This window comes from Zea mays, chromosome 4 (assembly GCF_902167145.1).
Source record: "Zea mays cultivar B73 chromosome 4, Zm-B73-REFERENCE-NAM-5.0, whole genome shotgun sequence".
Classification (NCBI taxonomy): domain Eukaryota; kingdom Viridiplantae; phylum Streptophyta; class Magnoliopsida; order Poales; family Poaceae; genus Zea; species Zea mays.
Window position 1 is genome coordinate 35804987 of NC_050099.1, and position 72089 is coordinate 35877075.

At 49.0% G+C, this 72089-nt stretch overlaps 1 protein-coding gene across 17 annotated transcripts; it reads left to right on the forward strand.

Moving 5' to 3' along the window:
- The first annotated feature begins 28158 nt into the window (after positions 1-28158).
- On the forward strand, positions 28159-47869 carry LOC100303785 (uncharacterized). 17 transcript variants are annotated; one of them, XM_020551611.2, is made up of 14 exons: positions 28159-28412; positions 28501-28923; positions 43906-44526; positions 44666-44821; positions 45139-45198; positions 45281-45620; positions 45687-45734; positions 45809-45942; positions 46125-46199; positions 46322-46431; positions 46523-46703; positions 46783-46908; positions 47070-47447; positions 47536-47869. In XM_020551611.2, the coding sequence occupies exons 2-14, from the start codon at positions 28636-28638 to the stop codon at positions 47647-47649; spliced, it is 2631 nt and encodes an 876-aa protein (XP_020407200.1). In that variant the 5' UTR covers positions 28159-28412; positions 28501-28635; the 3' UTR covers positions 47650-47869. The 17 variants fall into 17 exon arrangements, with proteins under 17 accessions (XP_020407200.1, XP_020407199.1, XP_020407203.1 ...); XM_035966983.1 differs by lacking the exon at positions 45687-45734 and adding an exon at positions 35607-39117 and having other exon boundaries at positions 28258-28412; XM_035966982.1 differs by lacking the exon at positions 45687-45734 and adding an exon at positions 35607-38145 and having other exon boundaries at positions 28258-28412; positions 47536-47850.
- The last annotated feature ends 24220 nt before the right edge of the window (positions 47870-72089 follow it).

A 72089-nucleotide genomic window follows, 5' to 3' on the forward strand; every position in this document is an offset into this window, starting at 1 on the left:
TTGTACTCGTCCCTGCACAAAGAGGCTAGCAACACAGTAGTAGCTTGTGCATTTTTATGAATTTGTTCATTAATAAACATAGGGCTATCCGAGCTATCAAATTTCATTCCATTCTCTACGATCTCCCATATGCTTGGATGGAGAGAGAATAAATGACTACGCATTTTGTGACTCCAAAATCCGTAGTCCTCCCCATCAAAGTGTGGAGGTTTGCCGAGAGGAATGGAAAGCAAATGCGAATTCGAACTATGTGGAATACGAGAATAATCAAATGAAAAGTTTGAATTGACCGTCTTCCTGTAGTCGTTGTCATCGTCCTTTTGGGAAGAGGAAGATTCGTCGCTGTCGTAGTAGACAATCTCCTTGATGCGCCTTGTCTTCTTCTTCTTCCCATCTTTCCGTCTATGACCCGAGCCCGAGTCGTTTGACTTGTCATCCTTTGGCTCGTTGACGAAGGACTCCTTCTCCTTGTCGTTGATCACGATTCCCTTCCCCTTAGGATCCATCTCTTCGGGCGGTTAGTCCCTTTCTTGAAGAGAACGACTCCGATACCAATTGAGAGCACCTAGAGGGGGGGTGAATAGGTGATCCTGTATACTTCAAAACTTAAGCCACAAAACTTTGATTAAGCGTTAGCACAGTTAATGCCAAGTGGCTAAAGAGAAGATCTTGCACAATATGATAACCACAAGAAGTTCAACACAGAGAAGACACGGTGATTTATCCCGTGGTTCGGCCAAGTACAAAACTTGCCTACTCCACGTTGTGGCGTCCCAACGGACGAGAGTTGCACTCAACTCCTCTCAAGTGATCCAATGATCAACTTGAATACCACAGTGTTATGCTTTTCCTTTCAATTTCCCGTTTGCAAGGAATCTCCACAACTTGGAGTCTCTCGCCCTTACACTTGAGATTCACAAAGAAATACGGAGTAAGGGAGGGAAGCAACACACACAAATCCACAGCAAAATGCGCACACACACGGCCAAGAATCGAGCTCAAAGACTATCTCACAGTTCTCACAAGAACGGAGCTCGAATCACTTAGAATAACAAACGGATGCGCAAAGACTGAGTGTGGATGATCAAGAATGCTCAAAGGTTGCTTGGATGTCTCCTCCATGCGCCTAGGGGTCCCTTTTATAGCCCCAAGGCAGCTAGGAGCCGTTGAGAGCAAATCTGGAAGGCTGATCTTGCCTTCTGTCGTCGGGCGCACCGGACAGTCCGGTGCACACCGGACACTGTCCGGTGCCCGATTTCCTTCCTTAAACAGCGCAGTCGACCGTTGCTGATCTGGGAGCCGTTGGCGCACCGGACATGTCCGATGCACACCGGACAGTCCGGTGCCCCCTTCCGACCGTTGGCTTGGCCACGTGTCGCGCGCAGAATCCGCGGCCGACCGTTGGCCCTAGTCGACCGTTGGCTCACCGGACAGTCCGGTGCACACCGGACAGTCCGGTGAATTTTAGTCGTACGCCGTCGGCGAATTCCCGAGAGCGGCCTGTTCGGCCGAGGCAGCCTGGCGCACCGGACACTGTCCGGTGCACCACCGGACAGTCCGGTGCCCCAGACCGAAACAGCCCCTTGGCTGTACACAGCCACCTTTTTCCTTTTCTTTTTCTTCCTGTTTCCAATACTTAGACAAGTATATTAGTACACAAAACCAATGTACTAAGGCTTAGAAACATACCTTTGCTCTTGATTTGCACTTTGTTCATCCATTGCATAAATTCACATTTTAAGCACTTGAGTTGGCACTCAATCACCAAAATACTTAGAAATGGCCCAAGGGCACATTTCCCTTTCAGCTTAGCTCACTAGACAATTTATCACATTTTTCAACTTGTAGAGCATAAGCATTTTTTACTTTAACATGTTTTTTGTTTTCCTTAATAAGGAAGTCCTCTTGAGAGTCCAAGAGATCATCCTTCTCATGAATAGCACTAATCAATTCATTTAATTTTTCCTTTTGTTGCATGTTTAGGTCGGCAAAAAGGGTACGCAAATTATTTTCCTCATCACTAGCATTATCATCACTAGAGGATTCATATTTAGTGGAGGATTTAGATTTAACCTTCTTCCTTTTGCCGTCCTTTGCCATGAGGCACTTGTGGCCGACGTTGGGGAAGAGGAGTCCCTTGGTGACGGCGATGTTGGCGGCGTCCTCGTCGGAGGAGGACTCGATGGAGCTCTCGTCGGAGTCCCACTCCCGGCAAACATGGGCATCGCCGCCCTTCTTCTTGTAGTACTTCTTCTTTTCCCTCCTCTTTCCCTTCTTGTCGTCGCCCCTGTCACTGTCACTAGACATAGGACATTTTGCAATAAAATGACCGGGCTTACCACATTTGTAGCACACTTTCTTGGAGCGGGGTTTGTAGTCCTTCCCCCTCCGTTGCTTGAGGATTTGGCGAAAGCTTTTGATGATTAAAGCCATCTCCTCATTGTCGAGCTTGGAGGCGTCAATTGGTTGTCTACTCGATGTAGACTCCTCCTTCTTCTCCTCCGTCGCCTTGAATGCCACCGGTTGTGCTTCGGATGTGGAGGGTTCATCAAGCTCGTTGATCTTCTTTGAGCCCTTGATCATACATTCAAAGCTCACAAAATTCCCGATTACTTCCTCGGGAGTCATTAGTGTGTATCTTGGGTTACCACAAATTAATTGAACTTGAGTAGGGTTAAGGAAGATGAGTGATCTCAAAATAACCTTAACCACCTCGTGGTCATCCCATTTCTTGCTCCCGAGGTTGCGCACTTGGTTCACCAAGGTTTTGAGCCGGTTGTACATATCTTGTGGCTCCTCTCCTTGGCGAAGACGGAAGCGACCGAGCTCCCCCTCAATCGTTTCCCGCTTGGTGATTTTGGTGAGTTCATCACCCTCGTGCGCGGTCTTGAGAAGGTCCCAAATTTCTTTGCATTCTTCAACCCTTGCACCTTGTTGTATTCCTCCTTGCTTAGAGAGGCGAGGAGTATGGTTGTAGCTTGAGAGTTGAAGTGCTCGATTTGGGCCACTTCGTCCGTATCATAATCCTCATCCCCTATGGATGGTACCTGTGCTCCAAACTCAACAACATTCCATATACTTTTGTGGAGTGAGGTTAGATGAAATTTCATTAAATCACTCCACTTAGCATAATCTTCACCATCAAAAGTTGGCGGTTTGCCTAATGGAACGGAAAGTAATGGAGTATGTCTAGATGTACGAGGATAGTGTAAGGGGATCTTACTAAACTTCTTGCGCTCTTGGCGCTTAGAAGTTACGGACGGCGCATCGGAGTTGGAGGTTGATGTTGATGAAGTGTCGGTCTCGTAGTAGACCACCTTCCTCATCCTCTTATGCTTGTCGCCTTTCCGATGCGACTTGTGGGAAGAAGATTTTTCCTTCTTCTCTTTGTGGTGTGAGGAAGAAGATCTTTTCTCCTTCCATTTGGAGGAGTCCTTCTTCTTCTCCTTCCTCTTGGTGCGGGACTCTTCCGATGAAGTGCTCCCTTGGCTCGTAGTGGGCTTGTCGCCGGTCTCCATCTCCCTCTTGGTGTTATCTCCAGACATCACTTCGAGCGGTTAGGCTCTAATGAAGCACCGGGCTCTGATACCAATTGAAAGTCGCCTAGAGGGGGGGTGAATAGGGCGAAACTGAAATTTACAAATATAAACACAACTACAAGCCGAGTTAGCGTTAGAAATAAAAACGAGTCCGAGAGAGGGCGTGAAAACAAATCCCAAGCGAATAATGAAGTGAGACACGTGGATTTGTTTTACCGAGGTTCGGTTCTCTCAAACCTACTCCCCGTTGAGGAGGCCACAAAGGCCGGGTCTCTTTCAACCCTTCCCTCTCTCAAACGGTCCCTTGGACCGAGTGAGCTTCTCTTCTCAAATCAAAGCCGGGAACAAAACTTCCCCGCAAGGGCCACCACACTATTGGTGCCTCTTGCCTTGATTACAATGGAGTTTTGATCACAAGAACAAGTGAGAAAGAAAAGAAGCAATCCAAGCGCAAGAGCTCAAAAGAACACGGCAAATCTCTCTCGCTAATCACTAAAGCCTTGTGTGGAATTGGAGAGGATTTGATCTCTTTGTTGTGTCTAGAATTGAATGCCTAGCTCTTGTAAGTGGTTGAGAAGTGGAAAACTTGGATGCAATGAATGGTGGGGTGGTTGGGGTATTTATAGCCCCAACCACCAAACTTGACCGTTGGTGGAGGCTGTCTGTCGTATGGTGCACCGGACAGTCCGGTGCCCCAGTCACATCATCAATGTCGTTGGATTCCGACCGTTGGAGTTCTGACTTCTGGGCCCGCCTGGATGTCCGGTGGCGCACCGGACATGTACTGTTGAGTGTCTGGTGCGCCAGTATGGGCACGCCTGACTTCTGCGCGCGCAGCGCGCGCATTTAATGCGTCGCAGGTAGCCGTTGGCGCCGAAATAGCCGTTGCTCCGGAGTTGCACCGGACAGTCCGGTGTACACCGGACATGTCCGGTGAATTATAGTGAAGCAGCCGCTGCATTTTCCCGAGGCTGGCGAGTTCCGGAGGCCGCTGTTCCTTGGAGCACCGGACACTGTCCGGTGTACACCGGACAGTCCGGTGAATTATAGCCGAGTGCCTCTGGAAATTCCCGAAGGTGGCAAGTTGGAGTTGGAGTTGGAGTCCTCTGGTGCACCGGACACTGTCCGGTGGTGCACCGGACACTGTCCGGTGTGCACCGGACAGTCCGGTGCCCCCAGACCAGAGGTGCCTTCGGTTGTCCCTTTGCTCCTTTGTTGAATCCAATATTTGATCTTTTTATTGGCTAAGTATGAACCTTTTACAGCTATATAACTTGTACACTAGAGCAAACTAGTTAGTCCAATTATTTGTGTTGGGCAATTCAACCACCAAAATTAATTAGGGACTAGGTGTAAGCCTAATTCCCTTTCACGTACAGAGAGTCATGGGATGTCTTGCGGCTCTGAGCCGCTTCATCTCATGCCTCGGCGAAAGAGGCCTGCCTCTGTACCGCCTCTTAAGGAAGGCCGAGTGCTTCACTTGGACCCCTGAGGCCGAGGAAGCCCTCGGGAACCTGAAGGCGCTCCTCACGAATGCGCCCATCTTGGTGCCCCCCGCTGCCGGAGAAGCCCTCTTGATCTACGTCGCCGCGACCACTCAGGTGGTTAGCGCCGCGATTGTGGTTGAGAGACGAGAAGAGGGGCATACATTGCCCGTCCAGAGGCCGGTCTACTTTATCAGCGAGGTACTGTCCGAGACCAAAATCCGCTACCCACAAGTTCAGAAGCTGCTGTACGCGGTGATCCTGACACGGCGGAAGTTGCGACACTACTTCGAGTCTCACCCGGTAACTGTGGTGTCATCCTTCCCCCTGGGGGAGATCGTCCAGTGTCGAGAGGCCTTGGGTAGAATCACGAAGTGGGCAGTGGAAATCATGGGTGAAACAATCTCGTTCGCCCCTCGGAAGGCCATCAAGTCCCAGGTCTTGGCGGACTTCGTGGCTGAATGGGTCGACACCCAGCTCCCAACAGTTTCGATCCAGCCGGAACTCTGGACCATGTTCTTCGACGGGTCGCTGATGAAGACAGGAGCCGGTGCAGGCCTACTCTTCATCTCGCCCCTCAGGAAGCACCTACGCTACGTGCTACGCCTCCACTTCCCGGCGTCCAACAATGTGGCTGAGTACGAGGCTCTGGTCAACGGGTTGCGGATCGCCATCGAGCTAGGGGTCCGACGCCTCGACGCTCGCGGTGACTCGCGGCTCGTCATCGACCAAGTCATGAAGAACTCCCACTGCCGCGACCCGAAGATGGAGGCCTACTGCGATGAGGTTCGGCGGCTGGAAGACAAGTTCTACGGGCTCGAGCTCAACCACATCGCCCGGCGCTACAACGAGACTACGGACGAGCTGGCTAAAATAGCCTCGGGGCGAACAACGGTTCCACCGAACGTCTTCTCCCGAGACCTGCATCAACCCTCCGTCAAGATCAACGACACGCTCGAGCCCGAGGCACCCTCGGCCCAGCCCGAGGCACCCTCGGCTCGGCCCGAGGCACCCTCAGCTCGGCCCGAGGCACCCTCGGTTCAGCCCGAGGTACCCTCGACCCCCGAGGGTGAGGCATTGAGCGTCGAGGAGGAGCGAAGCGGGGTCACGCCTAATCGAAACTGGCAGACCCCGTACCTGCAATATCTCCACCGAGGAGAGCTACCCCTCGACCGAGCCGAAGCTCGGCGGTTGGCGCGACGCGCCAAGTTGTTCGTCTTGCTGGGGGATGGGAAGGAGCTCTACCACCGTAGCCCCTCAGGCATCCTCCAGCGATGCATCCCCATCGCCGAAGGTCAGGAGCTCCTACGAGAGATACACTCGGGGGCTTGCGGCCATCACGCAGCACCTCGAGCCCTTGTTGGAAACGCCTTCCGACAAGGTTTCTACTGGCCGACGACGGTGGCCGACGCCACTAGAATTGTCCGCACCTGCGAAGGGTGTCAGTTCTACGCGAGGCAGACCCACCTGCCTGCCCAGGCTCTGCAGACAATACCCATCACCTGGTCTTTTGCTGTGTGGGGTCTAGACCTCGTCGGCCCCTTGCAGAAGGCACCCGGGGGCTACACGCACCTGTTGGTCGCCATCGACAAATTCTCCAAGTGGATCGAGGTCCGACCCCTAAACAGCATCAGGTCCGAACAGGCGGTGGCGTTCTTCACCAACATCATCCATCGTTTTGGGGTCCCGAACTCCATCATCACCGACAACGGCACCCAGTTCACCGGCAGAAAGTTCCTGGACTTCTGCGAGGATCACCACATCCGGGTGGACTGGGCCGCCGTGGCTCACCCCATGACGAATGGGCAAGTAGAGCATGCCAACGGCATGATTCTACAAGGACTCAAGCCTCGGATCTACAACAACCTCAACAAGTTCGGCAAGCGATGGATGAAGGAACTCCCCTCGGTGGTCTGGAGCCTGAGGACAACGCCGAGCCGAGCCACGGGCTTCACGCCGTTCTTTCTGGTCTATGGGGCCGAGGCCATCTTGCCCACAGACTTAGAATACGGTTCCCCGAGGACGAGGGCCTATGCCGACCAAAGCAACCAAGCTAGTCGAGAAGACTCGTTGGACCAGCTGGAAGAGGCTCAGGATATGGCCTTACTACACTCGGCGCGGTACCAGCAGTCCCTGCGACGCTACCACGCCCGAGGGGTCCGGTCCCGAGACCTCCAGGTGGGCGACCTGGTGCTTCGGCTGTGACAGGACGCCCGAGGGCGGCACAAGCTCACGCCTCCCTGGGAAGGGCCATTCGTCATCGCCAAAGTTCTAAAGCCCGGAACGTACAAGCTGGCCAACAGTCAAGGCGAGGTCTACAGCAACGCTTGGAACATCCAACAGCTACATCGCTTCTACCCTTAAGATGCTTTCAAGTTGTTCGCATACCTCATTCCCACGCAAAGTTTAGTCATCAAGGAAGGGTCAGCCTTGCCTTGGCAAAGCCCGACCCTCCCTCGGGGGCTAAAAGGGGGGAACCCCCTCTGCGTCGAAATTTTCCTCAAAAAAAGATCCTTTCTGCCAGAATGTCTTTCGTGCTTTTCGACTACTTTGAAAGTGGATCCTGAAAACGACGGAGTACACGTAAGCAGCCAAGGCTGACCGAGCCGAGGGACTCCTACGCCTTCGGGATACGGATACCTCACTCATCACCTTCTGCGATAAGTAACTCGCGTTCGGATAGGTGATTCCGCGGACCGAACAAGTCTTCACGCTCGAAAGCTCCTCTGCCGAAGCGATTCTTCGGGCCTTCTCGACTGCGTCGGTGACAGAACCCCATGGACGGGCAAGAGCGCGCGTAAGCGGCAAGGCCGACCGAGCCGAGGGATTCCTACGCCTCCGGGATACGGATACCTCACTCATCACCTTCCGTGAAAAGCAACTCTCGCTCGCACAGACAATTCTGTTACCGACGGAAAAGTCCAGATACTCGAAATAAGAGGAAAAGAAGCGCAGCTTTACAACACGGCGAGGATGTGTTTGGGCCTCGGCGGCCGCAGAAAACGCACACTACAAGATAATCCGATCCTGCAGACTCGGATCTTGACAGTTGAAGGGAGCAGCAGCACCCTCGGCGTCGACTACACCTTCGGCGAGGTCCGACCTAGCCTCGGACGGCGACGTGGTCCGAGGATCTCCACTCTGAAGGACGACACCATCATCACGCCCGGGCCATCGCCGCCAAGGTCTTCTCCAAGAATCCGGCTCGAGCAGGCGGCTCAGCTGGTCACTCCGAGGCCTCGGCCAGCTGTCCCCCGAAGATATCAGCCCGGCCCGAGGCCTCGGCAGATCAACTCCGGCGTTGGTCCCGCTAACGGACGACCCGGCCAGGCTCCGGCCGACCAAGTCTTCTTTTCGAGCCAACTCTGCCTCTGTCCGTGCTGACACCGCTACCCCTGGCTTCGGCTCATCGAAGAGCGGCCGAGGGGTTCCTTTAACTAAGCAAGAGAAGCCTCGAATAGCAAGGCCGACCGAGCCGAGGGACTCCTACGCCTCCGGGATACGGATACCTCACTCGTCGCCTTTGCACGGGGCGACTCACGCTTGGTGAAGCGGTTCAGACAACCAACAGGCGAGTCTTAGTGCTCGAAAATGAGGAAAAAACACGGCTCCGCGCCAAAAATACATACACGTTCAGGCCCCGACAGCCACAATGAACAAAAGACCGGCATTCAAGGTGCCATTACAAGCGGAACCCCGGTTCCACCTCCGCAGGTACGAACACCCCACACGATTGGGGGGCCTGCGGAGCAACAGAAGACCAACGAACGACACGCCGTCACTCGCTCCAGCAGCGGCGACGACGACGACTTCTGCTCCGGGGGGCCGAACAGCAGCAGCGATGACCTCAGGGCGGATGCTGCTGCCATGAGGCCCTCGCCCGTGCCCAAACTCGTGAGGCAAGGACGGGCAGAAGGCCGTAGAGTTGGAGGTCGGTCCGTGGGCGGCCCCGGCTATCTCGTCGGCGGAAGAACCTCTTCCATCTGCCGTGGAGGAAGGCGACGCCGGGAGCGGCTCCGAAGCCACTCGGGTCAGAGAGCCAGGCACGCGGCAGCTGCCAGCGCCACGAACGGCGAACGCCCTTCCCCCCGATCACTGAGGGAAGGAGCGGGCCGCCGCCCGCGCAGGGGCCGACCCCAACTCGGCACACTCCCCTCCCCAGCACTGATGATGAAAATCCTTGAGGCTGAGGGAGGGGCGGAGGCCGCAGCCCGGCTTGCTTTCCCCCGCCATCGAACTGGAGGTCAACGTCTTGGGTGACCGCCGACGGAGGGGTGCAGCCGGGCTGCATGATGAAAATCCTTGAAGCCGAACGATGGCTGAAAGGTACCAACTTCCATGAAGTTGCGTTCCTCCAACGACAAGGCGGAAGGATTGCTGGTGCCCCCCATCCGAGGGCTCGGAAGGTGAAAAGACACGATGCATAAGGGAGCGCGAAGACATGGTCGCCTTTCAAGGGGCCGCCCTCCTTTTAAAGGCGACTCTCCCTACTTGCGTCCCAGCCGTCGTGGGCTGAGTCTTCTCCAACACGCTCCAAGGTCCTCCCCCTACGGCGCGGGGGCTGGGTCCCGCGCGTCATGCAAGCTGGCCCAGAGCAGAAGAAGCCAAACCACCGCGCGCGGTGCATGCAACCGCCCAGTGGTTACGGGCATTCCTCCACCTTCGCCCAGACCAGCGGGCAAAAGGGCGGGCAGCCATGCAGGCGGCATGCAACCGCGCCAAGTGGGTGCGCCCCTCCGACTTCCAACGCACCCAGCATGGGGCCCACGCCCACGCATCATGCAACCAGCGCACCGGTCGCTACGTGCAAGCAACTGCACCGCCACTCGCACCACTGCCACGCCTCCTCGACTGCGGAACCAGTACCGCGACTCGAGGCAACCCTGCGTACGACCTAGCAGTGCCAGCCAGGCGCGACGGTCAATACGGCCAAAAATGGGCCGACAGTAATGGCGGTGGCAGGCGGGCAGGAGCAGCGGTCACGCCGTCAGCCAAGCTCACGTCCCGTCCAGGGGCAGCGAGAGAACCCTCTCTCACGGCGTGAAGACGGCGCGCCCGTGTTCCGTTCCTCAAACGGCTCGCGCACGCGAAACGGCCGCCCCGCGAACCACTTGCCCCGTCGCATTAACTCCGCGGCGGGATAGGCGGCGCCTCTGGCAGGGGAAGCGAGCGACGCTTCGCCTTCGCCATAATGACCGCATCAAAAAAGGTACGCCACGTCATTCGATTTCGTGTCCTTTTCCTCTTTCTCTCTCTTACAACAGGGACCGGGAAAGGGGGATACCCCGAAAAGGATCCTTCTCCGTGAAGGAAATAGGCTCCGAGCCTCCCTACTGATCAGAGGTTCAAAGGCTGGCCCCTCGGAGGGGTTTAACAGCCGCCTCAGAGCGCGTGGGCTCCACACCCACTACTGGTCAGAGGTTCGTAGGCCGGCCCCTCGGAAGGGTTCAACGGCTGCCTCAGGCCACTCGGGCTCCGCGCCCACTACTGATCAGGGGTTCGAAGGCTGGCCCTCGAAGGGTTCACAGTCGCCTCAGACATAGAGCGAGGGATGACCCTGGGTACGTTCGATACATAACCAAGGCTCGGGCTACGCTCCCGAGGTACCCTAGGACATTTCCGAGACCAGCGGGAACGATCTTGTAACGGAATCCCATCAGAGGGAGGCATCGAGCCCTCGGACCCCGTCGACAGGGGACCGGGTCTGGCAGATCACCCGCAGGTACTTTTGGGCGCGCCTCCGGGCCTCTAGCCGCCCCCTAACAAATGGGGCACGGGCGTCCACTCGGATTACCCTCCAGCAGCTCACCGGAGACACCATGTTCGGCGCCCTCCGAGGGCAACATGGCGCTTTCCCCCCCTCCTCCTTGCGGAAAGGCGACGCAGGGGCGTATGTAAAAAAGTCGAGTCTGTCCCTGACCGTCCTCTCGCCCTGTGCAGAGGCTCGGGGGCTGCTCTCGCAAACCCGGCTCCGGCCAAACCGTTGACAGCGTCAACATACCAGCCCGAGAACTTGGGACCCGACCGTGCACCCGGGCTACGGCCAGCTCGCATGAGGGAACAACCAGACCAGCCGAAGCATTGCGCGAGGCATTAAGACCTCGGAGGAGTCAAACCACTCCTCCGAGGCCTCGGGGGCTACACCCGGCGGGTGCGCTCGCGCGCACCCACCGGAACAAAACGCAACCGAGAAAGGCTGGTCCCCTTGCAAAAAAGTGCGACAAAAGCCTCCAAGCGAGTGTTAACACTCCCTTCGAGGCTCGGGGGCTACTGTTGGGGACCATAATTAGGGGTACCCTCAAGGCTCCTAATTCTCAGCTGGTAACTGTGGGGGATAGATATCCCCCGGGTCCACTAAAGAAATAAAAGATCTCCCGAAAGGCCCAAGGGCCCAATAAATCGTAAGATCGTTCTTTCGTGGGCCTGGGGAAAGACGATCAACAAAGCGGAGAAGACGTAAGGCTGGATTGGAGCAAACCCGGACGGCCCACAACGTCGAACAAGTAAATCCCAACGGAGACCCGACTTTCCCGCGCTGAAGCCCCCATGCAATGGAGCCATGCGAGGATAAGTCGGCGAGGGTTACGTAGGGATAAACTCAAGAGATTCACTACCCTTCAGCCACTTGTTGTTATCATATCCACGTGTACTGCCCCACGGTCGAGTATATAAGGCCTAGGGGGCACCCCTTCAGAACGATCGACCCTATCCTACTTAGCCACCCACGTAAACTCTCTGTGCCTTCAACCCAGAGAGCTCTCTTGTAACCACATCCGAATTCTCACCAGGACGTAGGGTGTTACGCATCTCTAAGCGGCCCGAACCTGTAAATCTTGTCCACTGTCTCTCGTGCGATCGACACGAACCATTTTGCTACAGTCGTTGACACCGTCCTACTCCTAGAAAACACCTTGAGGGGCAACCCCGGGTGTGCGGTCGGACCCAAAACACCGACAGCTGACGCGCCAGGTAGGGGGGGTGTCGGCGATCCAAGCTAGCTCAATGGCCGTCACCTTCTACAGCAAGATCAACATGCGTCCCGGATCCGTGTTCCGCTTTGGGACGATCTCGTCTGTAGCGGATGAAGAGGGAATTTTGCACCGTATCGCGGATCCGCCGGAAAAGAAGTCTCCTCCAACAAACCCCGAAAATGCCGGAAAAGCGCAACTTCCTACTCTTCGGAGAAAGATCGTCTCCGGAAAGGCTGGAGCTGGAAGCTCGCTGACCCGGAGGACTCCGCTGTCTACTTCCCCGACGAAAGAGTGGACACGGGTCGCGAGGAGGAAGGAGACCAAGGAAAGGCAAGTCGTTCTTTCCGTTACTCCGGCCTCAAAGGAGAACGAAAAGAAAGTCGCCGCGACAGCAACACCATTCTACCCCGACGTCCTCTTCATCGGGAGGGTGGAGTCGCCCGCCATCTCTGACGACGAACCAACAGCGCCCGGAGAAGAACCACCTCAACGAGAATCCCGCCGACGGAGGAACCGACGCAGGAACATTCGACGACATCATGCGGCCGGAGAACGGGATCCGGAGCAGCCTGTCTCACGAGACGAGGTCTCGGAGATAGGAGAAACTCCAGAGGAACGCGCCTTTAGAGAGCGAAGGAATTCCCGACGACGTGATCGCCGACGGACTCAGGAGCAAGCCGAACAAGATGCAAGGCAACGCCGGGAGAATCCGCTCTTCGGGCGCAACCTGAACCCCAACTTCGCCCGAGCTATGAACACACCAAGCGAAGTCGGAGGCGTACTAGCTCGGATAGCAGATGGACTTCCCCGGACTCCCGACGCTGAGGGCTACCGACGCTTGTTCACCCAAGCAGCCAACCATCTTCTACCGCTTGCTCATCCGCCGAACGATCTGCGACACGCCATCAACAGCCGCCGGGACGCGCGAAGCTCCATCAATGCTTCGCGCGAACGGCGGCATGAGAATGAAATTCGCCGTCGGGAGGAGTATGATCGAGATCATGGCTTTCCGACTCAAAGCCAGGCCACCAGGACTGAGTCGGCAACAGCTTCAACTGGCGGTACCACCCGGGGACAGTCGAGGAACCACCATCGCCACTCCCCTCCCCGGGACAGACATCGTCCCCGACGACAGGAGGACACGTGCGGAGTATCCGCTCTTACTACGCGCCTTAGGGCCATCCAGTGGCCTCCCAACTTCAAGGTATCCAATGTCGACAAATATGAACCAAAGCAGGATCCAGGGGGTTGGCTAGCCGTCTACACCACCACTGCTCGGGCTGCCGGGGCATCTGAGGACGTCATGACCGCGTATCTGCCCATTGTCCTTGGGCAAGATGCGCTGCAGTGGCTACGACATCTACCCCGACATTGCATCGACGACTGGGGAGACTTCAGTCGACGTTTCACCGCCAACTTCCAGTCCCTCTCCGACAAGCCAGCGCAACCATGGGACCTCAAATCCATCAAGCGCCGAGGGGACGAGACTCTCCGGTCGTACCTCAAAAGGTTCCAGACCATGAGAAACTGCATCCCTGAGGTCACAGAGGCGGCCGTGATCGAGGACTTCTACAGAGGATCCAATGACTCGGTTTTCGTCCGAGCCATACTACAAAAGGCGCCGACTACCTCCGAGGAGCTGTTCCGGGAAGCCGACCTCTACATCACCGCCGACGAGCGGGCCCAGGATCTCATTGGAGGAGCAAAGCCCGCACCGGCAGCACCACGACGTGACGCGAACCAACCGCCCGACAAACGCTGGGAGAAGAGGCCTCGTGAAGAAGTACACGCCGCCGGACCACCCGCCTCTCGCGCCCGAGGAGGACCTCGTGGAGGCGAGCGCACGCTGGACGACATCCTCGACGCCCAGTGCCCGTACCACAAGGACATGCGCCACACTCTTCGTAACTGCCGGGACTTCAAGCACTCCATCGGGCACGGCCGACCCTTCCAACCTCTACCGCCTCCTCCGCCGAGGGGAGGACCAGATGAACCACGACAGCCCCATCAGCAGGAGGAGGGGGGAGGAGGAGCCTTCCCACGCGTTGACAGGGAGGTCAACGTCATCTTCGGCAGACATGGGTCGCAGGAGAACAAAAGACAACAAAAGCTCAACGACCGCCAGATACTGGTGGCGACCACCGGTCCTCCCGCCCCATACCGGTGGTCGGAGCACCCAATCACTTTCACTCGGGAGGATCAATGGCTCAACTTCGATCATCCAGGCAAATACCCGCTCCTCGTCGATCCGGTGATCCGAGAGAGCCGGTTAAAGAAGGTGCTAGTGGACGGGGGGAGCAGCATTAACGTCACTTTCCCCCGGACACTCCAAGGCTTGGGAGTTCACCTCAAAGAGCTCCACGAGTCGGACACTCCTTTCTTTGGCATCGTGCCGACGGAAGGGGAATACCCGCTGGGCCACATCTACATGCCAGTCACCTTCGGAACTCCGGAGAACTACAGAACCGAGTTCCTGAGGTTCGAGGTGGCGAACTTCGACTGCGGGTACAACGCCATCATTGGGAGGCCGGGGCTGGCTAAGTTCATGGCCATTCCACACTATACATACATGATACTGAAGATGCCAGGACCGCAAGGAATCATAACTGTGCGCGCCGACTTCCAAGGCGCCGCAGAATGTTTCCGAGTGGCCATCCAAACAGCCCTCACCACCAAGCCGTCAACGGTTCCTTCTACACCGGCGAACTCTAAGCCTGAGGAAGACCTCGTTGTACCAGCAAACGAAGCTCAGGCCGCGACCTCTATGCGGCCGACTGAAGAAACCAAGCGGATCAACCTGGGGTTCGCTGATGAGCGCAAGACGGCCATCATCAGCTCCAGTTTGAATGACAAATAGGAAAGCGCGCTCGTCCAGTTCCTGCAAGATAACCGAGACGTATTCGCATGGCAACCTGCGGATATGCCGGGAGTCCCAAGAGAACTGGCCGAGCACAAATTGAAGGTCTATCCCCAGGCGAGGCCGATCCGGCAAAAGCTACGTCGTTTCACGCCCGACAAGAGAGAGGCCATTCGTGCCGAATTAGCTCGCTTGGTCGCGGCGGGATTTATTAGAGAAGTATTACACCCCGAGTGGTTAGCCAACCCTGTTCTTGTACTCAAAAAGAATAAAGTGGATTGGCGCATGTGCGTCGACTATACTGATCTCAACAAACACTGTCCGAAGGATCCCTTCGGGCTCCCGAGGATAGATCAGGTGGTGGATTCCACCGCTGGGTGTTCTGTGCTGTCTTTCTTAGATTGCTATTCCGGGTATCATCAGATTAGTTTGGCAAAGGAAGACGAGGAGAAAACGACGTTCATCACTCCGTTTGGTGCTTTCTGTTATACCTCCATGCCGTTCGGCCTCAAAAACGCTGGAGCGACTTATCAGAGAGCCATTCAAACATGCTTAGCCGATCACTGGGGCAAGCGTGTGGAGGCTTACGTAGATGATGTGGTAATCAAAACAGAGAATTCGGAAAACTTCATCGAAGATTTACAGCTAGTTTTCAACAGCCTGAGAAGATACAGATGGAAGCTCAATCCTGAAAAATGTGTTTTCGGGGTACCAGCAGGAAAGTTGCTCGGGTTCATCGTCAGCAACCGGGGAATTGAGGCTAATCCGGATAAGATTGAAGCTATCATGAAGATGGAAGCTCCTCGTTCACAAAAGAAAGTTCAGCGACTCACTGGATGTATGGCAGCTCTGAGCAGATTTATATCCAGGCTGGGGGAAAAAGGTTTGCCATTTTACAAGCTACTCAAGAAGGTGGATAAGTTTCAATGGACTTCAGAAGCACAAGAAGCTCTAGATGCACTGAAGAAATTCTTGACAACACCACCAGTATTGAAACCACCCCGGCGAGCTACGCCGATTCAACCGGCTGAAGATTTGTTGCTATATATCTCTTGCACGACTCACGTGGTAAGCACCGCGTTGGTAGTCGAGCGAGTAGAAGAGGGACATGCCTATCCAGTACAACATCCTGTTTACTTCATCAGTGAAGTTCTAGGCCCCTCGAAGAAAAAGTATCCTCAGGTTCAGAAGCTATTATATGCAGTACTTCTAACTGCCCGCAAGCTGCGTCACTACTTTGACGACCACAAAGTCATAGTAGTCACTGGTTCTCCAATAGGGGACATTCTTCGCAACAAGGAAGTCATTGGCCGGATAGCCAAGTGGGCCTGCGAGTTGGGATCTCACGATATCGAGTTCCGACCTCGCACTGCCATCAAAACTCAAGCACTGGTTGACTTCGTATCAGAGTGGACAGAGCAGCAAGTACCAGACAATCCAGAAACTGCAGAAGTATGGCGAATGTATTTCGATGGCTCGCTGAAGCTGCAGGGAGCAGGAGCAGGGATTCTCTTCACTGCACCTGGAGGCGAGCACCTCAAGTACGCTCTCCAGTTGCTATTCCCGGCCTCTAACAATGCAGCCGAGTACGAAGCTTTGATACACGGATTGAACATCGCCATGTCACTGGGCGTCAAGAGATTGATGGTATACGGAGATTCTCTGGTAGTCATCAGCCAGATAAACAAGGAATGGGATTGTTCAAGTGATTCAATGGGAAAATATTGCACTGCCGTCCGAAAGCTGGAAGATAAATTCGAGGGTCTGGAGTTTCATCATATAGAAAGAGACCGGAACACGGCGGCCGATGTACTGTCCAAACTCGGATCCGGTCGGACTTAGGTCCCGCCCGAGGTCTTCGTGCAAGAAATTCTTCAGCCGAGTATCTCAATGAATCAAACAGAAGAGTGCAACATCATAAATCAACTCGAGTCAGATTCTGATGACTGGAGAAGACCGATTATTAAGTATATAAAGAACGAAGAAGAACCGGACGACAAGAACTCGGCAGAGCGCATTGCCAGACAATCAGCTCACTATACACTCATTGGGGAGGTATTGTACAGGAGGGGCGCGTCAGGCGTCCTCATGAAGTGCATTCTCCCGTCCACCGAAAAGCAACTTCTGGAGGAAGTCCATGCGGGGCAGTGTGGAGTACATGCAGCATCCAAAACACTAGTCGGGAAGGTCTTCAGGTCAGGATTCTATTGGCCGACGGCGAAGAACGATGCAGCCGAGTTAGTTCAGAGATGCGAAGCTTGCCAATACCTGTCAAAGCAACAGCACATGCCAGCACAGCAGCTATAGACCATACCAGTAACTTGGCCTTTCGCATGCTGGGGACTGGATATGATTGGACCTTTCAAGAAAGCTCAAGGAGGATATACCCATGTATTGGTGGCGATTGACAAATTCACTAAATGGATAGAGTTCCAGCCCATTGCTTCTTTAACCTCTGCTAAAGCCGTAGAATTCATACAAAGCATAATATTCAGATTCGGGATACCAAACAGTATCATCACTGACTTGGGATCCAACTTCACCAGTTCAGAATTCTTTGACTTCTGCGAGCAAAAGAGCATTCAGATCAGGTACGCATCTGTAGCGCATCCAAGAGCCAACGGGCAGGTTGAGCGAGCCAACGGAATGATATTGGAAGCACTCAGGAAAAGGGTCTTCGATAAGAATGAAAAATTCGCAGGAAAATGGATAAGAGAACTGCCTTATGTCGTTTGGAGCTTGAGAACCCAACCTAGCCGAGCCCTGCATGGAAACACTCCTTTCTTCATGGTCTATGGGTCGGAGGCAGTGCTACCTGCTGATCTCAAGTTTGGGGTGCCAAGATTGATCTTCGAAAGCATAGCAGAAGCCGAGGCCACCAGACTGGAGGATATTGATATACTTGAGGAAGAACGACTGAATGCAGTGATCCAATCAGCACGGTACCAGCAAACTCTAAGGCGTTATCACGACAAGGCCGTACGACAACGCTTCTTTTCGATAGGAGACCTCGTCCTCCGCCGAATTCTAACGGGGGAGGGACGGCACAAGTTATCACCCTTATGGGAAGGGCCTTTCATAGTAGCAGAGGTTACTCGGCCCGGATCGTATCGCCTCACCCAGATGGATGGCACAGAAGTTGGGAACTCCTGGAACATAGAGCACCTCAGAAAGTTTTACCCCTAGCTGTATTTCAAAACAGCTGGGGCGACCATGTATTCTGTAAAATGGAAATACATCATCAATAAAGAGAGACTTCAAAGATACTCGGCTCATTTACGACTGACTTGCATTCTTACTTAACTCGGGGTGACCACTATGCCCTACAAACGGAGCAATCGACTTAAGTCGGCGACGACTTAAGGCGGTGCAACATGCTCACGCTTACTTAACTCGGGGTGACCACTATGCCCTACAAACGGAGCAATCGACTTAAGTCGGCGACGACTTAAGGCGGTGCAACATGCTCACGCTTACTTAACTCGGGGTGACCACTATGCCCTACAAACGGAGCAATCGACTTAAGTCGGCGACGACTTAAGGCGGTGCAACATGCTCACGCTTACTTAACTCGGGGTGACCACTATGCCCTACAAACGGAGCAATCGACTTAAGTCGGCGACGACTTAAGGCGGTGCAACATGCTCACGCTTACTTAACTCGGGGTGACCACTATGCCCTACAAACGGAGCAATCGACTTAAGTCGGCGACGACTTAAGGCGGTGCAACATGCTCACGCTTACTTAACTCGGGGTGACCACTATGCCCTACAAATGGAGCAATCGACTTAAGTCGGCGACGACTTAAGGCGGTGCAACATGCTCACGCTTACTTAACTCGGGGTGACCACTATGCCCTACAAACGGAGCAATCGACTTAAGTCGGCGACGACTTAAGGCGGTGCAACATGCTCACGCTTACTTAACTCGGGGTGACCACTATGCCCTACAAACGGAGCAATCGGCTTAAGTTGGCAACAACTTAAGGCGGTGCAACATGCTCACGCTTACTTAACTCGGGGTGACCACTATACCCTACTAACGGAGCTATCGGCTAAAGTCGGTGATAGCTTAAGCCGATGCAGCATACTCGCACCTATATAATGCAAGGGATGATTTCCATACCCCACAAACAAATTTCATAATCATCATGCGGCATTACCACAAATCTACGAACTAACAAATTCTGATACAATAAGGGAGTAATCATATCATTCGAATGATAAGCTGATGTCTTCTAACGAATACTTGATCATGCTAACTGCGCGCTCAGAGCACGCAAAATGTTTCTCTATTTTCCAATGTCTTTCTCAGGAACGACCGACGAAGAAGGGCGATTCGAGGAATCAGGGGTAGCATTCACATCAGCCTTTATGTCTTCAGGAATAACCACGCCGGGTCTCCTCATTAAGATTCGTCCAGCACGAATAGCCTTGTCCATGGCTTTATCGCGCTGGGCTCTGAGAGTAGCGGCAGTTTCTTCGGCAACTTTAGCGGCCAGCCGAGCGACCTCCAACTCCTGGGCAATGGTTTTCTTGGAAGCTCGGAGTTCCTTGATGGTGGCATCCTTCGCTGATATCAATTGCTTAAGGCGGGTCACTTCGTCCACAGATTCTTGTAGCCTACAACGCTGATTGTCCAGTTCCTCCATTGTGAAGCGGTGGCTCCTCTCCAAGATGGTCAGCGAGTTGCTAGAGTCACGATACAGTCTGTCCAGATTGTCACGAGAAGCAGCAAGGATACGTTTTTCTTCCTACAAACAAAAATCAACTCCTTCAGAATCCAAGCAAGTAATAAGAGCATAACAAGGCGAGGCACGGTTTCGTAAGTTACCTTTTCAGAGTCAAGCCGAGCATGAAGAGAAGAACTCAGAGCGTTGGCGTCATCCAAAGCAGCGGAGACCTGATTTAGTTCAGTCTGGCTCTGAGAATACTTCTCCTCGAAGTCAGCACACCGTTGAGCCATTTCAGCTTGATCTCGGGAATGTTTTTCCTCAAGAACTGCAATCTGCCGAGTCATTCCTGTCAAGAGGTAATCAAACAAAATGGAGTCAGAAGGTAAAACAGTCTGCGAACAAAGGCAAAGGAGAAGAAGAAAAAGGGCACTAACCAGCGTTAGTTGCCTCCAACTCGGATACACGACGATGAAGCGACACTGGATTCCAATGCTCAAGAGACGAAGCGGCCTCTAGGATGGAAGCACCCTGCGATCTCAGCTGGTTGGCCATCCCATCCACCAAAGCCTGATAAGAAGAACAGATGAACATAATAACAAAAGTTCACGCAACATAAAGACCAAGCTAAAAGTGCAGAACAGTACCTGGAGGTTGGAAAAGAACGAAGGGATCCCCAAATTAGGAGAAATCAACTGATAACCAGGTGCAAGACCACCATCCGAAGCAGCTTGCAAAGGACCAATAGGAATCAGCTTAGTGCCTTCAGCAGAGCCAAACCCCAGATCAGCGGGGGCGCTGCCCTCTAAAGCAACCCCCTGGCTCGGAGTTTGGGCTACAACCATACAGCCAGAGTGTGGAGGCAAACCCGCATGAACGTCCATGGAAGTGCAGGAAGGAGATCTTGCTCGGGCACCCTCGGGGGCTGGGTCACAGTCGGCACTGCCCACTTGAGCCGGATCATCCCCGGCAACACCCTCGGGGGCTGGGCAGTGGCTTACACTCTTCGCCCGAGCTAAGTCATTCCCGGCGACATCCTCGGGGGCTGGGCATATATCAGCACCATTCTTGGGGCCCAGGCTTTCTGCAGTAACCACCTCTAAGGTTGACAGGCCTTCAGCCACTTCCATGGGACCAGGACAATCCAAGTCAGCATCCTGACCCTCGAGATCGCGCTCTAAGGTCGACGAGGCACGGGATGACCTCAACCCAGCATCAGGCACGGCAGCACAGATCTCTGTTGCATCAACATCCACAGGCTCTGATAACAAATCCTCTGGGACCATATCCTCTAGAGTTTGATCAAAGTTGGCCAGGGACAGTTCTTGCAGACCAATAAGGGCAGACAAAGCAGGAGAAGGAACTCCACTACTTCCACCGCTGGTGATGAACTGCCGACTGTTTTTCCGAGTTAATGGAGCTTCATTTTCTTCCTCCTCATCTTCCACAGCGACAATGCAAACAACACCCCCATTGGGGTCAGCAGCAGATGAAGCACACCCATTGGGATCAGTGTCAGCAAGGCCGGTTGCAGGCACTACTTCAGCAGCAGGAGCTAAGGTGCTGGCGTCCTCATCAAAGCTGGATACTCGCCGCAGGCGTCTTTTCTTCTTCCTTTGTTCATCAGCAGAAGGATCGGGCTGACTGGTCCGGCTAGGGCGCCTCGGGCGAGTACTGACAGGTTTTGGGACATCCAAAGTTGTATCAACCTCTGGAAGGGGCACCACTGCCAACGTACCATCAGGAGCAGCATCGGACGAATCCTCAGCTAACAGATCAAGCATATCATTTATGTCGGCATCACTAGGGTTCAGAGGCACTTCAAAGTAAACCTGCCGTTCATCATCAGGAATCTCCCCGAGCGAAGCAACCAAAGTACTGACTTCTTCAGCAGAGGGTCGCACTCTAAGGCCCAAATTGCTATCAGTCACAGGCGGATTTGACACAAAAAGGGTGAAAGCTTTGGAAGGAGGTAGGTTCCAGGCCGAGTATGCCACGGGAGCACCAACATTTGAAACTTTACCCCTGAGGATCATCTCAAGTCGGCTTACCAAGTCAACAGAAGGAATTCTCCTATTGGTAACCCGAGTTGAGTCGGCCAGCCCTCGATACAGATATGCCGGATAGGCCCTGTCTTTCAGTGGCTGAATGTTCTTGAAAACAAAATCAGTGACCACAGCTTCGGCAGTCAGACCTCCCTCTTTCAGTAATCCGACTTCAGTTAGCAACACACCTGCCTCAGCTACTTCCTGATTTGTGGGAGACTCAGTCCAACTCGGAGTGCGGACGTCTGGCTGTCTTCCCGACCGGGAGGGGAGAGAATTTCCATAATTATCAACTATAAACCACTCTAAACGCCACCCCTTAATGCTATCTTTGAGAGGAATCTCAAGGTACTCAGTCTTCCGCCCACGGCGCATCTCCAAACTGGCACCTCCAACCAACTGATGTTGTCCCCCGGCCATCCCAGGGCGACAATGATACAGATACTTCCATAAACCGAAATGCGGCAGCACGCCGAGATAGGCTTCGCACAGGTGAACGAAAATGGAGATTTGCAGAATGGAATTAGGGTTCAAATGGGTCAAGTTGATGTGATAGAAGTCAAGGAGGCCGCGGAAAAAAGGAGAGATGGGAAGACCGAGGCCGCGGAGAAGGAAAGGAGCGTAAACTACAGACTCGTGAGTATCTTCTGTTGGGACAGTAGTCCCGTGGCAAATCCGCCAAGAACAGAGTTCCCGTGGAGGAAGAACCCCGATGGAGACGAGGCGGAGAAGCTCAGCTTCGGAAATAACGGACATATGGTTACCTGCGAAAGGTAACTGACTGTTGGGGTCGATTGCGGGGATCACCGCAGCAGACGAGTTCGCAGTTTTCCTCTTGGGCGCCATCTTGCTTCTCACCGGCGAACAGAGTAGGAGGCGAGTGCGGAGAAGATTCAGATGCGGAAATGCAAGAACTAGGGCACGGAAAGCAAAGGCGGCTAAAAGCGCAACTCTTATGGGATATTCCCGAGCCAGATACCGCTTCAAAAAGTGCCCAGTCATCAACCGACAGTTATTTCTGAAACCTCAGCATGCCACGTGGACATCTGGCAGTTATTTCCGAAAAAGCCGACGTGCCACTTCATCACTCGGTTATTATCCTCAAAATAACTCGCGCGGCCAGCTATTACTCAGCGTTGCCTCTAAAACGCTGGTCTCGTGTTCTATCGCTCGGCATTACTTCTAAAATGCCGACGCCGACCTTCAATCACTCGGCGTTGCCTCTAAAACGCTGACCTCGTATTCAATCGCTCGACATTACTTCTAAAATGCCGACGCCGACCCTCAGTCACTTGGCGTTGCCTCTAAAACGCTGATCTCGTGTTCCATCGCTCGACGTTACTTCTAAAACGCCGACGCCGACCTTCACTGACTTGGCGTTGCCTCTAAAACGCTGGTCTCGTGTTCTATCGCTCGGCATTACTTCTAAAATGCCGACGCCGACCTTCACTGACTTGGTGTTGCCTCTAAAACGCTGGTCTCGTGTTCTATCGCTCGGCATTACTTCTAAAATGCCGACGCCGACCTTCAGTCACTCGGCGTTGCCTCTAAAACGCTGATCTCGTGTTCCATCGCTCGGCATTACTTCTAAAATGCCGACGCCGACCTTCAATCACTCGGTGTTGCCTCTAAAACGCTGACCTCGTATTCAATCGCTCGGCATTACTTCTAAAATGCCGACGCCGACCTTCAGTCACTTGGCGTTGCCTCTAAAACGCTGATCTCGTGTTCCATCGCTCGACGTTACTTCTAAAACGCCGACGCCGACCTTCGCTGACTTGGCGTTGCCTCTAAAACGCTGGTCTCGTGTTCTATCGCTCGGCATTACTTCTAAAATGCCGACGCCGACCTTCAGTCACTCGGCATGGCCTCTAAAACGCCGATCGCGTGTTCTATCGCTCGGCATTACTTCTAAAATGCTGATGTCGACCTTCACTGACTCGGCGTTGCCTCTAAAACGCTGACCTCGTGCTCAATCGCTCGGCATTACTTCTAAAATGCCGACGCCAACCTTCAATCACTTGGCGTTGCCTCTAAAACGCTGACCTCGCGTTCGATTGCTCGATATTATTTCTAAAATGATGACGTCGACCTTCAATCGTTCGGCGAGTCATCTACTGTCTCAAAAGAATCAGTTCTATAGTAAGGGAAAGCAAGTCATTGATAAGGGGCAAACGTCATTTTTTCATTAAAGGGAAGATAAAAGCTTACAAACCAACTCTTCACGAGTTGGTGCTTCCCTACTACTACTAAACTACGCTATACTATTCTACATTACTGCTACATTATTCTAACTACACTATACTAATATCTAAAGACCAGTGGCGTTTAGCCACTGGCCTTGCTGCTGTTGCCCTTGCCGCCGCCGCCCCTGGTGCTGCCCATGCTGCTGCCGCCTCTGGTGCTGCCCGTGCTGCTGCCGCCTCTGGTGCTGCCCTTGTCGCCGCTGCCCCCGCCGCCGTTGCTGCCGCCACCGTCGTCGTCGTCACCGTCGTCGTTGTCGTCGTCATCTTCGTCCTCGCCATCGTCCGAGTCCTCCTCGTCCGAGGAGAACTCGGACTCATCCGAGCCCTCGAGCCCGGAGCGCTCGATGGCCCGGATGTACGTCCAGACCTCCGCGGCAATCCCCTGGGAGTCGTCTGAATCATCAGACGACGCCGGGGGAGAGGCGGGAGCCGGAGATTTCTCGGACTCGGAGGAGAACTCCTCCTCCGAGTATTCCGAGTCGCCGAAATCCTCCGACGGAGGAGTCGGCTCACACTTGCGTTTGTGACCCTTGCCCATGGCGAAAGCAGATAGAAGGGAGGAGAAGGATGCAGTAAAGAACAGCGAAGAGATGTGAAAAAACCAGAGGAGCAAGGGCGTTATTTATAGAAGGGAAAGGCAACCGCTCACTTCCAACCGCGGTCACTGAACAGTCGCAAAGCATTCAATAAGCACTCCCACCCATCTGAAGACACGTCAGACGGCTGACGCCGTTTCATGCAACACTACACCCATTGGGACTCCAGTCAACAGCGCAAAGGATATGATTACACTAGCCGTCCCATCACATTACTAAAACACTCAGCGTACCAAGCCGTCCCTTGCCCACACCCATTGGGGGGGGACGCCCAGGAATTATCAGTATATTTTCCAAAACGGTCACATCCATGCAGGGCACGCAGTAAATACCTCAAGACAAAAATAAGATATCAGTAAGGATCAGAGGAAAGCCAAATATAGCCAGCAAAGTACAAGATATGGTCGACAGAAGCGATGTGAAGACTAGACAGAGAACGTCCATCAAACGTCCAATCAAGTCGCAGAAGCAAATAAATTGCATTACCTAGCAAGATATAGATGGATTGCAAACTCGGCTGCTAAAGACAAAATATATGCTGACCTCTGCAGCAAAATTTTGATGACATAATGCTGACCTTCAAAGCATAATGCGAATAGCTTCGTGCCAGTTTTTACAAGCAAAGGGAAGACCTTCGAATGGATTATCCTTAAAAAATCCATTTGAAGGTCGGGGGCTACACCCATTGGGTGCACCCCCGGTGCACCCCATGGATTATCATTCTAAACCGATATAGTGCCGACTTCTAAGGCGTGGGACAAGATTGAAAAGACCAATCCTCAACCGAGGTACAGAAGCGCACATGGAGATAATTTCTGGGGAAGACCTTCGAGTAGATTACCTTCTAAAATCTATTCAAAGGTCGGGGGCTACACCCATTGGGTGCACCTCCGGTGCACCCAATGAAGTTCAGAATCCTACGAGTCAAAATGCCGACCTCTAAGGCACAAGCACAGAACTAAACTTCGGTCGAACGAGTGATCGGAGCAAGAGAAGACAACAAGAAGTCATTTTCCTGGACCTTGGATCTTTGGGTTGATTACCTCTAAATCAACCCAAAGATCGGGGGCTTGTGGGGGATAGATATCCCCCGGGTCCACTAAAGAAATAAAAGATCTCCCGAAAGGCCCAAGGGCCCAATAAATCGTAAGATCGTTCTTTTGTGGGCCTGGGGAAAGACGATCAACAAAGCGGAGAAGACGTAAGGCTGGATTGGAGCAAACCCGGACGGCCCACAACGTCGAACAAGTAAATCCCAACGGAGACCCGACTTTCCCGCGCTGAAGCCCCCATGCAATGGAGCCATGCGAGGATAAGTCGGCGAGGGTTACGTAGGGATAAACTCAAGAGATTCACTACCCTTCAGCCACTTGTTGTTATCATATCCACGTGTACTGCCCCACGGTCGAGTATATAAGGCCTAGGGGGCACCCCTTCAGAACGATCGACCCTATCCTACTTAGCCACCCACGTAAACTCTCTGTGCCTTCAACCCAGAGAGCTCTCTTGTAACCACATCCGAATTCTCACCAGGACGTAGGGTGTTACGCATCTCTAAGCGGCCCGAACCTGTAAATCTTGTCCACTGTCTCTCGTGCAATCGGCACGAACCATTTTGCTACAGTCGTTGACACCGTCCTACTCCTAGAAAACACCTTGAGGGGCAACCCCGGGTGTGCGGTCGGACCCAAAACACCGACAGTAACCCCCATCAACACAAAGCTGCAAAGGCCTGATGGGTGCAACTAAGCCAGGGATCGGTCCATTCGAGGGACTCGATCACGCCTCGCCCGAGCCCAGCCTCGGGCAAGGGCAGCCGACCCCGGAGTATCTCCGTCTCGCCCGAGGCCCCCCTCCAGCGACGAACAAACTTTCGGATCGCCCGAGGCCCAGTCTTTGCCAAGAAGCAACCCTGGCCAAATCGCCACGCCAACCGACCAAATCTCAGGGGCATTTAATGCAAAGGCGGTCTGACACCTTTATCCTGACGCACGCCCTCCAGTCGACAGAGCCGAAGTGACCGCAGTCACTTCGCCGCTCCACTGACCGGCCTGACAGAAGGACAGCGCCGCCTGCGCCGCTCCGACTGCTGTGCCACTCGACAGGGTGAGGCTGACAGGCGGTCAGGCCCGGCTTCAGGCACCATAGGAAACTCCGCTCCGCCCGACCCAGGGCTCGAACTCGGGCTCAGCCCCGGAAGACGGTGAACTCCGCTCCGCCCGACCCAGGGCTCGGACTCGGGCTCAGCCCCGGAAGACGGCGAACTCCGCTCCGCCCGACCCAGGGCTCGGACTCGGGCTCAGCCCCAGAAGACGGCGAACTCCGCTCCGCCCGACCCAGGGCTCGGACTGGGGCTCAGCCCCGGAAGACGGCGAACTCCGATCCGCCCGACCCAGGGCTCGGACTCGGGCTCAGCCCCGGAAGACGGCGAACTCCGCTCCGCCCGACCAAGGGCTCGGACTCGGGCTCAGCCCCGGAAGACGGCGAACTCCGCTCCGCCCGACCCAGGGCTCGGACTTGGGCTCAGCCCCGGAAGACGGCGAACTCCGCTCCGCCCGACCCAGGGCTCGGACTTGGGCTCAGCCCCGGAAGACGGCGAACTCCGATCCGCCCGACCTAGGGCTCGGACTGGGGCTCAGCCCCGGAAGACGGCGAACTCCGATCCGCCCGACCCCAGGGCTCGGACTCGGGCTCAGCCCCAGAAGACGACGAACTCCGCTTCGCCCGACCCCAGGGCTCGGACTCAGCCCTGGCTTCAGCCGACGGTCTCCGCCTCGCCCGACCCAGGGGCTCGGACTCGACCTCGGCCACGGAAGACAGACTCGACCTCGACCTCGGAGGAGCCTCCACATCGCCCAACCTAGGGCGTGAACCGACCACGTCAACAGGAGGCGCCATCATTACCCTACCCCAAGCTGACTCAGGCTACGGGGAACAAGACCGGCGTCCCATCTGGCTCGCTCCGCCAGACAAGTAATGATGGCACCCCGCACGCTCTATGACGACGGCGGCTCTCAGCCCCCTTACGGAAGCAAGAGGACGTCAACAAGGACTCAACAGCCCCGACAGCTGTCCTTCCGCCAGGCTCCAGCGCTCCTCCGACGGCCACGACACCACACGAACTGGGTGCCAAAACCTCTCCGGCTGCCACCATGGCATGTACTTAGGGCGCTAGCTCTCCTCCGCTAGACACGTTAGCACTCTGCTACACCCCCATTGTACACCTGGATCCTCTCCTTGCGCCTATAAAAGGAAGGACCAGGGCCCTCTTACAGAGGGTTGGCCGCGCGGGGAAGAGGACGAGACAGGCGCTCGCGTGAGGCCGCTCGCTCCCTCTCCCGCGTGGACGCTTGTAACCCCCTACTGCAAGCGCACCCGACCTGGGCGCGGGACAAACACGAAGGCCGCGGGATTTCCACCTCCCTCTCTCTCCGGCTGCCTTTTCCCCCCTTCGCGCTCCGTCTCGCGCCGACCCATCTGGGCTGGGGCACGCGGCGACATTTCACTCGTCGGTCCAGGGACCCCCGGTCTCGAAACGCCGACAAGAATTTTATTATCCAAAATATAGATATTATTATCCACAGTCTTTTGGTATCTTTCTCGTAAAGTCAAGAGTCATTTCATTCTTCTATAACATTGTACTTATTAATTTAAAATATTAAATTATACATCTTTATTTTGAGTGTTTAGTGTCTTTTTTTAAAAAGAAATCGAATCTTAACCACATCACGGGCCACGGGCTGCATGGGCCGAAAGGAAAAGGACAGCCACCAAGCGGAGCGCTACTGGCTTCCGAGCTCCGACCAAGCGGAGCGTATAACAGCCACCAAGCCCAAGCCCAAAGGCCGAAGCAAAGCCCGCGACTTCTCCGGAGGCGGCGGCGGCTCACGTCCGTGGCGCACCGCGCAGCTCACCCGCCCGCGACGAGTCCGCCGCGTCCAACTCTCCCCGGCCTCGCCCTCGCTCGCCGCCGCGTCCGCGTCCACGCTCTCCCCTCACGAGGTGTGCCTTCTGATTACATCTGTCGCTGCCCGCTATGGTTGGGCTCGGCTCGATCTCACTCGCTGTCGTGTTTCGCCTGTCTGTTTAGGTGGGCTTGGATGTGGCGTTCCTAGCTGACACGGCCGCGGCTGCCGCCTCTTGCCCCGGCGCCGTCGACGCGCTGCGCTAGGGACGAAAACGGTTTCGGAACTTCTCGTTTTTGTTGTAGGCTGTTGCACCAACTATGAAGCAGGTTGATCGTCCCCCGAGAAATCCGAAGCGTACAATCATCGAATCAAGCCAAGAGTGCTTTAGCGTCGACACCCCCCGGTTGACAGCAACCGGAGACCCTCCCAATGCCTCTCGTGACGGCGATCGATCGCGCCCCCGAAAGAGACCTGCTGTTCTCCAGCAAAGCACGAATCAACTGCCTAGTGGGGATGATAACGATGACTTCATGCCTCCTAAAAAGAAGTCCAATGCCAAATTGTCTGTCACAAAGAAGATGAAAGTAGAGGATACCCGACGACAGGTTAGTTGTTCACGTTCTTGCCCCTTTTATTCCAAAACACACTATTAATTATGCATCAACAGATTTTTCTTCTTCTGCGAATCTATACAATATTTGTGCCTAGTATTATGATGACAACACAACTATATTAACTGTATAGATGTAATTCTACTCCCATCTTTCTCTTAAACACAAGCAATATTTGATTATAGGATTATGGCTTCAGCTTCTAGTTGCCACATCATTACATGATTTATGTTTGTTTCATGAAAGTTAGTGGATTACAATTTGTTGCCATAAGAACATATACAGTAGCAAAATAAGCAAATTTTTACATTTAGTGAGAGTAACTCATTAATACCTTTTATATTACTAGCATATAGCCCGTGCTAACGCTACGATCCCGCGGAGGGGAAGGGTCGACGACGACGTTGACAACGCGAGGGGAGATGTCGACAGTGGTGGCGGCGACGCGAGCGAGGGGAGGGGCAGTGGGGAGTAGGGGTGAAAACGGGTCGGGTATACCCGCCGGGTATCGGATATGGATAGTGCAAATACCCGTTTTTTCGGATACGGATTCAAATATTTTTATATTCAGGACGGATACAGGTAATACCCGGATAGTACAGCTTCAGATTCGGGTCGGATACGGAGCGAGTACTACCCGATAAATACCCGGATATTCGGGTCGGATACGGGTACCCGGAATTCGGGTACCCGTTTTTTCTTTTTCTGCATAATAATATAGTTATAAAATCATTACTTTTACATATGAAATCGGATGAAGATAAAATTTATATGAAAATTGTAGAGCTCGAAGAGATCTATAACTTTGTATTACATCACATTTTTGTTTAAACATATATTTAGGCCAAAATCATTGAAATAATGTCTAAATTTATATCAAAATAATAGACTTTATCATTTTCATGTGGGGACTTAAGATTATCTCCATGTGGGAACTTAGGATTATCTTTTTATAAACTATTTATTAATATTGGTAACTTATTTGTAATTTTCGGTCGACGCTACAATATTTTTATGAATTTAATTGTATTTTGATGATTTTCTACATCAAGAAATTAATAATACACCAAATAGCCTAAAAAATTCATAAATTTTTACGGGGACACAACATATATCCACATATAGTTCTCAAAAACATTTGGACTATAAAATCCACAAGATGTTGGTGTTTCTTCCATTCCTCCCACTTATTGCATGAGTTACAGGCGAAATTATTTTATGTATCAAAGTTTCAACATAATTAATATTTCACTTATCATTTTCATGTGGGGACTTGAGGTTTTATTTGAATAGAATGTTTATTTGTTTTGGTAAGCTTTTTGCAATTTTGGGTCAAAACTAGTGAATTTTATGAAATTTAATTATATTTTGATGATTTTATGTAGAAAGAAATTAATAATGTACAAATAGCCTCAGAAATCTATGAAACTATACGAAGGTACAACATATGGCCACATATAGTCATAAAAAATAATGGGACCATAAAATCCACAGGATGTCAACGTTTCTTCTATTTTATTTCCACTTATTGCGTGAGTTACACATGAAATCACTCTAAGTATCCAGGTTTCAACATAATCAATACTTCACTTTACCATTTTTACGTGGGAACTTGAGATTATCTTCTATTAAATGTTTATTAGTATTAATTTACTTGCAATTTCGTGGTCGAACAAGAATATATTAACCAATTAATGCATTATCCGACAAGTATCCGATACCCGATCAAATAATATCCGTATCCGTCACTTATCCGCCCGAATAAATATCCGGTCCCTGTATCCGTATCCGTCCCGTTTCTAACTATCCGTATCCGATCCCGAATCCGTTTTAAATACATTAGGGTAGGATACAGGATGAGCTACTATCCTTCCGTATCCGCCCGTTTTCACCCCTAGTGGGGAGGGGGAGGCTGGGGGCGGTGGGGTCGTGGGGAGGGAGAGGAGAAGAGATGAGATACAAGGAATGATCCAAATATTATTGTCCATTAGATTTGAGTAAGGGAGGAAGGGTTATCAAGCGATTTGAACCGTTGGTTTGATAGTGTGTTAAATCTGGGTGCAATTTATTTGGTGGATTTAGTGGAGGTTATGGGTATGACTCACCCGAGGCCAACCCCGGACGGAAGAAGCAATCACGACTCGCCCTAGTCTAACCCCGGGTGGGAAACACAATCACGACTCTCTCGAGGCCAACCCTGGGCGGGAGACGCGGTCACGACTCGACCTAGGCCAACCCTGGGCGGGAGATGCAGTTACGACTCGCCTAAGGCCAACCTCGGGCGGGAGACGCAGTCACGCCCGAGGCCAACCACGGGCGGGAGACGTAGTCACGGCTCGCCAGAGGCCAACCTCGGGCGGGAGACGCAGCCACGGCTCGCCCGAGGCCAACCACGGGCGGGAGACACAGTCACGCCTCGCCCGAGACCAACCTCGGGCGGGAGACACAATCACGACTTGCTCGAGGCCAACCTCGGGCGGGAGACAGTCATGACTCGCCCGAGGCCAACCCCGGGCGGGAGACGATCACGACTTGCTCGAGGCCAACCCCCGGCGGGAGACGCAGTCACGACTTGCTCGAGGCTAACCCCGGACGGGAGACTGAAAGGGAATTAGGCTTACACCTAGTTCCTAAATAATTTTGGTGGTTGAATTGCCCAACACAAATCTTTGGACTAACTAGTTTGCCCAAGTGTATAGATTATACAGGTGTAAAAGGTTCACACTCAGCCAATAAAAAGACCAAGTTTTGGATTCAACAAAGGAGCAAAGGGGCAACCGAAGGCACCCCTGGTCTGGCGCACCGGACTGTCCGGTGTGCCACCGGACAGTGCACAGTACCTGTCCGGTGCACCAGGGGACTCAGACTCAAACTCTTCACCTTCGGGAATTCCAGAGGCGACTCGGCTAAAATTCACCGGACTGTCCGGTGTACACCGGACAGTGTCCGGTGCGCCAAAGGAGGTCGGCCTCAGGAACTCGCCAGCTTCGGGAAAAGCCAACGGCTCGTCCGCTATAAATCACCGGACTGTCCGGTGTGCACCGGACTGTCCGGTGCAACTCCGGGACAACGGTCGTCTCCGCGCCAACGGCTCTCTGCCGCGCATTCAATGCGCCGTCTGCGCGCGCAGAAGTCAGAATCGCCCATGCTGGCACACCGGACATCAAACAGTACCTGTCCGGTGTGCACCGGACACCCAGGCGGGCCCACATGTCAGGAGCTCCAACGGCTAGAATCCAACGGCAGTGATGACGTGGCAGGGGGCACCGGACTGTCCGGTGTGCACCGGACTGTCCGGTGCGCCATCGCGCAGAAGCCTCCAGCCAACGGTCAAGTTTGGTGGTTGGGGCTATAAATACCCCAACCACCCCTCCATTCCTTGCATCCAAGTTTTCCACTTCTCAACCACTTACAAGAGCTAGGCATTCAATTCTAGACACATTCAAAGAGATCAAATCCTCTCCAATTCCACACAAAACCCTAGTGACTGGAGAGAGTGATTTGCCGTGTTCATTTGAGCTCTTGCGCTTGGATTGCTTCTTTTCTGTCTCATTTGTTCTTGTGATCAAAACTCCATTGTAATCAAGGCAAGAGGCACCAATTGTGTGGTGGCCCTTGCGGGGAAGTTTTGTTCCCGGCTTTGATTAGAGAAGAGAAGCTCACTCGGTCCGAGGGACCGTTTGAGAGAGGGAAGGGTTGAAAGAGACCCGGCCTTTGTGGCCTCCTCAACGGGGAGTAGGTTTGCAAGAACCGAACCTCGGTAAAACAAATCTCCGTGTCTCACTTGCTTATTCGCTTGGGATTTGTTTTGCGCCCTCTCTTGCGGACTCGTTTATTATTACTAACGCTAACCCCGGCTTGTAGTTGTGTTTATATTTGTAAATTTCAGTTTCGCCCTATTCACCCCCCCTCTAGGCGACTATCAATTGGTATCAGAGCTAGGTTCTTCATTAGAGCCTAACCGCTCGAAGTGATGTCGGGAGATCACGCCAAGAAGGAGATGGAGACCGGCGAAAAGCCCACTACAAGCTACGGGAGCACTTCATCGGAAGAGTCCCGCACCAAAAGGAGGGAGAAGAAGAAGAGCTCCTCCAACAAAGGGAAGGAGAAGAAATCTTCTTCTCACCACAAAGAGAAGAAGGAAAAATCTTCTTCCCACAAGCCACATCGGAAAGGCGACAAGCACAAGAGGATGAGGAAGGTGGTCTACTACGAGACCGACACTTCATCAACTTCTACCTCCGACTCCGATGCGCCCTCCGTCACTTCTAAGCGCCAAGAGCGCAAGAAGTATAGTAAGATCCCCCTACGCTACCCTCGCATTTCCAAACATACACCTTTACTTTCCGTCCCATTAGGCAAACCACCAACTTTTGATGGTGAAGATTACGCTAGGTGGAGCGATTTAATGCGATTTCATCTAATCTCGCTCCACAAAAGTATATGGGATGTTGTTGAGTTTGGTGCACAGGTACCGTCGGTAGGGGATGAGAACTATGATGAGGATGAGGTAGCCCAAATCGAGCACTTCAACTCACAAGCCACAACAATTCTCCTCGCCTCACTAAGCAAAGAGGAATATAACAAAGTACAAGGGTTGAAGAACGCTAAGGAGGTTTGGGATGTACTCAAAACCGCGCACGAGGGAGATGAGCTTACTAAGATCACCAAGCGGGAAACGATCGAGGGGGAGCTCGGTCGGTTCCGGCTTAACAAAGGGGAGGAGCCACAACACATGTACAACCGGCTCAAGACCTTGGTAAACCAAGTGCGCAACCTCGGGAGCAAGAAGTGGGATGACCACGAAGTGGTAAATGTTATTTTAAGATCTCTCATTTTTCTAAATCCCACTCAAGTTCAATTAATTCGTGGTAATCCTAGATATACTAAAATGACCCCCGAGGAAGTTATCGGGCATTTTGTAAGTTTTGAGTGCATGATAGAAGGCTCGAGGAAAATCAACGAGCTTGGCGAGCCATCCGAAGCTCAACCCGTTGCATTCAAGGCGACGGAAGAAAAGAAGGAGGAGTCTACACCAAGCCGACAACCAATAGACGCCTCCAAGCTTGACAATGAGGAGATGGCGCTCGTCATCAAGAGCTTCCGCCAAATCCTCAAACAAAGGAGGGGGAAAGACTACAAGTCCCGCTCCAAGAAGGTTTGCTACAAATGTGGTAAGCCCGGTCATTTCATTGCTAAATGTCCTATGTCTAGTGACAGTGACCGAGGCGACGACAAGAAGGGGAGAAGAAAGGAGAAGAAAAGGTACTACAAGAAGAAGGGCGGCGATGCCCATGTTTGTCGGGAATGGGATTCCGACGAAAGCTCTAGCGACTCCTCCGACGACGAGGACGCCGCCAACATCGCCGTCACCAAGGGACTCCTCTTCCCCAACGTCGGCCACAGGTGCCTCATGGCAAAGGACGGCAAACGGAAAAAGGTTAAATCTAACTCCTCCACTAAATATGAATCTTCTAGTGATGATAATGCTAGTGATGAGGAGGATAATTTACGTTCCCTTTTTGCCAATCTTAACATGGAGCAAAAAGAAAAACTAAATGAATTGATTAGTGCTATTCATGAAAAGGATGACCTTTTGGACTCCCAAGAGGATTGTCTAATTAAAGAAAACAAGAAACATGTTAAGGTTAAAAAGGCTTATGCTCTAGAAGTAGAAAAATGTGAAAAATTGTCTAGAGAGCTAAGCACTTGCCGTGAAATGATTGACAACCTTAGAAATGAAAATGCTATTTTAAATGCTAAGGTTGATTCACATGTTTGTAATGTTTCAATTCCCAATCTTAGAGAAGATAATATTGACTTGCTTGCTAAGATTGATGATTTGAATGTATCTCTTGCTAGTCTTAGATTAGAGAATGAAAATTTGATGGCTAAGGCTAGAGATTTTGATGTTTGCAATACTACCATTTCCGACCTTAGAACTAAGAATGAAATGTTGCATGCTAAGGTTGTAGAACTTAAATCTTGCAAACCCTCTACATCTAATGTTGAGCATGTTTCTATTTGCACTAGATGTAGAGATATTGATGTTAATGCTATTCTTGATCACATGACCTTAATTAAGCAACAAAATGATCATATAGCTAAACTTGATGCTAAAATTGCCGAGCACAACTTAGAAAATGAGAAATTTAAATTTGCTCGTAGCATGCTCTATAATGGGAGACGCCCGGGCATTAAGGATGGCATTGGCTTCCAAAGAGGAGACAATGTCAAAATTAGTGCCCCTCCTAAGAACTTGTCTAACTTTGTTAAGGGCAAGGCTCCCATGCCTCAGGATAACGAGGGTTACATTTTGTACCCTGCCGGTTATCCCGAGAGTAAAATTAGGAGAATTCACTCTAGGAAGTCTCACTCTGGCCCTAACCATGCTTTTATGTATAAGGGTGAGACATCTAGCTCTAGGCAACCAACCCGTGCCAAGTTGCCTAGAAAGAAAACTCCTAGTGCATCAAATGATCATACCATTTCATTTAAAACTTTTGATGCATCTTATGTGCTTACTAGCAAATCCGGCAAGGTAGTTGCCAAATTTGTTGGGGGCAAACACAAGGGTTCCAAGACTTGTGTTTGGGTACCCAAAGTTCTTGTATCTAATGCCAAAGGACCCAAAACAGTTTGGGTACCTAAAGTCAAGAACTAAATTTGTTTTGTAGGTTTATGCATCCGGGGGCTCAAGTTGGATACTCGACAGCGGGTGCACAAACCACATGACCGGGGAGAAAAGGATGTTCTCCTCATATGAGAAAAACAAAGATCCCCAACGAGCTATCACATTCGGGGATGGAAATCAAGGTTTGGTCAAAGGATTGGGTAAAATTGCTATATCTCCTGACCATTCTATTTCCAATGTTTTTCTTGTTGATTCATTAGATTACAATTTGCTTTCTGTTTCACAATTATGTCAAATGGGCTACAACTGTCTTTTTACTGATACAGGTGTCACTGTCTTTAGAAGAAGTGATGATTCAATAGCATTTAAGGGTGTGTTAGAGGGTCAGCTATACTTAGTGGATTTTGATAGAGCTGAACTCGACACATGCTTAATTGCTAAGACTAACATGGGTTGGCTCTGGCACCGCCGACTAGCCCATGTTGGGATGAAGAATCTTCATAAGCTTCTAAAGGGAGAGCACATTTTAGGATTAACAAATGTTCATTTTGAGAAAGACAGGATTTGTAGCGCATGCCAGGCGGGGAAGCAAGTTGGAGTCCATCATCCACACAAGAACATCATGACGACCGATAGGCCGCTTGAGCTACTCCACATGGATCTATTCGGCCCGATCGCTTACATAAGCATCGGCGGGAGTAAGTATTGTCTTGTAATAGTGGATGATTATTCTCGCTTCACTTGGGTATTCTTTTTACAGGAAAAATCTCAAACCCAAGAGACCTTAAAGGGATTCTTGAGACGGGCTCAAAATGAGTTCGGCCTAAGGATCAAGAAAATAAGAAGCGACAATGGGACGGAGTTCAAGAACTCTCAAATTGAAGGCTTCCTTGAGGAGGAGGGCATCAAGCATGAGTTCTCTTCTCCCTACACACCTCAACAAAATGGTGTAGTGGAGAGGAAGAATCGAACTCTATTGGACATGGCACGAACCATGCTTGATGAGTACAAGACACCGGACCGGTTTTGGGCCGAAGCGGTCAACACCGCCTGCTACGCCATCAACCGGTTATATCTTCACCGAATCCTCAAGAAGACATCATATGAACTCCTAACCGGTAAAAAGCCCAACATTTCATACTTTAGAGTTTTTGGTAGCAAATGCTTTATTCTTGTTAAAAGAGGTAGAAAATCTAAATTTGCTCCTAAAACTGTAGAAGGCTTTTTACTTGGTTATGACTCAAACACAAGGGCATATAGGGTCTTTAACAAGTCCACTGGACTAGTTGAAGTCTCATGTGACGTTGTGTTTGATGAATCTAACGGCTCTCAAGTAGAGCAAGTTGATCTTGATGAGATAGGTAATGAAGAGGCTCCATGCATCACGCTAAGGAACATGTCCATTGGGGATGTGTGTCCTAAGGAATCCGAAGAGCCTCCAAATGCACAAGATCAACCATCCTCCTCCATGCAAGCATCTCCACCAACTCAAAATAAGGATGAGGCTCAAAATGATGAAGAAGACGAGCCACCTCAAGATGATAGCAATAATCAAGGGGGAGATGCAAATGATCAAGAAAAGGAGGATAAGGAAGAACCAAGACCGCCACACCCAAGAGTTCACCAAGCAATCCAACGAGATCACCCCGTCGACACCATCCTCGGCGACATTCATAAGGGGGTAACCACTCGATCTCGGGTTGCTCATTTTTGTGAACATTACTCTTTTGTTTCCTCTATTGAGCCACACAGGGTAGAGGAAGCTCTCCAAGATTCGGATTGGGTGGTGGCAATGCAAGAGGAGCTCAACAACTTCACTAGAAATGAGGTATGGCATTTAGTTCCACGTCCTAACCAAAATGTTGTAGGAACCAAATGGGTCTTCCGCAACAAGCAAGATGAGCATGGTGTGGTGACAAGGAACAAAGCTCGACTCGTGGCCAAAGGATATTCACAAGTCGAAGGTTTGGATTTCGGTGAAACCTATGCACCCGTAGCTAGGCTTGAGTCAATTCGCATATTATTGGCCTATGCTACTTACCATGGCTTTAAGCTCTATCAAATGGATGTGAAAAGTGCCTTCCTCAACGGACCGATCAAGGAAGAGGTCTATGTTGAGCAACCTCCCGGCTTTGAAGACAGTGAGTACCCTAACCATGTCTATAGGCTCTCTAAGGCGCTTTATGGGCTCAAGCAAGCCCCAAGAGCATGGTATGAATGCCTAAGAGATTTCCTTATTTCTAATGGCTTCAAAGTTGGCAAAGCCGATCCTACACTCTTTACTAAAACTCTTGAAAATGACTTGTTTGTATGCCAAATTTATGTTGATGATATTATATTTGGGTCTACTAACGAGTCTACTTGTGAAGAGTTTAGTAGGATCATGACACAGAAATTCGAGATGTCGATGATGGGGGAGTTGAAGTATTTTCTAGGATTCCAAGTCAAGCAACTCCAAGAGGGCACCTTCATTAGCCAAACGAAGTACACTCAAGACATTCTTGCTAAGTTTAGGATGAAGGATGCCAAACCCATCAAGACACCCATGGGAACTAATGGGCATCTCGACCTCGACACGGGAGGTAAGTCCGTGGATCAAAAGGTATACCGGTCGATGATTGGTTCATTGCTTTATTTATGTGCATCTCGACCGGACATTATGCTTTCCGTTTGCATGTGTGCAAGATTTCAATCCGACCCTAAGGAATCACACCTTACGGCCGTAAAACGAATCTTGAGATATTTGGCTTACACACCTAAGTTTGGGCTTTGGTACCCTCGGGGATCCACATTTGATTTGATTGGTTATTCGGATGCCGATTGGGCGGGGTGCAAAATTAATAGGAAGAGCACATCGGGGACTTGCCAGTTCTTGGGAAGATCCTTGGTGTCTTGGGCTTCAAAGAAGCAAAATTCGGTCGCTCTTTCCACCGCCGAAGCCGAGTACATTGCCGCAGGACATTGTTGCGCGCAATTGCTTTGGATGAGGCAAACCCTGCGGGACTACGGTTACAAATTAACCAAAGTTCCTTTGCTATGTGATAATGAGAGTGCAATCAAAATGGCCGACAATCCCGTCGAGCACAGCCGCACTAAACACATAGCCATTCGGTATCATTTTCTTAGGGATCACCAACAAAAGGGAGATATCGAGATTTCTTACATTAACACTAAAGATCAATTAGCCGATATCTTTACCAAGCCTCTTGATGAACAATCTTTTACCAGACTTAGGCATGAGCTCAATATTCTTGATTCTAGAAATTTCTTTTGCTAGCTTGCACACATAGCTCATTAGAATACCTTTGATCATATCTCTTTTATATGCTATGACTAATGTGTTTTCAAGTCTATTTTCAAACCAAGTCATAGGTATATTGAAAGGGAATCGGAGTCTTCGGCGAAGACAAAGGCTTCCACTCCGTAACTCATGCCTCGCCATCACTCCGAGCAACTCTCTATTCCTTGGGGAGAAATGAGCATCAAAGAAAAGGACTTCATCCTTGGGGGAGAGAGTAAAAGCTCAAAAGCAAAAGGACCGAACTTCGTTTTTGGTATAATCTTAACTCATTCATTTATGACCAAAGAGGAAGAACTTACTTCGAGGGCTCTAATGATTCCGTTTTTGGCGATTCATGCCAAAAAGGGGGAGAAATGAGCCCAAAGCAAAAGGACCGCACCACCACCAATTTCAAAAACTTAGTGTTTTCAAAGAAGTATTTATCAATTGGTATCCTATTGTGTTCAAAGGGGGAGCAAGTAGTATTTCAAAATGATATATCAAAACCCTCTTGAACACTAAGAGGTGGATCTCTTTTAGGGGGAGTTTTGTTTAGTCAAAGGAAAAGCATTTGATTCAGGGGGAGAAAATTTCAAATCTTGAAAATGCTTTGCAAACTCTTATTCATTTACCTTTGACTATTTGCAAAAGATCTTTGAAATGGATTTACAAAAAGAATTTGCAAAAACAAAACTCGTGGTGCAAACGTGGTCCAAAATGTTATATAAGAAAGAAACATTCCATGGATATCTTGTAAGTAGTTATATTGGCATTAATTCCAAGCAACCTTTACACTTACATTATGCAAACTAGTTCAATTATGCACTTCTCTATTTGCTTTGGTTTGTGTTGGCATCAATCACCAAAAAGGGGGAGATTGAAAGGGAATTAGGCTTACACCTAGTTCCTAAATAATTTTGGTGGTTGAATTGCCCAACACAAATCTTTGGACTAACTAGTTTGCCCAAGTGTATAGATTATACAGGTGTAAAAGGTTCACACTCAGCCAATAAAAAGACCAAGTTTTGGATTCAACAAAGGAGCAAAGGGGCAACCGAAGGCACCCCTGGTCTGGCGCACCGGACTGTCCGGTGTGCCACCGGACAGTGCACAGTACCTGTCCGGTGCACCAGGGGACTCAGACTCAAACTCTTCACCTTCGGGAATTCCAGAGGCGACTCGGCTAAAATTCACCGGACTGTCCGGTGTACACCGGACAGTGTCCGGTGCGCCAAAGGAGGTCGGCCTCAGGAACTCGCCAGCTTCGGGAAAAGCCAACGGCTCGTCCGCTATAAATCACCGGACTGTCCGGTGTGCACCGGACTGTCCGGTGCAACTCCGGGACAACGGTCGTCTCCGCGCCAACGGCTCTCTGCCGCGCATTCAATGCGCCGTCTGCGCGCGCAGAAGTCAGAATCGCCCATGCTGGCACACCGGACATCAAACAGTACCTGTCCGGTGTGCACCGGACACCCAGGCGGGCCCACATGTCAGGAGCTCCAACGGCTAGAATCCAACGGCAGTGATGACGTGGCAGGGGGCACCGGACTGTCCGGTGTGCACCGGACTGTCCGGTGCGCCATCGCGCAGAAGCCTCCAGCCAACGGTCAAGTTTGGTGGTTGGGGCTATAAATACCCCAACCACCCCTCCATTCCTTGCATCCAAGTTTTCCACTTCTCAACCACTTACAAGAGCTAGGCATTCAATTCTAGACACATTCAAAGAGATCAAATCCTCTCCAATTCCACACAAAACCCTAGTGACTGGAGAGAGTGATTTGCCGTGTTCATTTGAGCTCTTGCGCTTGGATTGCTTCTTTTCTGTCTCATTTGTTCTTGTGATCAAAACTCCATTGTAATCAAGGCAAGAGGCACCAATTGTGTGGTGGCCCTTGCGGGGAAGTTTTGTTCCCGGCTTTGATTAGAGAAGAGAAGCTCACTCGGTCCGAGGGACCGTTTGAGAGAGGGAAGGGTTGAAAGAGACCCGGCCTTTGTGGCCTCCTCAACGGGGAGTAGGTTTGCAAGAACCGAACCTCGGTAAAACAAATCTCCGTGTCTCACTTGCTTATTCGCTTGGGATTTGTTTTGCGCCCTCTCTTGCGGACTCGTTTATTATTACTAACGCTAACCCCGGCTTGTAGTTGTGTTTATATTTGTAAATTTCAGTTTCGCCCTATTCACCCCCCCTCTAGGCGACTATCAGAGACGCAGTCATGACTCCCTCGAGGCCAACCCTAGGCGGGAGACGCAGTCACGACTTGCCCGAGGCCAACCCCAGGCGGGAGACACAGTCACGACTCGCCCGAGGCTAATCTCGGGCGGCAGTCGGTCACGACTCCCCTGAGGCCAACCTCGGGCGGGAGACGAGCACAACTCGCCCGAGGCCAACCCCGGGCGGGAGACGCAATCACGACTCACCCGAGGCCAACCTCAGGCGAGAGACGCAGTCACAACTCGCCCAAGGCCAACCCCAGGAGGGAGACGGTCACGACACGCCCAAGGCCAACATCGGGCGGGAGACACAGTCACGGCTCGCCCGAGGCCAACCCCAGGCGGGAGACGATTTCACGGCTCGCCCGAGGCCAACCTCGGGCGGGAGACGGTCACAACTCGCCCGAGGCCAACCCCGAGCGGGAGACGTAGTCACAACTCACCCGAGGCCAACCTCAGGCGGGAGACGCAGTCACGACTCGCCTAAGGCCAACCCTAGGCGGGAGACGGTCACGACACGCCCGAGGCGAACCTCGGGCGGGCGACACAGTCACAGCTTGCCCGAGGCCAACCTCGGGCGGGCGACGCAGTCACGGCTCGTCCGAGACCAACCTCGGGCGGGCGACGCAGTCACGGCTCGTCTGAGGCCAACCTCGGGCGGGAGACGCAGTCACGGCTCGCCCGTGGCCAATCCCGGACGGGAGACGCAGTCACGGCTCGCCCGAGGCCAACCCCGGGCGGGAGACGGTTTCACGGCTCGCCCGAGGCCAACCTCGGTTGGGAGACGCAGTCACCGCTCACACGAGGCCAACTCCGGGCGCGAGACGTAGTCATGGCTCGCCCGAGGCCAACCCCGAGCAGGAGACGGTTTCACGGCTCGCTCGAGGCCAACCTTGGGCGGGCGACGCAGCCACGGCTTGTTCGAGGCCAACCTCGTGTGGGAGACGGTTTCACAGCTCGCCTGAGGCCAACCTCGAGCGGTAGACGCAGTCACGGCTTGCCCGAGGCTAACTCCAGGCGGGAGACGCAGTCACGGCTTGCCCGAGGCCAACCCCGGGCGGGAGACGGTTTCACGGCTCGCCCGGGGCCAACCTCGGTCGGGAGACGCAGTCATGGGTCGCCCGAGGCCAACCCTGGGCGGGAGACGCAGTCACGCTCGCCCGAGGCCAACCTCGGGAGGGAGGCGCAGTCATGGCTCGTCTGAGGCCAACCCCGGACAGGAGACGCAGCACGACTCGTCCGAGGCCAACCTCGAGGCGGGAACGCAGTCATGACTCGCCCGGGGCCAACCTCGGGCGGGAGATCCAGTTACGACTCGCCCGAGGCCAACCCCCGGGTGGGAGACACAGTCGTCTCCACGCTCCTCGTGCTCGTGCGGGTGCGGACTCTGCTCGCTGGCTCTGCCCCGACCCGTAGGTATATCGCCTTCGGCGCCGGCTACTCCTTTCGCCTTGTGTTGCATGACCCGGCCGCCGCCTCATGGGCGTCGTTGCTCGTGCTCGGTCCTCCCAGTGCGCGAGGGCGTGGCGGCGACCTTGCTTGAGCAGGCGCAGAGTCCGCTCGTCGGCTCTGCCCCGACCCGCAGGTACGCCGCCTCTGGCGCCGGATACTCCTTTCGCCTCGTGTTGCACGACCCAGACGCCAGCTCGTGGGCGTCGTTGCTCGTGTTCGGTCCTCCCAGTGCGCGAGGGCGTGGTGGTGACCTCGCTCGCGCAGGCGTGAACTCCGCTCGTCGGCTCTGCCTTGACCCGCAGGTACGCCGTCTCCGACGCCGGCTACTCCTTTCGCCTCGTGTTGCATGACCCGGCCGTTGGCTCGTAGGCGTCGTTGCCTGTGCTTGGTGTGCTTGGTCTTCCCAGTGCGCGAGGGCGCGGGGGTGACCGCCTCTCGCTCTTCTGCCATTTCGCTGTGTCCGGCGAGAGGCCCAGCGGTGAAGCTGCTGGGCAGGTGGGACCTTGAGACGTGGGCGCCGACGGTGTCGGTGCACATGTATGACTTCTTGTCCGGCATGGCGGGCGCCTTCGGGCGTCGTGAGCGAGGCAGGGGTGCTTGCGGTTGCCGTGGAGCGCAGTGGCCGGTGCGGAGCACGGTTTCGTGGTGGGCGTCGTGAGCGAGGCGGGCGGGGGTCAGGGGGTGAGGTCGCGGATGTCTTGCGGTGGGTGGGAGATGGACGACGAATGGATGGGGATCGGAGGATGCGGTCACGGTTGGTTCCGCAGATGAGAGCAGAGGATGCAACGAGCGATTGCTGTGAAAATTCGAGCAGGTGCACGTGGGGCGAGAGCGGGCGGGATTTTTTTTCCGGGTGATTGATGAGTAGCGTTAAGGATGATCCATTAAAGAATAACCGTCGAATGCGCTTTAGCAGAGAGAGTAGACAAACGAACTGATTTGGGACGTTGTTTTCTGACAGTAGGATTTTCTGAAGATAAAACGCTGGGTGCATTTAGCAGGGACATGAGTGCGTGGGATGAATCATGTTGTGTACTTAGCGTAGTTTAAACTGGTGGGTTTAAGGGGTAGAGATATGCGAAACAAACAATAAATTCCCATTTAGGTATGTATAAAGATTTGGCTGATAATGCATCTTCCATCCTTGTGCAAATACTTTTTTGGCAAGCACTTCACAATCAAATTATGATCCAGTACTAGATTTGCATTAGTAGACACTATATAATGGCATTTAGAGTTAGAAACTAGCAATAACCATAGATTTAAAACTACGTGTCTTAGTTGCACACATGTTTTCACATGCCATTTTTTGTGTTGGATTGATATTACACTAGTACCCTGGTTTCATAAATGGTTAACTTTTTTATTATTGTACAATGTCGTTTTAAATCTGTTGCAGAGACTAAACATTAGATGCAACCCCCAAGATGTTCTTGTTTGCATTCAGATAATGAATGAAAGGCAACGCCAAGCTGTAGTGAGGAAAGGGTTCTTCAACATACTTGACATGACCATCGATGCACTTGGAAGCCGAACACACCTTTGTTGGCTGATGGAGAAGCTAGACCCGAAAGACATGACTCTTCGCATTGGTCCAGGCAAAGAGCTGAAAATCACCAAGGAGACCGTCCATCTCATCCTGGGTTTACCCAATACTGGTGGTGGGAAGCCTCTAAACATTGATGAAGTAAATGCAGCTGTTAACCTTAGGTCATCACTTGGCATCAGCAAAGATGAGTTTGGAGTTGCAAAGCTGCAAGAACGATTAAGATTAGGAGGCGATGATGACCTCTCAATTCGATGTTTTTTCTTGATCCTTTTCAACCGGCTGCTATTCCCAACTGCTAGCTGGTCTATATCCAACAATGAGGTGCTCTTGACAGAACAATTGGATCGTTTCCCTCATATTGATTGGTGTCATCTCATATTCAACGACTTATGTGAAGCTGCCCATAAATGGCATAACAGAAGCACTACAAATGTGTCGGCGACGATATATGGGTGTTCCATTGTCGTTCTTGTAAGTTTTCTCATGTCTGCCGGTTATTCATTTCATTCACTCCATTGCAAATTGCCAAAATTCGAAGTTTACACATATCTATTTTATGCTATTTTGTCGTTATGTACATATGATTCACCTAATATCAATATTTTTATAGGTGTACTACCTGGACCACCTCCACCACGCTGTAGCCCCCAACAACAAAAGCGACACACCGCGTATCAAATATTTTGACAAGAAAACCATAAAAGCATTGTCAATGGCTGATAAGAGGAAGCCACGTCAGGGCGGTGAACCATTTGGCCACTGTGATGTAAGAAATTACCCCAATACAGTCCTCTTTTAGTTCTTGTACAAACCATGTGTGTTCCATAGGACAGTTTAATTATGTACATGTTGTTTCTTTGCTTTACACATGTGTTGGTAGTGTTCCATTTCTATATAAAACCACATGTCATGGAATTTTTTTGAATCCGTTTACTGGAATATGTGCTGTTGTACAATAAATTCATTTACTAGTACTGTTAAATACATTGTTTTCTAGTAGCAATCTTGTGTATCTTTTTTCGATGTTCTAATTTATTGTCAACCCATTTACATCTTTATTAATTTACACACCGTTTTCACCAGTTTCGGAGCAGCTCAGAGACCTGTTACGCCCCTACACCTGAATTTCATGGTCAATTCGAGGTTAGTCTCTACCTCTCCAAGGTTATTCTTGCGACAACCACTTATCTGAGTTTACTCCATTAATATCTATTTGTTTCTTCAGTTTCAGTTCAGTTCAGATGCATTTGATGTAGCCCAAAATGCACCCTGTGGACATCACACCATCTCTATTCAAGTTCCACTTATCAAAGACATGATTTCAAGCAAGATTCAGCAACTCCCTGCATATCACCATCCCAAATTTGAAGCAAAGCTGCGTGCTTACGACTCAGAGGTTGGCAAGTCATTTGCCACTATCAACCAACGTCTTAGCAAGATTGTCAAAAAGCAGTACGACCTAGCAGACACATTTGGAGAGTTGATTGACGAGGTTCTTCGTGCTGAGATAAATAGTCCAGACAACAAAGATGACATGATAGAACCTTCCAATCCCTCAGCATCAGGTCAGTCATCCAGTTACTATATATGTATCCTGTATCCAAGCATAAATTACACCAATACATCTTCAGCTGGATTAACATGCTCCAGTTTGAAGATTGTTTCAATCCATACACTCGGTAACTTTTATACTTCAATGGTTACTAGTTTTTTACAGAGCATTGCACACAGTCTACTGACCAATTCATCTCAGATCCACTAATGACAGCCACGCAGCTGGAGTCGCAGATGATAGTCACTCAGGTGGAGGCCATATATAAAAGACAACAGGAAATGTGCCGAGCCTTCGAGAGTTCTCGTGATGAATCAGTCACACCTCAAAACATCGTTTGTTTCTACCTTTAACTTTATGATTTCTTATTCTTTAATTTCTGTACGACCGTTTTCATACTTAACCAACCGAAGCAACATTATGAGGGCCACAATGTTTGCAATTGGCTAGGTTTGTTACTTTGTTTATCAATTGTGCATTTTATTCTGTTTTTAAATTGTCATATTGTTTTGTGAAGCGGGGTGACACGACGGAAGATGATGCTCTTCAACTTGACTCTGGCCTAGTTTTGGACCAGATTCTAAGTGGCAATGTTAGTATAGTACATATATGAGTATGATTTTTTTTAGTTGTACTTATGGTTTATATTTTTTTTCTTGTTAATGCCAGTTTGTTCACTCACCACTTTTCTCTTTTCATGTTCATTTGGAACAGGAGACATATATGATGCACAAAACACGACACGACTCTGTGCCACTCACACAAATGGACTGTGTTCGCGCCCTTCGACAATTCCTGTGTGCTAAGGTCATGGATTTGAACAGGTACACATTCTTAAATTTCAAGCCATCAAACACAGCCTATTTTCATATACAACTAACATTTTATGTTGTCATGCGTACAATGTTTTTGTAGAAATGTCATTGATTTTGGTGAATATGTCGGTACTTGTCGTGATATACAACGATCGTTTGCCGATGGGGAGTGCCTTGACAATGTTTTCATGCAATGCTTCATTGATTGTGTTCGTGATGACGCCACAAATCATATCCCTCCACTAACTGCTCATCAACTTATCCTAGACGCCATTGTTGGGGTATTTACTACTTTCATGTCACTTTTGCTCACCTCGTATCATTTATTTAAAATACATAACACTGACAATTATTATGTAGGCTATATTGAACTTCGAGGAGCAGGAACAACACAGTAACACTCATCGGCCGTATGACCCAGCCATCCTAGAGAATTACTTGTCAAAGACACTGCCTTCGTTCAAGCAGTTGGACGAATACAAATCGGTAATAAGCATTTTCCTAGCCAATTACTTTTTATGCTCGTGTTTCCTAAATGCTGAATTCGTAACTCTTAATAATTTCAACTACTAGTATGGTAGTCCATTAGTGTCCATGCACACCAACCATAGTCTAATCCCCACTTTTACTTTCCTTATTACAAACAGATCATGGTCCCTATGCTCCGCGCGGGACATTGGACGTTGTATGTTATCAATTTTCAGAATCGATGCATACACATTCTAGACTCCAATCCATACGGACCAGAACTTGGTGAGACTACATGGGAAAGTTACCATTATGTTCAAATGGACATCGGGAAAAGGAAGTTACCATGGGCCAGACTAATAATGGTTAGACTAAACATGGCTCTCCAACATGTTCGACCAAGATCAAACCTACCTAGATTTGACAACTTTCCAATCGACATGGCTCCAAACTGTCCCACAATGAAAGCAGGGTCTAACGACTGTGGCTTCTTTGCTATGAGGTACATACAATATTATGACTATATGGATGGTGCTATCAATGTAGTTATAGACTCGGTACGTACGCTCAAGATTTTTCCTCTGTTCTATGGCACATTTTTTGCATAACAATCCCTTACTCATACATTCCTTTCATGTTTTACAGGATAATTCAGGTGACCTCCGCGCTCTTGCCTTGTATTACCTGATCTTCCATCGACTAAACAAGAATCGCTCATTGTCTCCAGAATTAGAAAGATTCAAGTTCCCCCATTATTAGATTAGTCTAGAGCAATATCATCAGATTGATCGTTGCACTCAAAGGTGTGCTAGCATGTATTTAGTGTATATGTTTGTCCATATGTATAGTGATCTAGTGCCTAAAACTGTTTTACAACCTTTACACGTTATAAACTTCTGTCACTTCTTATGGATCCATGCTGATCAAGTGCTTACCACCAGTTTTTACTACATTTTGTTATGTTGCTATGTTTCAATGATGTGGTGTGCAATTGTTATGTTGTTATGCTCAAATATTGTTCATTTTTTGTTATGGTTCTTATCTTGATATGCTATTCTATAGCCATATGTGTATGTCATTTGCTGTTAATATTGTCCTGTTATTTTTATACTATAATATGATATGATTTATGTCTTTTACACGGCTGTTTACGTTGTTTTTATTAGTGGTGGCATTTTGTTTTGCCCCCTGTCCCATTAATTTATCACCATCGTAAACATGTATATGCAAGTTGTCCATATTTGCTTTTTTATTGTCATGTCTCCAATTCAACATTGTACGTGAAAGTAGAGGGTGAATAGACGAAACCTAAAACTTATGAACTTTGAACACAAACTTCACCTGAGGTTAGCATTAGAACGAGTATAAATGAAATCAGAGTGCGAAGAGAAGTTCTTCTAGCTTAGAGTTGCTCAATTAATTGCGGATTGCTTTGGGAGCCAACTCAAATCGATCGCAAGTAAGAGAACTAGAGAGAAGAATCAAACCGTAAAGCAAGATTAACACTAAGGCATAGACAATTTGTTTCCTGAGGTTCGGTTTCAAAGAACCTACCCTCCATTGAGGAGACCACATAGGTCAGGTCTCTTTTAACCATTTCTCTCTTAAACGGTCACTTAGACAGATTGAGTGCTTTCTTCTTAATCTTGAGGGTCATTTAGATCCTGCAAAGATCACCACACACTTAGGTGTCTCTTACTAGCTTTACAAGTCAATGAGAATTTAGAAGAGGAAGAAAGCATGATCAAGAAAACCAAGCAACAAGAAAATACAATGTCACACTCTTGAATATCTGTCATAAGGCGCTAATCACTAATGATCACAATCACGATTCTAGCACTTGGAGGAGCTTTGATTGTGTCTTTGAGGGATTACCAGCAACCCTTTCTCCACTTTTACCCTCCATTGAATAGTTTAACCACTTGTTGCTCTTCCTCCTTATATTTCTTCAATAGAAAACCAAATTCATGTGTATCGACTACAAAACTTGTATGCCTCATTCACATTACCAAATGGCATACTGATCCTAGGTACCATTCTTGGATCAATAATTTCTAGCTGCACATAGACATAATCAGTTACTCACCACATATAGTCTATGTAACATTAGCGTTATTATATTTTCTATGACCAGGGGTTGTGCACAGTACTAATGTCATCATATAATGTGGTTAACTTGGTGCACATGCATAAACCAATCGACACAACTTAAGCTTTTTTAATACTTACATGCTATGTAGGATATGAGGCGTGTCCTACTCATGATTATTGATAGTCCTCATAGGCATCTGTTGCCCTGCTCTCCTCATCGTTATAGCCTCCATTGCTTTGCCACCATCGACCCCTGGCGCCCGCAACTCTGCTGCTGGTGTTACGACCTCCCTCTTTGGTCCCACACTGTCGTCTAGTCCTTTGATTTGTTATGTCAACAAATATGACACTTTTACAATGCGTTTTACGTTCAAAATCTATTATGCAACATGCATAGAAAACTACCGCCAATCATGCGCCGTATGTTGGGTCTCATTTGCCATTACAAAACAGAACGAGGATTTACGCTAAAATTCATACGCTTTTATGCTGTTTTTGTTCCTATTTTACGCTTATATCTGTATGATCCAGACACCGCACACGATCCTGACATGCTCTAGTCCTGTCTGCATACGCTCGTGGGGGTCTACCTGGGACGAAGCTCCCCGATAATAATGGAAGCCCTTCATACATATATATATATATTATATGGCAGATCTATTTATCACCTAGAGTGATGGACCCAACGATACATCACCTAGACAGACTAGTGCGGTGACTGATTGGGTCAGCCTCCCCCGCGTGCCCCTAGTCGACCCAGGTGAATCCCCTACCATCGCTTCGAGCGCACGCTTCCCCCACGAGTCGAGCCGCCTCCCCCGTGACCACGAGTTGAACCATGCAATATATTAATGTGTGTTTTATTTTATCTTATTTATGTCTTATACTGGAACTGTATTCTTAGCGATAGTTGCTTTTGCTATATGCATAGGAGACTGCATAATCCATGCTGGATCTATTGGGCCTATTACCCAAGCTAACTCATCTGCCACCTGACCCATGTAGAAAGCGGCGTTTCTAGAAGACTAGCTGAAATCCTTACATGCTTCATTCAGGGCATGTTTGGTTTCCTACCTAATTCGCCACAATCTGGCTAACCTTAGTCGTTTAAATTGAAGAACTAAGACTAGGTATAAAAGTTAGGCATGTTGTAGCATATTAGGCATCAAACCAAACAGCCCCTGAGTAACTCTGAGCACCATCCACCGCCCTTGGCAACAAAGGGCCACAAATGATGAGGATGGTTTCAGCCCAAACATGACTCAGGAAACTATGTTGTCCTCTGCATTGTAGTCCCTACTTGGCATATACACGTGCAGAAACCAAAAGGTTGTTGTTACCTAGAGATTCGAGCAACTAGCTAGAGGCGTCGTGTGAATGATGAGCAGTGAATAGTCACTGTGGTCTCCACCCGCCATTGACGAGCAACACTAATGTATTAGTCGTCTACCCACTAGGACGGACAACCCATCAGGCAGTGGATCCTTCAATTCTCTTTGGTGACTTCATATGCCTGTTGGCACCGATCTGGGCACCAAATGCTAGAATGAACCACCTGGCGGTGCTCTATGCGAAGGCGTGGACGGTCCGCGGCACAGGGCCGGACAGTCCACAACCTGGGCGCAGGAGGGACTCCTCTGTGTACGCCCGGATGGTCCATGCCCGGGCTCGGACCGTCCGCGATGCCACATGTCACACCCGATTTTAGAAGGCAAACCAAATGCGAACCATGTATGTGCCAGGATAAGAAATTCACGTACACAACGATTACATAATTGGACATCATCACACATCACGATGTCCAAAACATCCACTGTCGGGGGCGGAAATAAGTACTTTATCACATCACGATGTCCAAAACATCCACTGTCGGGGGCGATAATTAGGGACACCCGAATTACCCCCCTAACAAATGCACTCAGAGAAATAAGGACTAAACTAACGAGGGGTGACATCCGAGCCACCTATAAAAACCGAGACATCCCCCAAGGGTCTCCCACCTCGAGAAGGGCTCCGCCTAGCCCGAAGTCGACGACGTTCACTCCGCCTCGCCCAAGGTCGCCCCAGCTCAGTCTGTCTCGCTCGAGCCAGCCTTATGTAGATAGGACAAGGGCGCCCGAAAACAAACAGGGGACAGGCACATTTAATGCATGTGACAACCCGCGTTGTGGAAGAAGAGCACAGTGGTGGATAAGACAACGATCATGTCCGACACAGTAGCATGATTACGCCTACACAACTGTGCGCGCACGCCGCCTGATGACCTCCGATGGGACGCCTAATACGACAAGCCGAGCGGACGAGCCTTCGGGCGCAACCTCTTCGCCTCGCCCGACCTCGAGTCTAGCCTTCGGACAATTTCTTCGCCTCGCCTGACGTCAAGCTCAACCCTCGAGCAAGTTCTCTACCTCGCCCGAGCTCGGCCTTGGCCACCGACTATGTCGCGAATCCCATAGACAATCACTTCACCCAACTGTAGCACACATCGAGGAATGGCTCGGCTAATGCCTCAGGAAGACTTCCACATCAACCAAGCAGGGGCTCTGATCTCGATGAGTGTGGTAGGGAATCTCGATGTCATCACGCGCCAGGACGATGACGCACCCCGTAAGCAGCCTTCGGCCCTTACCCCGGTGCTGTTACAACCACTACAGCATGGGCGGTCTCTCCCTCGGGAGCTCGGGCTTACGTACTAAAAGGGAAATGGCCTCAACATTTCCTATAACCGATTTTGGTGTTTGACGTCCTGTCACACGCGGATTTAAGGGATAAAGCCGGGTGCATCTCATATATGCGCTAAAGAAGACAACACATATAATAACAGAGTGTATAGAGATAAATGTCACAATAATCAGAGTACTTATTACATAGCGGAAGTCTTACAAAATAAAAGATAAATATAAAACGAACTAAAGTCCATCCTTGGCGTCATAAAGTCAACTGGGAGACGCCACCTAGATCAAGTCAAACTCCTCGTTGTGTGGCTCCTCTTGAACCACCTATTCTTCTCCTGTTGGGGGTGTGAGACAGCAAGGGTGAGCTCACACATGTTCATCGCTCAACAAGTTGTGGGGAATAATGAGCATGAACTCACCAAAGGTGGGAGTTCATGTGATGTGTAAGGCTGAGCAATAATAGGGGTTAAAGCTGAGCATTGCTTTTAATAAGTTGGTCAAATTTTATTAGCAGTTACTAAATGTAAGTAGATACCAAACCATAACAAGAATAGAACAAAATTAATAAATAATCCTATGCAATGCAAATGACAAATTGAATTTAAGTTCCATAATTTAATCATGCGAGAGTCCTAAGCTGCTCTTGACCGTGAGCTCGGCTAGTATACCAGTTTTACACTCTGCATAGGTTGTACCCTGTACCCACAAGTCATGTTACCCATCTGCCATGGGGTTGTATGGGCCCCATACACCTCTACCAAGGAAGCGAGACAGGGTAACACTACGAGGCCTTTATAAAGTTTCACTAGCTTCTGAAAACCCACTACAGTTTCTGGGAAGAGCAATTGTAGGAATCCCTTGTCTGACTGCCATCGCAACAAAATCAACTCGAGAACCTCCCTCCATGCCTACTCCCTTACTGCCCTTGCCCCTTTGGGTAAGGTAGTCTTCCACTAGCTTTTCTAATTAGTCAGCCAAGAGCGTCCCATTCCACCCTTGTGGTGGCACGTGTTTCTCAAGTTAAGCTCCATGTTTCAATTAAAATTAATGATCTTGACATGAAAAAAAAATAACATAACAGAATAATTGGAACATGGATATAATGAAATATTAACCCAAAACCATATAAAGCAATAGCAAAACTACCCAAATGATTTAGGAGTAAACAAGGTAAAAGATATTCAAACTAGGATGACCTATTGGGTCCCATCAAAATTAAACCTATGCATGAATAAGTGATATTAAAGAACATTAATGGGTAACAAAGTGGTCAAGGGCACAACTTGCCTTCAATGAGCTCCTGCTCAACAACTTCTATCTACTGAACACCGAGATCCTCAGCTACTGGCTCTTCTACTCGTCACAATACAAACAAGCATAGTATAAAGAGGAAATTAACATCACACCAAACATATAAACAAAATACATATTAATAACCTACATATTAAAATAAGATTATAGGAATAGAAAAAAATTAATTTTGGAGTTATAGATTTTAATTTATGAATTTCCAAAGGTTTTATGTGCTTGGTGTAGGATTAATTAAGAAATCAATTTTATTACTGTTTTCATGTCAAAACAGAGACACTATATGATGAACAATAATATTACAAAATTATAGGAACCGGAATGGATTAATTTGGACTTAACATGAATTTTATATGAATTAAACAAATTCTAGCCATTATTTTTATATTAAAAATAGATTTCTATTCCCTTTTCCCTGGATTTTCTATCTCCCGGACTGGGCGATGATAACAGAGAAATCTGTGGGCTATAGCGCAAAAGGGCCCAAGACACAGAGGTGCCCCAGTCGAGGACGACAGGTTTATTTAGTAGTATTCCAGGGTCTCTTACGTAATTTTACAGGACCGAAGGGGTATGAGGCTGTTTGGGACGCTCGGTCTGAATTCTACGATCGAGATTAGATGAGGGTTAGGTTGAAACGGTGCATTACGGTAACTGTTAGATCCAGAGTTTACAGCCGAGATTTAATGAGTTAAGAGTCCATCCCGGTCGTTTGTTTTCGGATCAGCGGCCCAGATCTTGTTTGCGCGAAAGGTATGCCCGGTTTAATCTCAGCCGTTCAGAGAACAATCAACAGCAGAACCCCATCATCAACCTTACACCCCCTGCCGCGACGGAATGAAGGCTCCGACGGTGCCCTCACCGGCGACGAGCCACCTCACACGCCAGAGCGCGACGTGAGCCTAACGCGAGGATACCCAAAGAGAAAACTAGGGCGAACTCCATGGTGGCATCAATTCTGAGAATCGACGGTAGACCGGGTCGAACCACGGCAGCACTCAAGCCGCGACAGAGATGCACGTCGGCCGGATAATTCCTGGCACCCTACCACCCAATTGATCCAAGTATCCCAGCACATAGAGGGGACGAAGGCAGACATGACAAGGGTCTTCATACCAAGTATTTGGCCACAACAAGGTATGACCACGCCGTGGCGGGGTTCCGCGGTGTCCTCGTAGCGACGGCGAGAAATTCCACCCTCACGAAGCCATCTCCGCCCAATCACCAGCCACTGAACGGTTCCCCGCGATGTGCCTGCCGATTCCCAACACCAAACACTGACGTCGACCACGCACGGGTGGCGGCAGGGAACTTCTGTCGCGGATGCGCACACCAGCTCCCTCACCCACGCCCTTATCGGTGCTTCGATTGTGTTAGGGCGGTTGCGAGCTAGGAGGGAGAAAGGGAGGCACAAAATTTCCTTTGTACCCGATCCATCCTACCCACTTCCGTGGATTCCGCGGCGAAGTGGTCACAACGATCGACTTCTACGGCGAGCGAACGAGAGGAAAGAGCGCAGGGTCTGACAGTAGCGTCCCGCAACCAGTGCTCAAACCACGCTCGTGCGCCTGCGACTCACTAGCCAGTGGGCCCCTATCGTCGGCGCGTAGCTAGAGAAGGATCAAGGCCGCACAGAAGAGAGTTCGCGGATATGGGCCGACCAGGCCGCATTTCGGCCCAATCGGCAATAGGTAATGTTGGGGGTCTGCTTCGTCGCCGAAGGTCTCATAAGAAGAAACACCTTCAGAAGATTGACACGAAGCCGAAGCTATCAATCAAAAGGCTTCGGAGCATATTTCCAAATGCACCGACTTAAAGATGAAATGACCAACTGGCCCATGATAATTTGTATTATGATTGTAAACCTTTGTAAAGGGCATGAATGTAATTCTCCACAGGCTGCATCCTGTGCCTATAAATAGATGAACAGTACCCCCATACTGTTCACGCTACCTTGTAATCGCTCGCGCACAACATTTGGATTTTTGCCTTCTGTCAAGCCGAAGGTATAAATATAATTGAATATTGTATTTAAATATTCAAGTTTGCATAATGAAACATATGAATGATATTATGTGTTTGTTCGTGTTATCTTTTATGTTTCATATGTTTCATCTTTCATTATCTTATAACTGTAATGATGAAGGTACATCCTTCAAGACCTTCGTCCGAAGATCGTTATATCCTAAGGGAAATAATGTTTCAAAGGACGAAGGACTTTAACATTTAATACTTTGTGTTGCCTTGTTCTTGACTCATAGCATTTGAGAACAAGTCCCCAACATTGGCGCCCACCGTCGGTGAACTCACTTCCACTTTCGAGTTAATGGCTTCGTCCAACATCGAAGCTGAAGCTGCTTCGACTATGAAGCTGGTGCTCCCAATAATAGGCGGTTCATGCTCAGAACCAGCCAACAAGAAGCAGAAGAAGGAGGCTCAGAGAAGGGTACAACATGTCGGGGTGCAGGGACCCTTCATCAAGTCAAAATGGTCCCACATCCCAATCACCTTCTCCCAGGAGGACCTTCAGCTCAAGGATTATCCTCATAATGTTGCTATGGTCATATCTTATGTCATCAAGGGATTTCTGGTCCACAATGTTTTGGTTGATACAAGCAGTGCAGCCGACATCATATTTGCTAAGGCCTTCAGACAGATGCAAGAGCCAGAAGACAAGATTCATGATGCTACACACCCTCTTTGTGGCTTCGGGGGAAGGCAGATCGTAGCACTTGGCAAGATCACAATGCTAGTGACCTTCGGATTTGTCCACAACACAAGGACTGAACAGGTTGTGTTTGATATTGTTGACATGGAATACCCCTACAATGCAATCATTGGTCGTGGGACACTCAACGCTTTCGAAGCAATACTTCATCCAGCATATCTATGCATGAAGATACCTTCGGAACAAGGACCCATTGCTATTCATGGCAGTCAGGAAGCTGCTAGAAAAGCTGAAGGAAACTGGACAGATTCAAAAGCAATCCACAACATAGATGGAAATGAAGCTTGTGAGTAGTACAAGTACAGAAGAGAGAAGGCTGCCTCGGCTGATCAGCCGAAGCCTATGCTTCTATGTGAAGATATAGCAGAGCAGAAGGTATTGCTGGGTTCTTAGTTATCTGAAGAGCAGGAGAAAACCTTGATAAGGTTTTTATTCAACAACAAAGATGTGTTTGCTTGGTCAGCTAATGATCTTTGCGGTGTCAATAGAGATGTCATTGAGCATTCACTCAATGTGGACCCATCTTTCAGGCCAAGAAAACAAAGGCTTCGGAAAATGTCCGATGACAAAGCTGAAGGTGCTCGAAACGAAGTGAAGAGGCTTCTTAGTGCTGGTGTTATCAGAGAGGTCAAATACCCAGAGTGACTAGCTAACACTGTTATGGTGAAGAAGGCAAATGGTAAATGGAGAATGTGCATCGATTTTACAGATCTTAACAAGGCTTGTCCAAAGGATGAGTTCCTATTGCCAAGAATAGATTCTCTAGTAGATGCAGCAGCTTCATCAGAGCTTATGAGTTTACTAGATTGTTACTCAGGCTACCACCAAATCTGGATGAAGAAGCAAGATGAGCCGAAGACCAGCTTCATAACCCCCAGTGGTACATATTGTTATCTTCGGATGCCTGAGGGGCTCAAGAATGCTGGAGGAAGCTTCAGCAGAATGACAGCCAAGGTCCTTCATTCTCAGATAGGCAGAAATGTGCTAACATATGTTGATGACATCATAGTAAAAAGCACGAAGCAAGAAAATCATATCACTGATCTGCAAGAAACATTTGCTAATTTCAGGCAAGCTGGCCTGAAATTAAATCCTGAAAAATGTGTCTTTGGAGTAAAGAAGGGTATGTTCCTTGGTTGCCTAGTTTCAACGAAGGGGATCGAAGCTAATCCAAGCAAGATCGAAGCCATACTTTGAATGGAACTGCCAAGTACGAAGAAGGGGGCCCAACGGTTGGCAGGAAGATTGGCTTCATTGAACAGATTTATATCTAGATCAGTAGAAAGAAACTTGTCATTCTTTGAAATACTAAAGTTAGCCGAAGTCTTTCAGTGGGGCCCAGCTCAACAGAAAGCCTTCGAAGAACTGAAGCAATACCTAATTGATCTAACAACATTAACTCCACCTGCGCCAGGGGCTCCGTTACTATTATATGTGGCAGCTTCGCACTCTGCAGTGAGTGCGGTGCTTGTGTAGGAGAAGTTGGAAGGACAAATCAAAAAGCAAGCCCCAGTATACTTTGTCTCCGAAGTTCTAAGCTTATCAAAGAAAAAGTATACAAAATTGGAGAAGGTGTTGTATGCTGTCTTAATGGCCTCCAGGAAGCTTCGGCACTACTTTCAAGCATTCCATATAATTGTTCCATCATCTCAGCCTTTGAAAGATATTATGAGGAACAGAGAAGCTACTGGAAGGATTAGAAAGTGGGCTGCGGAACTCAACGAATTCAGCATTGATTATGTGCATAGATCCTCGATCCAGTCCCAGGCATTAGCAGACTTCATCGCTGACTGGACGGCAGGGGCTCAGGAAGAAGAAGCAAATAAAGATGCCGAAGCTTGGACAGTGTTCTGCGACGGTTCCTGGGGAACCTTCGGGGCAGGTGCAGCTGCTGTCTTGGTTGCACCTTTCAAAGTCAGAACATGCTACGCGGTAAAACTTGATTTCAGCTGCACAAATAATATTGCTGAATACGAAGCTTTGCTTTTGGGGCTTCGGAAGTTCAAGGCAATGGGGATAAGAAGGGCGGTCCTTAAAACCGATTCCCAAGTTATTTCTAGTCATGTTGACAAGAGTTGTAGAGCAAGAGACCCGAAGCTTGAGAAATACCTAAATACAGTTCGAAGGCTTGAAGCTTCTTTCGAAGGGTTTTCTGTCAAGAATATTCCACGAGGAGAAAATGAGCACGCTGATCTGCTAGCCAAGTCAGCAGCACAGGGGCTGCCCTTACCTTCAGAAGTATTCTTTGAGACAATAAGAGCACCTTCGGTGGAACTTCTTGAAAGAGTAGTGCTCAATATATCTCCTGTTCATAGTGAAGATTGGAGGACGAGGATTATATCTTTTCTCCAAGGCAACTGCCTTTCAGATGACGAAGCTTATAATAAGAGAATGGAGGCAAGAGCACGACCATATGTAATAATAGAGGGGGAGTTATACAAACATGGAGTCTGCTCCCCACTGCTCAAGTGTCTATCTAGAGCTGAAGGTATAGAATTGATGAAGGAAATACATGCAGGATTGTGTGGATCTCACATTGGACCTAGACCTTTGCTGGGGAAAGTCTTCAGACAAGGATTTTATTGGCCGAAGGCAGCTTCGGATGCAACAGATCTAGTTCAAAAATGTGAAAATTGCCAAAAATGCGTAAGAGACCAGAAACAACCTTCGTCGTTAACCCAATTGATACAACCAACCTGGCCATTGCAAAGATGGGGCCTGAACTTGTTAGGTCCACTTCCACCAGCACAAGGCAATTTAAAATATGTTGTGGTGGCTGTAGAGTATTTTTCCAAGTGGATTGAAGCGAAGCCTTTGGCCATAATAACTTCGGTCACAGTCCAGAAATTCTTTTGGCAAAACATTGTTTGCCGCTTCGGCGTACCAAAGGCTATAACTGTAGACAATGGAACACAATTTGATGTCGAAACCTTCAAGGAATTCTATGATCAAATTGGCACGAAGATCCATTTTGCGTCAGTCAGACATCCAGAATCAAATGGACTTGTCGAAAGAGCAAATAGTATTATAATGACAGGAATAATGAAGTTAATTTTTAACCAGCCCAGAGGAAAGTGGCCGAAAGAGTTGATTAAAGTGGTGTGGAGCCACAACACAACTGTATCAAGATCTACAGGTTTTACGCCATTCAAGCTATTATTTGGTGACGAAGCCATAACCCCAGAAGAAGCTAAAATGGGGTCAATAAGAACAATAGCTTGAACTGAAGACGAAGCTGATTATCATGTAGCAAAAGACACTATAGAAGGGGTCAGACTTCAGACTGTGGAAAATATTAATAAATATCAAGCCGAAACAATAAAATGGCGCGATAGAAAAGTCCGGCTGAAAAATATCAAGCCAGGGCATCTGGTGCTTCGGAGAGTGGCTAATCCGGACACAGTAGGCAAGCTACAGTTGAAGTGGGAGGGACCTTTTTTGGTCGTATCTTCGTCAAGGCCCGGTTCTTACAGACTAAAAGATATGGATGGCAATGATATTCCTAGGTCTTGGTATGCGGATGAGCTTCAGCGGTATTATGTATAGATTCATGTAATCTTTTTCTATTTTTCTATGGCACCCTTTTCCTTTCCGAAGGGGGAAAGGTTTTTAATGGGGCCATAGTTTGTAATCTTTTCCTTTCTTATTCAGCTCCACGAGAGCAAAATCCCCCAAATATGTTAATGTAAAATCTGAGCATGCACCATCGAGTGCAGGGAAAAAAACAGGGAGAAGCTCGAAAGTCGTCCCTAAGGGGACGCAGAGCATGACGAAGCTACAAAAAGCCGTTCCTAAGGGAGCGTGGCGTAAGTTTTCTGCTCAAAAGTCGTTCCTTAGGGAATGTAGAGCCAAATACCGCCGAAATATAAGGCGAAGCGCGAAAAGTCAACGCGAATACCACCGAAACAGAAGGCGAAGAAGTTCAAAAGACGTTCCTTAGGGAATGCAGAACTTACACCAAAAAATAAACGGTGCAGCCGAAAAATAAACGGCAAAGAGATTTCAGTCATTCCTTAGGGAATGAAGGTTGTGAATGAAGCTTCGGATGTGTGTGTTTGGGCATTCATTTGCACAGTACATTACATCATACATTGCATACATAAACATTCATTTAGACATACATAGGATCATCATCATCATCATACCATACAGATACAAACAGTTGCTTCGGCTCTAAGAATGCAGCTTCGAAAGCAGAATCATGCTTAATTGTGTACGAAAAGAAGGGAAGGTGTTTTTCGCCTTCGGTTCAAAAAGTACAAGTTTCGTTCACATCGAAGCACTTCACACATTGATGGAAAGGTAAAAATATATTACGAGGTATGGACAAAATTTACAGAGTAGAACCTAATTCTTAAATTACAATATTCTTTACAAAGGTTAATACAAGAGTTCTTAGAGTTTTTTCCACAGCTAGCTATTCAAGCTTCATCAATATCTATTGAGCTTCGGATCGTCTGCTAAGCTTCGACTTTTTGCTCTTCAGCTTCGTCATCCTGTACATATTAAAGTATTGTAAGGAGAATTCAAGTATAAAGGAAAAGGTAAGCACAAGGTATGATTTTGTTACCGGCTTAAGATGACTTCGAGCTTCGTCACCAGCTAAGCTTCATCCACCCTTCGTCCATACTAGCTTTATAAATCTGTTTCCTATGCTTCGGGCAAGACTGGGAATATCAATCAGATCTGCTGGTGATAAACTAAAGTTGGGTCTATTGACAATCTTTCCATGTGTGCAACCAGATTTCAGGAAGGCAACAGCTGTGCCCCGAGAAGCTACCAGGGCACAGAAATCGCCGTCTAGCTATAATTTCATCAAGAGCATCAATTTCACCCTTGATATGTTCGAAGGCCCCTGACAGGTCTTCAATTGAAGGATTAAATTTTTCATAGCCGGCTCCAACCGAATTGAAGATCTGCTTCAGCCGTTGCACACATCGGTTACCGAACTCCAGACATTTGTTTTGAAGCTCTGTCAATGATTTTTGCAAATTTGAACTTTTTTCGACCTCAGCCTCAAATTTTGCATCAAACTTCTGCTTTTCTTGTTCGAAGCTTTCTGACTTTGAGAGAAGCTCCATATTCAACTTTGCAATTTTAGCTCCAGCTTCTGCCAATAAACTCTCTGCTGTCTGAAGTTCGAAATCCTTCTTTTCAAGAGCAGCTGCTTGATCTTTTATTTTGCTTTCCAAACCCTCAATTATAACTTCATGCTTTTTATCTTCAAGATCTTGTTGCATCCTCAAAGCTTTACTCAATAGCATACTCTGTGCAGGAACAACCTTCGTTAGAAAACAACTTCGTTGTTAAAAACAATAAAAAGTTGAAGAAAAGTTTTTTACCTTGAAATTAGAATAGAATAAACTACCGACGATATGCTGTCGTCGGTAGCGGCTAATGTCTGTCTCAAGCTTCGGGAAACCAATACTCTTCGACAGAGTACTGATAACCTTCGCTCCGGTTCGGTCTCGGAGACAGCCTAAGCTTTCGTCGTCAACACCGCCAAAGAGTAGCGCCCCTGGTTCATATCCACAGGACATGGCATAGTCTCTCAACTCTTCTTTCTCAGCCTTCGACAATTCTTGTCCAATTAAGTTTTGAAAGTTGAAATTTTCTTCTTCCGAAGCATCTTCGGCTATTTCCTTCTCTTTCTCAGGCACTGTGGCCATGGCCTCTTCGGCAGATGTAGCAGCTTCTTCTGCGGCCATGTCAAGAAGTATCTTATCAATATTATAAAGTGTGCTTTCTAGATTTGCATCTTCGGCCGGTTCAGCTTCGGCAGTTGCAGCTTCAGTAGGCGCAGCTTCGGTAGCTGTGGCGCTCTCAACAGCTGGTGCCTTTGAAGCCACAATTGTTCGTGGTGTCTCTTCAATAGCTTCTGTCACAGTAATAATTCTTCGTTTTTTCAGCCCAGCTGCCTTCTTCGCTATCGAAGGCTCCTTCTTCTTCTGAAAAAGCTTCGTTATATGTGGCGCCAGCAGACTTAGCTTGATAGGCAAGGATTCAGTCATTACCTTTAGAATTTCTGCCACGTCGGTAGCAGAAGGTGGTGCAGGAGTTTCTTCTTCTATATCAGTCGCCTTCTGCTTCGGAGCCATAGCTTTTCTCTTCTTCGGAGCAACTGGTGTCGGCTCAGGGCTCAATTTCCTCTTCTTCAGGCTTTCTTCATCTTCTTTTACCATTCTAGCGGCCTGTCTGCCCACAACACTAACAACTCTTTTTCTTTTTTGCCCTTTGGCAACTTTGTTCAAACGCTCATAATCAGGATATTCAAAATTTAGTGCATCCATTACCCGATTCAATCTTCGCTTCAGACGAGCGCCGAAGGCTGCAGTTAGCAACTGATCTTCTTTTTTCGTATAGTTCCCTAAAATCTCATTACACATAACTTCGATCATGTCCAACCATTCTTGGCAGGGTTCCTTGAAGTGTTTTTTGAACTTAAAGTGATAAGGCAGTCGAACGAATTCACCCTCTTTCTTCTCTTCTTCAAGCTTCGGCATACCCCACTTCCTCAGCGTTGGGAATACTCTGTTGGCTAAGTATTCCTGGACTAGATCCCTAGTTCCAATATGTTCAGACACAATTCTAAACTCATACACAGCATCTTAGCATGGATCCCCCAGTGTCATGTTGCACTGAGGCCTAGTCAGCCCGAAGATTAGCTTCAACGGGCTCTGAACTAGCTTCTCCTTTTCCTCATCAATTTTAACATAAAACCATTCAGATTTCCAACCGGTCGGCCATTTAGTACGATAGCTGACCACCGGTGTCTTCATATCATTGCGATAAGCAAAATTATAGCAGCCGAAGTTCTCATGCAATCCGTCTTCTCTAGCCTTCATCTGATAGTGAAGTTCATGTACTCGGCAGAATGCTTCGGCGAGCGGCTCTACCCCCTGACTTCGGAGTGCCCAGATGTACACGCTGAGCCTAACAATGGCGTTAGGGGTCAGCTGATGAAGATAAATCCCGAATTTTTCCAAGACTTCGGCAATCATTCCGTGTAGAGGAAATCTCAACCCTGCTTTTAAGAAGCTCTTAAAAACTACAACTTCATCATTTTCTGGTTTCGGGATAGTCTCTTCCCCGCCAAAGCGAACCGACCCCTTCTCGGCTTCTCTGAAGTAGCCTAGCTTCGTCATCATAGTCATATAAGCTTCAGCCACAGTCGATTTCCCAAAATCCAGATGGCTGGGCTTCGATGGCATAATGATGTTATAATCAATTTCTCCTTCATTAGCATCACCCTCTTCAATATCTGCCTGCTCAGTTTCAGCAACAGGTGATTCTTCGTCAGCAGCGCCTTCAGTCACAACAAATCCCGACCGCCTCATAACTTTGGAGATCGGAGCAGTTTCAACAGCTTCGGCTTCCTCTCCGTCGCGAGTAACCCTAGCTGTTGAGCGTACCCTGGCCATTTGATGTTGAATTTCTTGCGTTTTGACGAAGTTGAAATTTTTTATCTTTGCTGAAGCTCCCTCTTGTCACGAAGCTAGAGCAAAATGATTCTTCGGTTCAGAATGTAGTGAGCAAGCTTCGGCTATGGTCAATTTTTTGGGCAGCACAACGATGCAATAGCAGTAAATGTTGTGGTAACTTCACACCTACCCGTCTGTTTATATAGTGCTGCAGGTGGGAAGGTGAATCGTCAAGCCGCTCGCACCCGTTGAACAGTCACCCGCACTCGCTGAACGATGGACCATAGTGCCCAAGAAGCTGAATCGCCAGATCGTGCGTACCCGTTGCATGGTGGGACCATCCTTCACTCGGAATATTTTAATCGTTTCTCAACAACGAGCTCAGGGAAGGTGTTTTTCGGACCTTTGGCATTCCGAAGCCTGAGAGAATTTTTCACGGGTTGAGCTCGTCACGAAAAACGATCTGGCACCGTGAAGGGGCTACTATTGGGGGTCTGCTTCGTCGCCGAAGTTCTCATAAGAAGAAAACACCTTCGAAAGACTGACACGAAGCCGAAGCTATCAATCAAAAGGCTTCGGTGCATATTTCCAAATGCACCGACTTAAAGATGAAATGACCAACTGGCCCATGATAATTTGTATTATGATTGTAAACCTTTGTAAAGGGCATGAATGTAATTCTCCACAGGCTGCGTCCTGTTCCTATAAATAGATGAACAGTACCCCCGTACTGTTCACGCTACTTTGTAATCGTTCGCACGCAACATTTGGATTTTTGCCTTCTGTCAAGCCGAAGATATAAATATAATTGAACATTGTATTTAAATATTCAAGTTTGCATAATGAAACATATGAATGATATTATGTGTTTGTTCGTGTTATCTTTCATGTTTCATATGTTTCATCTTTCATTATCTTATAACGTAATGATGAAGGTACATCCTTCAAGACCTTCGTCCAAAGATCGTTATATCCTAAGGGAAATAATGTTTCGAAGGACGAAGGACTTTAACATTTAATACTTTGTGTTTCCTTGTTCTTGACTCATAGCATTTGAGAACAAGTCCCCAACAGGTAAGTTTTTCTTTTATTTGTATTTTATTTTCTTTTCTGTTTTCTTTTTCCTTTTATTTTTGAATCCAAATTTTTCTGTGAACTTTGTACCTAGATTCAAATGTACAAATTGAACAAACAAGTATGGAATGATTTTATTTATTTATATATTTATTTTCTTTATTTTGTATAGTATTTTCCTTCTTGTCTAAATTCTAAATTGCAAACTAGGTCTTAAATCCAAATGTGGACATTAATGTATTTCTATTAATATTATTACTATTATTAAATGCACACACAAATAAACTCCAACACGATGCAATAGATATATGTTTATTTTATTTGTTTGGTAGATGTTTGAAATATGAAACACACTCATATTGTTCATTTCTTTTTAGGAAAATAGCATTTTGAATGTGGGATAAGAATTAAAAGTTACTACAAAATTAAATATTCATGTAAATAAATGCTTATGGTGCATCATTTAATGATATGCATAATCATTTAGTTGAATAGAAAACTTTTCTATTACTTATTTTCTAAAGTAATTCTTGGTTTTCAAGATTCTGTCCTCAATTCTCAACACTCAAGTATAATTTGAGATATCTGAATTTACTATTTCATTTCTTCATATATTTATTTTATTATTATTAATTTTTTTCTTATATAAATTTTGGGCCTTACAAATCCTACTCCCCTTAAAAGAAATCTCGTCCTCAAGATTTGTAAGAAAAGGGTGTATAACCATGTTATCTCAGAACATACGCACAAACAAAATCTCAGCATGATGCATAATTTATTAGCAACACATATGGTCAAATAGACCTTATTATTATTCCTAAAATAGTAAAAATACTAATGTCGGTGTTTAGAGTCCGAATGCACACCCAGGGTTACCCCTTGCAGTGCTTTTGGGTAGGACGGTGTTGTTGACTGTAACTCAATGGTTCGTGCGAATGCACGAGAGACGACAGACAATTTTCTACAGGTTCCGGCCGCTTGGAAAGGCGTAATACCCTACTTTCTAGTGAGGATCTTTTTTGCGGTAGGTTACAAAGGAAGTCTCCAGGATGGAGAAAAGCTAATGAGATAGGTAGATGATCGATGGAAATAATGGGGTACCCCCTAGGCCTTATATACTCGACCGTGGGGCACTACATGCGTATGTGATGAGTATGTATACCCTAAATAATAGTGAACCGATTGAACTGATCTTTCTACAATCTTGCCGACTTATCCCTAATCCGCCTCGATATTCAAGGGCGCTGCACGCGGGAAAGTCAGGTGGACGCTACGGATACCGTTCGAGTCTGACGGGTTGCTTGGGCCTGAGTCTGCTTCTTTCTCGTGTCAGCCCATTCCGCCAACAGTTCTATCCCGGCCCACAAAGGGATGGTCTTGCGAGGTAATTGGCCCAGAGCCTCTCGCGAGGCCTTCCTACCTTCTAGTGGACCCGAGGGATATCTGTCCCCCACAAGCCCCCAATCTTTGAGTTGATTTTGAAATAATCAGCCCAAAGATTCTAGGTTCGGCTCGTAGGTTTGTTATGTGGCATGGTTTCCATTCTGCCGATGGGTGCATCGAAGGTACACCCATTGAGTGTAGCTCCTAAGCTTTGAGTGGATACTTAAAAATAATCCTCTCAAAGGTCTTCATCTTATGCTTTGGAAATCAGCGTCTTGTCATCATCTTATGCTTTAAAAATCAACATTTCGTCTTCCTGGGACTAAGAATCTATTGGGTGCACCGAAGGTGCACCCAATGGGTGTAGCCCCCGAGCTTTGAGTGGATTTTTGAAAATAATCCATTCAAAGGTCTATATCTTATGCTTTAGAAATCAGCATTCTGTCATCATCTTATGCTTTAGAAATCAGCATTTCGTCATCATCTTATGCTTTAGAAATCAGCATTTCGTCATCATCTTATGCTTTAGAAATCAACATTTTGTCTTTTTGGGACTAAAAATCTATTGGGTGTAGCCCCCGAGCTTTGAGTAAATTTTTGAAAATAATCCACTCAAAGGTCTTCATCTTATGCTTTAGAAATCAACATTCTATCATCATCTTATGCTTTAGAAATCAGCATTTTGTCTTCATCTCATGTTCTTGCAAATTCAAACAACGTTACCTATCCATGCCTTGTTAGGTCTGAAATTTATTTGATCGGTGACAGATTGGACGTCTGGCAGATGGCTCTCGGCTGGACATCACCTCGCTCTGTGCTTCAATGCCTCTGCTGATTAGACTTGCGGTTCAGTAGCTATATTTGGATTTCCTCCCATCTCAGCCAATTTCTTCCTTTTGTCGCAGTACATTCATTGCGTATACTGTATGGATATGACTTCTTCAGAAAATCTTTTGAAAATTCCTGGCTACACACCCAATGGGTGTATTGGTACGTAGAGCGTTTAGCACACTGTCCTGGAGTAGTAACTTGATGTGACTGTGGGGTCTAATCATACTGCCCGAGTAGTTGACCTTGGTCCAAATGGTGTCGTTTTACGCGAAGTGACGCCTATTGCCTGACTCATTTTCAGGTGGCTTGAATTGCTTATTGAATACTTGCGACTGTTCGGCGAGTGTAGTAGGAGGTGGACGGTCACGCCTGGCCTCTATAAATAGCCTGCTTGCACCGTTGTTCTCTTCACTCATCTTTCGATCATCTTTTGCTTTCTTCTTCCTTTCTCTCTTTCTCCAACCAGCCATAGGTAGAGGCAAAAGGGGTCGTGGCTGGCCTCGCCATGGTGACAACAAGCGTAAGCGTGCCCCGAGTCCCCCCTCGGAGGACTTTGGGGACTCAGAGTACTCAGAGGAGGCATCCTCCGAGTCAGACCGCTTGCCCGCTCTGGCTTTTCCCCCAGCGTCATCCGAGGACTCGGATGATTCCATGGGGCTTTCCACCGCGGCCCGGGCGTACTGGCGCTCCATCGAGCGCGCCAGGCTCGGTGGGTCGGACGAGTCGGGGGTCTCCTCGGATGAGGTAGACTCCTCCGACTCTTCCAAGGAGTGGAGCGGCGGCGACGACGAGGGCGCCTGCAGTGGCGACGACAACGGTGAGGGCGACGACGGCGACAATGGCGGCAGCGAGGGCGACAGCGGCAACGACAATAGCGATGGTGGTGATGGCGGCGACAAGGGCGACGACGGTGATGGCGGCGACAAGGGCAACGGTGGTGACGGCGACAGCGGTGACGGCAAAGGCGACGGTGATGGCGGTGGCAACGACAGCAAGGCCAGTGGCATAGCGCCACTGGTTTAAATATTAGTATAGATAGTTAGCAGTAGTAGTAGCAGTAGAATAATGTAGTGGTAGTTAGTAGTGTAGTGTAAGTAGTAAGGTAGTGTAATGTAATGTAGTAACCAGGGTGAAAGAGGCCGACTCATAATGAGTCAGCTTCGAGTTTGTGTAACCCCCTCCAGTATGAATCAAGGAATTAGTTGCTTCAAATGATCACTGTTTTGCTGCTTTTCTATTTGCGTGTTTAAAAGTTTGTCCATATGCCTGATACTGCTAGCATTTTAGAGATAACTGTCGAGTGATGCCTGAGGCCTTTGCTTTTCCGAGTAGCGATCTGGCACTTTAGAGATAGTGTCCGACCCAATAAACCCCACTTATACTCACGTCGACGTGCCTTTTTAATTTCCGAGCCCTAACTTCACTTTTTCCCTTCGGTTGTTCCTCTGCTTCCCTGAAATTCTGAGCCCGCTCGTCCCGCCGGAAAGATCGCGATGGCCCCCAAGCGGAAGAGGCAGAGCACCGCTGCTGCAATCATCCCGCCCATCGACCCCAACAGCCAGCTTCCATTCGCTGGTAATCACATGTCTGTCATATCCGAATCCGACCTTCTTCATCTTGTTGAGATTGGGGTTTTGCTTCTGAAGGAGCTCTGTTCTTGGCGGATCTACCGAGGTGTCACTGTTCCGAAAGAGGACACTCATGAATCTGTCGTTTACGTTCCATTTCTCATCCGCAGGCTTGCACTTCCCATCTGAACCCTAACTCAATTCTGCAAGTTGCCATTTTCGTACATTTGTGCGAGGCTTTTCTTGGGATTCTCCCCCACTTCGGGCTCTGGAAGTATCTTTATCACTATCAGCCTGGGATGGCTGGGGGACAACATCAGCTTGTTGGTGGTGCAAGTTTAGAGCTTCGTCGGGGAAGGAAAGTGGAGTACCTCGATATTTCCCTCAAGGACAGTATTAAAGGATGTCACCTTGAGTGGTTCATCGTGGAAAACGACTGCAAATCTCTCCCCACTCAGTCAGAGAGGCAACCAGATGTTCACACACCTAGCTGGGTAGAATCTCCTACCTTTTCAGAGATAACCGAGGCGAAAGCATTACTTGCTGAGATCTGCTTGCTGAAGGATGGGGTCCTGACTGCTAAAGCTGTGGTTGCTGACTTCGTCTTCAAAAACATTCAACCCTTGAAGGATAGAATTTACCTCGCTTATTTATATACCGGTGTCAATGATTCCACCCGTGTTACAAACAGGAGGATTCACAATGAAGATTTGCTGAGCTGACTGGACACGATTCTGAGGGGCAGAGTCTCGAATGCTGGTGCTCCTGTAGCCTATTCTGCGTGGAACCTGCCGCCAAATAGGCTATTCTTTGAATTTGTCTCCAACCCTCCTGCTCGTGATGGTAGCCCGGGTCATAGAGTGCGACCCTCTCCTGAGGACATTGAGGCCTTGATTGCTCCACTTCAGAGTCTTCCCAAGGCTGAGAGGCAAAATCACTTTGAGATGCCATCCAGCACTGATAATGCTGAGATGGATGCCGTGCTTAGCCTGCTGGCCGGGGAATCGTCCGACTCTACCCGCACCGAGCCGATGGCCATCACGTCTAGGCAAGAATTTGGCGAAGAGGTGGAGATTCGGAAACCTGAAGGTGCCCGCCCAAAGCGTTCACGCCAAATGAACCGCCCGACTGCACCTGTCAAGGAGAAGAAGAAAAAGAGGTGACTTCGGCGACTATCGTGCTTGGATCTGGATGCTGGTCCTGCTGTATCAATCCCAGACAATGTCCCGGCGGACGCCATTGCCAAGGCTAATGCCAAAGGCTGTGATAATGTGCAGGCTGCTAGTGGCATGTTTGACGAGGATGAAGAGGAGGAAGAAGAAGAGATCCCGCTAATCCGCAAGAACAACCGTTACTATAGAGGCAGCGACGGGGGTAGCGACATTCCCTCCCAAGCTCTGTCAGCACTTGTCAGTCTTTAGGGGCTTTCGATATCAGATTTTGATCAAGCACTCGAAGATATCATTCCTGAAGACATACTATCAGAGCCTCCCGAAGCTGACATCCCAACCATCTGTTCAGAGGTCCCAGATGGTGGGCTTTCATTGCTTGATTCTGCCGGGCAAGAGGTAACCCGGGTGGTGTCCCGCGCATCGTCGACCTTGGATGGCAGTCTTCCATGCAAAGACACTAATCCGAGTCATCCAAATCCCATGGACGTGGCTGAGGGGCCTTCAGCCTTAGAGGTGACTGCTGCAGAAGACCCAGCCCCCGAGGGTGGTGCTGGCAGCTACCCACCCTCGAGGGTGTTTCTGGTAGCAATCCAACCCTTGAGGGTAGTGCCGGCAGTAATCCAGCCCCCGAGGGTGTTTAGGCATGCTCTCTCTCTACTGCTTCCATGGACGTCCACATCGAGTCACTCCCAATCCAGTCCGAGGAGGTGACGGCGACACGTGCCTCTACGGCTTTAACTGGCCAAGTTGCCTTAGAGGTCGGCGAGCCAGACGCCAGGAGCCTGCTGCCTGCTGGTGGGGATGAAGTCACCCCGAGTCGTGCTCTCGAGATTGTTCTTGCTGATCTTCCCTCGTCAAGCTATGCACCAGCCCTTCCTGCAATGGGTCTTCCACTATTCCTTTCCAATCTTCAGGTGAGTCAACCTTTTGCTCTTTACTGTCCATCCTGGTGAATTTTCTTTTTTGCTTATCTGTCTATGGCCACAGGATTTTGTTGATGGTGTATCCGCCCAATTGAGATCTTGTGGCGCTGTTGTTCCCGACCAAGCTTTATCTCTGAGGCAGTTGAACCCTCTGCTTCTCCAGAAACAGATAGATGATTTAAAGGCGTCGAATGCTGGTTAGTGGGCTCATGGTTTCTCTAGCTGCTTTAATTGGTTCACTTATCTTTAATCTCACATTCTCTTTCAGTTGCATTATCAGATATGGCTCAACGATGCTCTGACCTTGAGAAGTATTCTCAGAGTTAGACCGACTTAGCTCACACTTCTGCCTTTCTGGATGGTGCACGTTCTCTGAACTCTTCTCTGAATGCCCAGCTTGATTCTGAAATGATGGCACATGAGGTAGATTTCCCTGGCTAACCGTACTCTATCATTATTGCCTTAATATTGAATGTTGTTTTCTGCTTGCAGGAGGAGAAACAAGCACTTGTCGCTTCTCATGACAATCTAGACAGGCTGTACCGTGATGCTAGTAACTCCCTAACCATCCTGGAAAGGAGCCACTGCTTCACCATGTCTAACCTAGACCATCACCGCCACGAGCTGCAGGCATCTCAGGACGAAGTTCTACGTCTTGGACAACTGTTGTTGATCAAAGACTCCACCATCAAGGATCTGCGTGCCTCCAAGAAACTTGTTGCGCAGAAACTAGAGGCTGCTCAACTTGTTGTTAAAACTCTAGAGAACAACTATGCCGTCTTGAAGGCCTAGCGCGACAAGGCTATGGATAAAGCCGTTCGCGCTGGTCGGATCCTGATGAGGAGACCCGGCGTTGTGGTGCCTGACGATATTGTTGCTGATGTCAAGGCTGCGCCTGATGCTACAAGCCGTCCCTCTTCTTCTGTTGCTCCTGCAAAGGATACTGTCTACAAAGATGTTTCAACATAGTGATTTCCTGTAAAACACTTTATTTATCGAGTTAGCATCTCTTTGGAGGATAGATGTAATATGAATTCTATGTGCACGCGACAGTTGTGTTAGAACTCGATCATTTTGTGAAAAGGTTGCCGGAAAATGCCCCTGACACTAGCAAGTAAGATGTTCTCTTTTTCTGAAGTGCTTTTAATCTCAGCTGGTCATTCTGCTATTAGGGTACAGTGGTCACCCTAAACAACACGAATACAAGTATACTGTTGGGGACTTGTTCTCAAATGCTATGAGTTAAGAACAAGGCAACACAAAATGTTAATGATTAAAGACCTTCGTCCTTCGAAGCATTATCTCCCTTAGGATATAATGATTCCCAGACGAAGGTCCCGAAGGACGTACCTTCATCATCTCAATGTATAATAATGGAAGTAGAAGCATATGAAAACATGAGAAACATCATGAACAATCATATGACATCCTTTATATTTCTTTATTATGATATCATGAATGTATATAGACAATATTGAGTTACATTTATACCTTCGGCTTGACAGAAGGTGAAAATCCAAGTGTGACGTGAGAGTGAATACAAGTCAGCGTGAACAGTACGGTGTCACTATTCATCTATTTATAGGCACATGACGCAACCTGTGTGAAATTACATTCATGCCCTTGACATCTGCTATTGACTTAGGGCTAAACTATCGAGGACTAGATAGCCTTTTCCCCTTTAAGTCGGTTCCATTTTCCATCGCTAAGCCGAAGCTTTTCCTCGGGTAGCTTCGGCACTTGTTCATCCTTCCCCATGGACCGCGCTCTTTGTATTATGTACAACTTCATCCCATGTCCGAAGGTCCCTGTGAATGTATTATACTTGGAAAACATGTTAGTTGTGTTTTTGAGGACCTTCGGAACACGAAGGCCCCCAACATATACCGTGCTAGCTTAAGGCATTTTCTGACGTAAGCCAATCGCCTCGCTGGTAGGGCATAGTGGTCAGTGGTCACACTAAGTCAAGTAAGCGTGAGCATGTTGCACCGACTTAAGTCATCATCGACTTAAGTCGATTGCTCC

Bases quoted from the DNA above. Each gene is read 5' to 3' on its own strand.
- LOC100303785 (XM_020551610.2), top strand. From the start codon at position 28,636: ATGAAGCAGGTTGATCGTCCCCCGAGAAATCCGAAGCGTACAATCATC. The intron at 45,199-45,280 runs GTTAGTCTCTAC...TTGTTTCTTCAG, and splicing joins AATTTCATGGTCAATTCGAG to TTTCAGTTCAGTTCAGATGC. The intron at 45,735-45,808 runs GTAACTTTTATA...AATTCATCTCAG, and splicing joins TGTTTCAATCCATACACTCG to ATCCACTAATGACAGCCACG.